The sequence below is a fragment of the Sesamum indicum genome, linkage group LG1 (genome assembly GCF_026168435.1).
Source record: "Sesamum indicum cultivar Baizhima isolate 11 linkage group LG1, ASM2616843v1, whole genome shotgun sequence".
Lineage (NCBI taxonomy): Eukaryota > Viridiplantae > Streptophyta > Magnoliopsida > Lamiales > Pedaliaceae > Sesamum > Sesamum indicum.
In genome coordinates, this window is record NC_142657.1 from 13483702 (window position 1) to 13555790 (window position 72089).

The 72089-nt window shown below is 36.5% G+C and overlaps 5 protein-coding genes across 6 annotated transcripts; all 5 read left to right on the top strand.

Moving 5' to 3' along the window:
• Positions 1-214: 214 nt before the first annotated feature.
• LOC105160061 (homeobox-leucine zipper protein HOX3) lies at positions 215-2910 on the top strand. The gene is made up of 4 exons (XM_011077329.3): positions 215-467; positions 999-1216; positions 1286-1365; positions 2364-2910. Exons 1-4 carry the CDS (start codon positions 383-385, stop codon positions 2644-2646), a joined length of 666 nt encoding a protein of 221 aa, XP_011075631.1. The 5' UTR covers positions 215-382; the 3' UTR covers positions 2647-2910.
• A 5549-nt stretch (positions 2911-8459) lies between these two features.
• Positions 8460-12101, top strand: LOC105160071 (auxin efflux carrier component 7). Its single transcript, XM_011077353.3, has 6 exons — positions 8460-9965; positions 10068-10350; positions 10428-10513; positions 10938-11095; positions 11381-11457; positions 11545-12101. The coding sequence occupies exons 1-6, from the start codon at positions 8702-8704 to the stop codon at positions 11609-11611; spliced, it is 1935 nt and encodes a 644-aa protein (XP_011075655.1). The 5' UTR covers positions 8460-8701; the 3' UTR covers positions 11612-12101.
• Positions 12102-22985: 10884 nt separating this feature from the next.
• On the top strand, positions 22986-27354 carry LOC148789475 (auxin efflux carrier component 7-like). Of its 2 annotated transcripts, none has more exons than XM_011077345.3 (7): positions 22986-23482; positions 23946-25220; positions 25324-25624; positions 25702-25787; positions 26217-26374; positions 26647-26723; positions 26811-27354. In XM_011077345.3, exons 2-7 carry the CDS (start codon positions 23957-23959, stop codon positions 26875-26877), a joined length of 1953 nt encoding a protein of 650 aa, XP_011075647.1. In that variant the 5' UTR covers positions 22986-23482; positions 23946-23956; the 3' UTR covers positions 26878-27354. The 2 variants fall into 2 exon arrangements, with proteins under 2 accessions (XP_011075647.1, XP_011075639.1); XM_011077337.3 differs by having other exon boundaries at positions 22988-23482; positions 23949-25220.
• A 15748-nt stretch (positions 27355-43102) lies between these two features.
• Positions 43103-44560, top strand: LOC105161948 (uncharacterized). Its single transcript, XM_011079830.1, has one exon. The coding sequence runs from the start codon at positions 43103-43105 to the stop codon at positions 44558-44560; it is 1458 nt and encodes a 485-aa protein (XP_011078132.1).
• Positions 44561-44766: 206 nt separating this feature from the next.
• On the top strand, positions 44767-46872 carry LOC105161956 (uncharacterized). Its single transcript, XM_088883178.1, has 2 exons — positions 44767-45965; positions 46197-46872. The coding sequence occupies exons 1-2, from the start codon at positions 44767-44769 to the stop codon at positions 46870-46872; spliced, it is 1875 nt and encodes a 624-aa protein (XP_088739304.1).
• The last annotated feature ends 25217 nt before the right edge of the window (positions 46873-72089 follow it).

The window sequence follows — 72089 nt, forward strand, 5'->3', positions numbered from 1 at the left end:
TCCAGTAAGACCATTTTTCCAAGTCTGGCTAGATCAATGATCTCAACGTGTATGATTATACTGTATGTATGTTTAATTAGTTAAGTTGTGTACTAATTAATTAATATTTCAACAACCCTCCAATCCCTTAATTATTTAATATTGACCTTTTGGCACTCTTCACCTTTATACTTTTCCGTCTCGTTTCTCCTTTTACTTTTAATATCTTGTCTGAATATGTGTATCAGATCCCACAAATTCTTCTTGTCTGGTTAATATATATACATATACATATACATATATTGAAGTAATTAATTAGGTTATGTAATTATCCAATAAGTCCTGTTTTTCTCTCTTGTTAATTGCTGTCATATATATATATACATATTGGCAGCTGGGTTTCATGGAGATTTTTCATCACAATTATTCTACAGCTAGTTTGGAGTTGAGCATAGCCGTGCCGGGCTTTTCTTCTTCTCCATCTTCTGGTAAGGAACAAATAATATAATATAATAAAACTATATCTTAATTTTTTATATGCTTCAATTATATTTTCATTTTTGGAGTTCGAGTTTTGAGCAACTTCCATTAATATTCACTTCAACTACATGTGATTTTGTGTTCGATCTTCTTCGTCTGTTAAAGAAATTTGATTTTTATTCTCATGATCTGGATCGAAATTAATATATATTTCCTTTTGTTTTTACTTTTTCTTGTGATTAAAAAGGTGATGTAATTAATTTGTAGGGTTTCTTGCATGATAGTCGATCGATCACGGGTGAAACTTTTTTCTTCTATCTATTAATTTAATTTTTTGATAAAAGAAATTGTGCATGGTTATATGGATTATTGGGTAGATGAGAATCTACGTACTGTTCTTGCCTTTTCTGAAACAAGGTATTAATGATGTAATAATTCTAATTTCTTTATGTGCATAAAATGGAAAATTCATTGATGATGAATTAGATGCTTAATTAATTATACCAAGAAATAATGAATAATATAAATTATATATTAAGGGGAAAGCTGTGGTGGTGCAATGAAAGAGCTGGACATAAATCAAGTACCTTCACCGATAGAAGAAGAAGAATGCATGGAAGAAGAAGAAGAAGATAATGACAGTCCGAACAATAATGGCATCGGGGCGGCCTCGGCCCCTAGGAAGAAACTCCGTCTTACCAAAGAGCAGTCTCGTCTTCTTGAACAAACCTTCTTACAGAATCATACTTTAAACCCTGTACGTACACTTCTCTCTAACCCCAAATCCCATAAAATTAAATTATTTATACGAATTGTATTAATGCAGAAAGAGAAGGATGCTTTGGCAGCGGAACTGAAATTGAAGGCAAGGCAAGTGGAGGTGTGGTTTCAAAATCGTCGAGCCAGGTACTTTTTCTAATTAATTAACTACTCTTCACATCCATGGATTATTAAGTTAATTCTGTAAATAAATTAAATTGTCTCCTAATTAATTTAGACTAGCTATACATATATATATAGTTTGTATTAATTAAAAATATTAGAAATTACTGATCAGAATATCGACAGTTAGCATCGTAACCTGAATCAGATTCTACCATGATAATGAAAAAGATGAAAGCGACATATACATGAATAAATAGTACGAGATTGATGGAGATTAAATATCATCATTATCATATAAAAGCAAGCAAGAAATCTCTTGGGCTGATAGAGTTCTAATTAATAGAATCAATGTTGTTAGGGAAACTGAAACAAGTTTAGCTAGCTTCAACTCCCCAATTAAGTTATAATTAACCTAGTCGTGATTTTTCAATTTCATTTTTGGTGGGGGGTTTGAGCTAGGTAAAGAATCTTCTATCACACTTTGATATTATAAACCAATCATCCCGCATCTATACATGTATATACTTTCTATTTTTTAAATTATAATAGAATTTAATTATATTTTTTAATTTAAAAATAAATACGCATCAATTATGCATCGATATAATAAAAAAATATGATAGAAGATTCATATTGACAATGGTGGTGGGTGGGGGTGAGAGTATGTCAGGGGTAAAAAGTCAAAACGTAATGCAAAAGTAAATAATCACTTTAATGTTACATAAGCATTTCTCACCATATGTAATTCAAAATTAGAATGATCCTTAATTCGACCTAAAATAACCCGAAATAAATACATGCATGTATAATAACATGACATGCGTTGCATTCTTATATAAATTAATTAATATTTAGGCGGGGACTTGCAATAATTACATAAAAATAATTAGATATGCATGATACATTAATTAATTAATGTTATATATTATTCAGCCCGTGAATGTTCAGCCCTAGGCCGGCTATATAGGGTAGCAACTCATGCATTGGTTGTCTCCTATCCTTCAATTTATAACCAACAGGAGCAAGATGAAGCAAACAGAAATGGAGTGTGAGTACCTGAAGAGATGGTTTGCAACACTCATAGAACAAAACAGGAGGCTGCAAAAGGAAGTGGAGGAGCTGAGGGCCATGAAGGTGGCGCCTCCACACTGCCGCCAGCCACTGCCACACACTATGTGTCCGTGCTGTGACCGTGTCATCACGACTACTACTACTCTCCTGGAAAAGGGCCCTGCCAGCGGCGCCTCCGCAGCCACTACCACCTCCACCATTTCTTCAGCCCCCATAACCCGCCCCTATTAATTTCTAATGGTGCAGTAAATTAACTAATGATAGAAGACAGGCAGGCATACCGCATACATATGTTGTTTAAAGTAGTGTTGTTCATCATGTATATTGTATAGGCCTCCCCCTCCTAATTGATCATGTCAATAACTGTATTAACAGGGTAATTAAGTAAATGAACACAAATTAAGGTAGAGTAATGTCCTAGTCTAATCAAACTGAAATATACAAGTTGTATTTACTATTTCCTGCAGTATAGTTCTATTAATCGTCATTAATCCATTGTTGTGCATGTTTTCCTGCAGTAATTAATCGAATTCACCAGATGCAACTAATTGTATGTCTAATCTAGGAGTAGTTAAGCAAATTAATATTAGGTCTAATTCCTTAAAAATATGACCACTTTAACCGAAAACTCCACTTAATTTTTTATATATAATAATAATTCAGATATATAAATATCATCAATACTATTATAAAAGAAATTTTTTGTCGTACCAATTTTTTAATACCTAAATTTGCCCTTTAATTCATTTCGTACCTTAAAAAAAATTGGTCATAATTGTAATTTTAATATTTTATAATATTTTTTCTCTCGACCACTAATTCATATTTTCCTCTCACCTTCTCCTTTTTTTCCCCTTACAGACTTTCACATTTTAATAAACCCACAATTACAATTTATTTTTCTTTCCCACATTCTTCATATTTTTTTCCTCATAAACTTTCATATTAATTTTCAATAAATTCATGATTACAAGTCATTTTTTATTTCTCACTTTATCCATATTTCTTTCTCCTCGCCTCACACAACGTTGGTGTCTTTTCACAATTTTTTTCTCTTCTCATCTCACATTATAATTTAATTATATGCGACAACAAGTAGTTATAATGAAAAGGATGACAGTTATTTGGTGAGGCTGTATGCATACAGGGTGGGTTTAGTTGAAAGTTGCATATGTTGCTTGGGCCTAAATATGGACAAGTATGAGCAAAAGCAAAGTGGTTAAATCGGCCCAAGTGAATCACACAACACGAAATGCAGCAAAGTAATTTGATTTCTAATTAATGCTCTAATTGTGGCAACACACGACATGAGTTGATTAATTACTTAAATTGCACGAATAAGCATCATTCAATTATTACAAGTTTTGGGAACGAATTATTCGGGTACGTAGCCTAGCCAACTGGTCCTGCTTTCTGATTTGACACGTCGTCTCCTGCCTGCGTTCTCGACCGTATTAGACGCTTAACAAATTGACAAGAGGCATAGCAATTAATTGTTTGGGAGAAAGTGGGGTTTATTATGACCAATTTCGTCTCCTAATTATCAAGGATTTTGTATATGATTTTGTTGAAGAAAAATATCATGGAAAAAGAGCAGGCATATGGGGCCTGTATGGGTATGGGTATGGGTATGGGTATGGATTGCGGAGTGGGCCGACAGTGCAACATATCTACCCAATTACCAAATTTTGATGCAATGGAGCTACTCATGTTGGATTATTGCTTTTTATCTTTTTCCTATTGTAATTCGAATCTCCATCTATTAATAATTAATCTCATTAAACTTTTCCATAATCAAAACCAACTGCTTCTCTCCAATAATTATATATGTTTTTGCAACTTGTTACATCTACTACTCATCCATTGAAATTTGTTATGACAAGCAAAATTAAATTCAACCTACGTATATTATATATATTAATTTATAAAAATTACAATCATCCACATATATATACTTACATTAAAACATAAAACGGCAAATGAAAAGAACGAATGAATTCTACGGTGTACGTGCGTCGGATAATGAGTGCATCGCGCTCAAATCTTAAATATTACTTTATACTTACAATTATAATTTACAAGTTTTAGTTATGAAATCATTATACATTATGATTGATCAATTATAATGGTGATGAGGATCTGAGTTGCGGTAGGCAGTCCAAACAGAAGATTGAATTAGCCAGGGATAGTGGGGTACGAAAACCATAAGGAAAGAAAAAGATCAGAAAAAGTTGTCGTCAATAGTGTGGGATTTGTGTTTATAATCATATCTCAAAATAATTTTATATATAATAAGAAAATGAATGAAATAAATTTAAAAATTAAAAAAGCTATACCGATAGAGAGTCACGACACTTGTCGCTGACCTAAAGCATGATTGCCTCCCTACGTGCAAGTTTTAATGATTGACCATGACTCCAGCATGAAAACCCCTTTAACTCTCAACAGTGTCTTATCCTATATGCACAACCACGAGGAAACTGGAACCAGTTCACAATCATGTCGCCAAAACTCTAAAAATACTTGTGGGAGTATAAAATATTTCTCGACTCATAAGCTATGTAAAATTTATTTCTCTCTCAATGTGCCAAGTGAAAAAAGCTAATGCTCTCTAAGTAATTGTAAGAATTTGGCCATTATAAAATATTAAATGGCCTAATTAAAACTCATAATAATATAATAAATCCAATTATAAATAGGCCACATAAATATAAAAAATATAACGGTTAAATACTTATTAAACCTCATAAAATCATAATTAAATTATTATAATAATAGAACCATAAACCTCAAATAAATATCAAATTAAATTGACACATTGAGATCAAATAAAGTATTAAAAATAATTTGACAAAGCGAAAAAAATTTAAGACTTATTTCCAACAAAAGTATCAACTTTTTCCCAATGGCATGATCAATCATGCATATGGTATGGATTGATATTTTTGGGTGCGTGCATGAATATAATAAGATTTACTAATTAGTCCCTTAAATCCTATGTAATTATTAACGTGGAATCTTGGAAAAAGAAGAAAATTACAAGGCTCCATTTTGTAGGCACTTAAATGGTAAGATTTCTTGTTTTTGGAGACAGAAAAGGTTTGATGTGAAACAAAATTTATAGTACTCCCATCTTTAAAACAACCCACACGTCTTGATTTGCTTAAACTCATGTAAGAAGACACTACACAACCCAATTTCAATTCATACATGTCAACTCTCTAATCATCCTCTCAACTATCAAACAAAAACAGTGTTAATATGCGTGGGTGTGCCCAAACCCTACCAACCTATTTATCTAATTTGGACCTATGCTTTTGTTAAATTCTTGGGAAAAAAAAAATAATTACTTATATTATAGTTTATAGCAAATTAAGTTTGAGTTTTTTAATGAAAGTGGAAAAAGGGTTGCTCATGAGTTTATTAATAAAGATATATATCTATATGCATAATAAATATTTTAATTAAAAAATATTTTATTTACAGTAAATTGCGCCTTGAAAGTATAAAATCGATTTAATTTTGATCCAAAATTAAAAATCTGATTGATTAATTCGTGCATTTAGATGGAAATGAGCAACTAATTATAATGGATGAGGGAAATTGAGTGGGGAGAGGAGCGCATGTGAAGTGTTATGGAGTAATCTATCACAGTAATCTAATATAGTAATTATATATATATATATATATAGACTCTCTTAAATATATATTCCCTTTCTCTATTAATATTCTTCTTCTCTGGGACCAAATATCTTGGGGAAAAATCCAGAGACCCCCTGTAATAATAGGAATGTTCAAAAACCCCCCTATGAAAATTAAAATATCAAATACCCCCCTATGATATAAAATAAAGTTCAAAAAATCCCCCTCCGTACAAAAATTGGGCCACACGCGCTTTGACTACGATTTTTCTATAAAAATACCTTTTTTTTTTGACATTTTTGCCCTTCTCTCACATTTAACATATAATATTATATATATGTATTTAAGAATTAAATATTATTTTATAATAATTATTTAATTAAAATATGATATATTTTTATTAATAATAAAATATTCTTTTATATAATAATTACTTAATTATTTATATAATAAAATATTATTTTAATTAAATTAAAATTAATTTTATATATAATTTAAAAAAAAAGCAGCGGTGGCGTCGTCGCCGCCGCTACTGAAGAGGAGGGCCGGCGCCCTCCTCACCATGGGCGACGGCGGTCGCCCATCCAGCGAGGGCGACTGCGTCGCCCAAATGGGCGCCGGGGGAGGGAAGGGGAGGGGGTGGTGTGCCGGGAGGATAGGGGAGGGGGGAGGGAAGGGGGGGTTTGGAGGTGGAAGGGGTGGGGGAGAGGGGAAGAAGATGGAGGTAGGGGTGGGCCCGGTGGGGGTTGGGGGGTGGGGGTGGGGGGGAATGGGGTATAATTGTTATTTTTTAATTTTTTTTATAAATTATAATTATATGTATTATAAATATATGTTAAAAATTATAAATTAAAATAATTATATATTAATAAGCCTAGTTGACCGGTTTGACTAGAAGGGTATTTTAGTCATTGTTTTTAAAAAAATAGATTCAAATTGATCAGGGGGCTGTGTGATTATTTATTGGTAATTTAGGGGTGATTTTTGATATTAAAAATTTTATAAGGGGATTTTTGATATTTTGTTATATCAAAATGGATTTAACCCAAATATCTTGGCATATCATTTTCTCGTGGAACTGTTGTTACGCCTCATTTATTCAAAATAATGTTTGACACTCAACTCAATCACTCATGGACTTGGATTATCACTATTTATATATAGTTAATCACCCCCATTTCCATATACATTGCCGTCGTTTGTAAGAGAAAATAATTAACAAAGATAATTATAATGCGCTCCTCTCATGTTTGATATAATTATATCTAGATTTTATATAATTTCAAAAATTACATCTAATACCTCTAATATTTGTTTCCCTCCAAAAATTAGATTTATTTATGAGTCAAAATTCACGAGCTTTACCTATATTTGCGAAAAAAAAAAGAATGAAAATTCATATTACCCGCAATTGATTTATTACTAATTTATTAAAGGTTAAACAAGTTTTTGCTAACCAAACTACTCTTAAATATTTTAACACGCCAATATATGTGATGAGGTACATCTTAACTTTTATAAAGAAAGTTTGGTTAAAAAAGATTCGTTTGACATACAACAAGTTTGTAAGTCAATTAAGGGTGTAACATCGATTTTCACTCAATTTATTTGCTAATGTCAGCTAATTCTATGAACTTTACTTACATATGGACCTATTTGTTGGATGGAGACAAAGGTTAGGGATACTAGGTGCAATTTTTTAAACTATAATAAGTTTATATGTAATTATATCAAATTTTAGGTAAGAATGATGTTAATTAATATCCCTAATCAATATGGTTTTGTTATCTATTTTAATATTATTACATATTAATAAAAACATAATTATATGCAAATCACTTGAAATTTTCATTATATTAGAATCATACAAAATAGTAAAATTAGATTGAGTTATTTAATTATATGTGTGTAATTATGTGGTGAAGTGGGCTCCGCATTGAATCCTTTAAAGTTGGAGGTACAATCACGCAATTAAAACATTGATGAGCAATGATGATGTTGTCTGAGGGCTTAGGAGAGCGTATATGATTAGACGATTATGAAAATTTCAGATGATAAACACAATTAGGAAAGTTGATAAAGATTGATTTTGTACCAAAAAAAACATTAGTAAACGTACGGAGGAGGGAAATCCTCCTTTAACATTAAATCCTTATTCTAGACTTGAGAAGAAATAGAACATAGTCAATTTTTGCCCCAAATTATTAATAAAGAGATATTTATAATTATATGGAAAGTAGCTGTAATTGAAAGAAAGAAAGAAAGAACGAAAGGTTTGGAGGACAGCAGCTCATCACTTGTCCAACTGGTCCCATCATCCTAAATCCTGCCCAGTTCGATCAGTCACTCAAACGAAACCAATCTCACTTCCCCCTATATATAGACACACACATACACACATTATCTTCTGTAATTCCACTCTCTCACTCTCTCTCTCTCTGTGTGTGTGTGTGTGTGTGTGTCCACAAGCTATCGTCTTTTCTCTTTGATTTGGCAGTGCAGCAGAAGAAGCATATATCCCTTTAGACAGTAACAGTTATATAACGGCTGTTTCCTTCACTTTCAGCCCCTCTACTCCCTCCCCATTCCATAGAAAATAACTTGATTATTTTACTTTTTCTTGGATAATTAAGCAGAGAAAATCATGATAAGCTGGCACGATCTTTACGTCGTTCTAACAGCAGTGATTCCGCTGTATGTGGCCATGATCCTGGCTTATGGGTCTGTCCGCTGGTGGAAAATATTCACCCCAGATCAGTGCTCCGGCATCAACCGCTTCGTCGCCATATTCGCTGTTCCACTTCTTTCCTTTCATTTCATTTCCAAGAACGATATTTATGCTATGAACTTCCGCTTCATCGCTGCCGACTCATTGCAAAAGGTTATCATGCTTGTAGTTCTTGGATTGTGGGCAAATTTAACCAAAAATGGCAGCCTTGAATGGTCTATAACCATTTTCTCGCTTTCCACTCTGCCAAATACTCTGGTGATGGGCATTCCTTTGCTGATTGCCATGTACGGTGAATACTCCGGCAGCCTCATGGTCCAAGTTGTGGTGCTCCAATGTATCATTTGGTACACACTTCTGCTCTTTCTGTTCGAGTATCGTGGTGCAAAAATGCTGATAATGGAGCAGTTTCCCGAGACAGCAGCCTCAATTGTGTCCTTTAAAGTTGAATCCGACGTCGTCTCCTTAGACGGCCAAGATTTTCTTGAAACTGATGCTGAAATTGGCAATGATGGCAAGCTTCATGTTACTGTGAGGAAATCCAACGCCTCCAGGCGCTCCTTTGGTCACGGATCCTTCTCCGGGATAACTCCTCGACCCTCAAATTTAACAGGAGCCGAAATTTACAGCCTGAGTTCTTCAAGAAACCCAACTCCTCGAGGGTCTAATTTCAACCACTCAGATTTCTACTCAATGATGGGGATGGGGAGATTGTCCAACTTTGGGAATTCTGACACGGGTAGATTGTCCAATTTCAATATAGCTGATATGTATTCAGTTCAATCATCAAGAGGCCCAACTCCGAGGCCATCAAATTTCGAAGAGAACTCTGCTCCAGGAGCCCTGAACAGTTCTCCAAAGTTTGGTTACTTTCCACCACAGCCTGGGCCAACTTCTTATCCTGCTCCAAATCCTGAAATTGCTTCGGCAATGCCGAAAACCTCGAAAACCGTTCAGTCGCAGCACCAGCCTCAGGGAGGTAAGACTAACCATGACGCGAAAGAGCTTCACATGTTTGTATGGAGCTCGAGTGCGTCCCCGGTGTCTGAAGGAGGTGGCGGTCTACAGGTGTTTAGCGGCCCTGATTTTGGTGCTCCCGAGCAATCAGGGCGCTCCGATCCAGGTGCAAAGGAAATCAGGTTGTTGGTTAGTGATCATCCTCAAAATGGGGAGGCTAAAGGTGAATATTTCGTGTTCCATTCTTGACTAATTAATGTAATTGAATGACTTTTAATGCTGTGTCAGCAAATTGTCTTATTACTCTGCTATTTTTACAATGAAGCTGTTCAGCAAAGTGGGGACCTTGGTGGAGAAGACTTCAGCTTCGCCGGTGCAGGGAGAGATCATGGGGAGGAGGATAAAGAAAAGGAGGATGCAACTGGGCTGTCCAAACTGGGGCTTGACCCCAAGGTGGCTGGAGTTGATGATGCCGGAGCCAGGAAGCATATGCCACCAGCAAGCGTCATGACACGCCTAATCTTGATCATGGTCTGGCGTAAACTTATCCGAAACCCCAACACCTACTCTAGCCTCATCGGCCTAATCTGGTCTTTGGTCTCATATCGGTAAGCTACTCAAGAATTTTGATCATTAATTGAACAGTAGAGGAATTGTGATTGATCAAGGAACAATGTGATTTCAGGTGGAATGTACATATGCCCAAAATTCTTGAAGAGTCAATCAAAATACTCTCTGATGCTGGTCTTGGAATGGCTATGTTTAGTTTAGGTGAGTGCTCAAATTCCAGGCCTGGTTTCTATTTCCGAATGTGAATGTTAATCATTCTAGGTATAATTTCTTTCCTCAAAGCATAGATTTCTTATCGTTAGAGATTTTTGGCATATTTGGTTGGTAAGGTGATATAACGTTCCAGTAAAGAGCTCAAATATTTTTTGACCATCCATTCTTGGTGACAAGATACAATGTTATCAACAAGTATTTAAAAAAAAAATAAAATTGGATGATGCAATTGAGAGGGGCATGGAACGATTGGGGCTGACCAGCAGTTCTGCATGCGGTCCTGAATTGTGGGGGGGGGGGGGGGGGATAATAGATGCCCTTAACCAGTGGTGCAGTAGTGCCAAAGGTGGTTGACATTTAATTGACTAATTTTCTTAGGAATTTGATTGATTGGATTGGTTTGTGTCGACAGGTCTGTTTATGGCCCTCCAACCGAAGATAATCGCATGTGGGAACACGGTGGCTTCCTTCGCCATGGCCGTCAGGTTTCTGACCGGCCCAGCAGTAATGGCTGCAGCTTCTATTGCTGTTGGCCTCCGCGGCACCCTTCTACATGTCGCAATCGTCCAGGTTGCTATTCCTTTTTCCCCATAAATTAACTCTACTGTCCGCCGTGAAACTTTTGTATGTTTTCTACACCTCACATAAACTAAATTATCTAAACTAAATAATATGGTGATTCACAATCCATTTAACACCAAAACCATGAAATGCTTATCTGCAATACAATCTTACATCATCTAGTGCTGTTGATTCATCATAACTCAGCATTAATTAAAAGTTCTGACATATTATTTATATGAATTGTTCTCTAACATACATATATATATATATATATATATTCTTATCAATCAGGCTGCACTTCCGCAAGGGATCGTCCCATTTGTTTTTGCTAAAGAGTACAACGTTCATCCAGCAATTCTTAGCACTGCGTAAGCAAACTCCATCGCCGATGGCCTAAATTAAACTCAATCTCAAATTTTAATAAGAATTGATCCATTCTCTTTGACAAATTTCAGGGTCATATTCGGAATGCTGATAGCGTTACCCATCACGCTGGTCTATTATATCCTTCTTGGTCTATAAGAATTTCGGACAAGGAGTTGAAGAAAATTTATGAATGAATGTGTCTAAAAAGCTTGATGGGTTGAGTGGCTGTACCAACAACACAAACACTAGTGCACCAATAGTGGATTTTGAAAGTGAAGAAGCCTTGCCCGTATATAGAATATTAGTGCTTCTTCCCTGGAATTTGGAGCCCTGGATAGCTGTTTAGATGATTCCCTGATGTGAGGATATGATGCCCCCAATTGCAGACAACATAAAATCATAGAGGAAAATAATATATATACATGTGGAGGGGAACAGCACAAAAGAAATCAGGGAAGCAGAACTAATTATCATAGGAATTTTTCTCCGTAATCATTGCGCATCTTATTCATTGATTAGGCTTAATCTTGTCATTATTACATATCTAGTGCGTACTATCCATCTATTAGTGTCTTAAAGAGGCTGAGAACACGATTTATTTCCGATTGGTTGATTATTAGTGTATTAATTTATTTTGTTTGCTTTCTACTTGACCACGATATATGTAAATTACTTTAGGATCGTTGCCTATTAATTATATTAACCCATTTTCAAATAAAAGTAGTGTTATCTACTGATATTTTTTGGTTTGCTTAACGCGGATAGCATAATGTACTGAATTTGTGTACAGGCTACGGCTGAAATTCTATTTCATATTAGCTTTGATCTAATTTAAATTAATTATATGATAAATGTAACACATTTATTGTATGATTGATATTTAATTTAAGAAAAGTGATCAATTATATAATAAACATATATATCATATTTATTTTATATTTAATTTGATTCGATCGAATTTAATTAGGTAAAAACTTTTCCAAACTGTAGTTGCGTAGAGAATTCGATCTAATATCGCCAAACTTTTGAAAAACGATTGGAAGGTAGTAGCAAAGGGATATATTTTTTAAAAGCATGCATTATCTACTTTTTGGCACAAAAGCACTTTGGGATTCTTCTTAGATGGGATATGGGATTTTAGTGTGGATTGGCTTCGACAAAATCCCATTAAATTATAATTATTTTAATAAATAATTTAACAAATTATTTTTAAAATAAAATTTAACAGGTCCAATAAATTCAAAAAATACCTTATAAAGATATATATTTAATGAGAGATCTTCTATTTACATTACAAAAAAGGCGGATTTAGCACAAATTAGCTGACCATTTTAAAGCCCGTTTCATATTGGAACGGGTATTTAAATACAATAGAAATGGAATTTTGGTAGATGACGTCATGATCCCCATTTTTTATAAGCTTTTTATAACAGTCAAACCGTGCCAACATGTGTTTCAAAATTACAGTTATAATGTCAGCTCCCACTACCATTCCAACATAATAACAATAAATGCTTGGACTCTGTCTGAAACACATTATCAGAATTAGGAATGATCTTGCGTTGACTGTTCCTATATGTGAGATAATTGATGTCTAAAAGATAACAGTTAGTACATGTATTCCAAAATAAGATACAATTTGGAACGATTTTTTAGTACACATCTAAGCAATTATGCAAAAAATGAGATCCTAAATATAAGTTTTACTTAAGACGAAATGTGTTACAATGACCATCTCGAAAACCGGTACAAGTTGGAACGATTTTATTATTTTATTAATATTGTATTACTAAAACTTTACAAATAAAGTACGACAGCTATAATTCAACAGACAAAAAGCCGTTCCTAAGTCCGGTCCAATGTCGCAAATTGTAAAATAACAGCTACTTTTTAACTGCTAAATATATCTTCCAGTACCCATTCCAAAGCATGTTCCAATTTTTCCTATATATATATATGTGTGTGTGTGTGTGTGTGTGTGTGTGTGTGTGTTCCTCTCTTTCTATTTAATCTCACTATCTTCATTCATTCTCTTTGTTTCCTCTCTATTTTCTCAATCTCTCTCGAATTTTTTTGATCTCTCACTATCTCACTAATATTTTTATACTCTTATTCGTCAATCTCTCTCAAATTCTCGTTGATACTTGAAGTTATTTTGATCAGATAACAACTTTAAACCTTTATTTGTCAATTAATTATATTTGTTGAAATTTTGTCAATTAAATTTAATATTATAATATACATGTGTGTGTATGTAGAACTTATCATATTAAGAAAATTGAGGAGATGGATGTATGAAAAGAACCTGATGAGTAGGACGGGTTTTACTCCAAAATTTGAGGATGGTGTTGATATATTTATAAAATGGGTCAAGTCTCAATATTTATATATGGATGGTCAAAAAATTAAGTATCCTTATCGAAAATGCAAAAATGAAGTTTTCAAAATCTCGAACGAGGTAAATTTTTACTTATATACAAAAAATTTTATGCCGGAGTATTATAATTGGACTTCTCATGGCGAGGAGAGGGTGCAGGAGTATTTTGGGGTTGTCACCGCTGCCCTTTTACAAGAGAAGCAAACTCCCATTTCTCATGAGGAGGTGGGTACCAGTACGTAATGGGGTAATGCAACACAGATGGATTGCACGCAGCGGATGGTTTCGATGCCACCAGACCGGATTTCTAGTCTTCTAGTTATAACAAGGATAATGTGTCTGATGATGGTACGAGGTCGTATCCTAATGATACCGAGCCTAGTTCATATTATAGTTGAGGCACCTATGAAAATATGTCTGAATTGGTAGATCGATTTTCACGATGTAGTACATGCTGCCGAGCATCCGTTGGGAAACGATTGCACTCAATCTCAAATAGCATCTGTTGCTGAGTTGGTGAATAACCGAGGGCCATATTTCTCAACATATATATGATCGAATATCCTAGTGGGCTGATCTTATAGTGCCCTAATGGGCTGATCACACCCTCCACATGGTTTATTATAGTATGAAGAAGTTGATAAGAGACTTGAATTTACTTGTTGAGAAAATTGATACGTGTAAGAATGGTTGCATGTTGTACTGAAACGACGACATTGATCTGGACTACTACCATAATGTTTGAATTCGTTTTCTGAGTATTTTGTTGTATTTTGTGGAGATAGAGAGAGAAAAACAAAGATAAATAAGTGTGTGTTAGAGATAGTATGTATGTTTGGATTTATTTTTGGAGATAATTTAAAATAAGTATTATATGTTTAATGTTGTATTTTGGGAGACAAAAATTACTATTCATTGTCAAATCATGTGTTTTTTATATATATTTATGTATATGTGTGTGTATATATATATGTATGCATTTATACTAAAACAGTTAAAAACACCTAAATAAGGTATTTTTGAATGATGGCAGACATTAGGTATGTTTTGACTTGTCTCGAAAATAAATTGAAAATGAAAACAAACATAGTGACAAGTTTTGTGGAGAAGTTAGATACAAGCCAACCAAGGAGCGAAATTCTAACCTTAAGAAGACTTCATATGTCATTCTTAAGTATCTATTGATTACCCCTTGCCTACAATGGTTGTATGCTTCAGAAGTTACTACTGGATAAATAACGTGATATGCCAACCATCAGACAGAGGAGGGATTTATGTGCCATTCCTCAACTTGCCCGAAATCCCATTTTTTTTTTTTTTTTTAGTGTTAGTTGAATTTGAGTAATTAGAAGTTTATAGGGAGAAGAGATATATATTTGTTAAAAATAAGAGAGTGAAAAGGAGGTTTGCTTTTGGTTTAGGATGGTGTGTGATTGATCATTGATGCGCCCATAATCCTACCTTATGTGAGGAGTCACTATTGGTAGGGTGGTTGTGGTCCAACCATTCAAATCGTTATTTTTTTATATATTAGTCGTCGTAACACGTGTATTATGAATAAGTAAAAACTAATGCATGATATTTTTTTTTTTAAAAAAAGAAAACAACAAAGAAAAAAAATTAACTTAGGGGTATAATTGATATAATGATAAAATTGGTGTTGTTATGTAATAACTGCCGTTTGGAGAGAAAACGGTCTTTTTCTTTTTATATAATATAAATGTATGATGCATGATATATGATGATGATGATGATGATGAAAAGAAAAATACTTTGCATGTGATTCCACACATGAATGCTTCAATTCATTCAACATCTCACTACCATTCCTCTCCACAATTATTTTGTAGGGTTAACATCTCCATTTTCTTTCTTTTCTTCTCCCCGTCAGAATTAATTACATCAATTTATGTTTCTAAATCTTAATTAAAATCATAATACTTTCTAAATTATGTAATATAAAAGAGATAAATTTTAAATATATTGCATAAAATTATATATATTGTACGTACTCAAAATTGGACCAGCAGAGAGCAGAGAGCAGAGCATCGAAAAAGAATTTGAGACCATACATTGGAAAGACATAATATGGTTGCTTCATTTTCCTAATTATTGAGCAGTGTGAAAAATTGACAAGCATTAAATGGGTACTTAAAAGATTAGAATAATTGCCAAGAAAAGGAATATTAGAGTGTTTGTATTGTTATGCGCCCCTCAACTCTTGCTTTATTACTGCCAAGCCAAAAATAGCATGCACAAATTAGTGGGCTAATGTCAATCTAATTTCAACCCCCCCCCCCCTCCCCCCTTTCTTTTTACTATAAAGACCCTATTTCAATTACCATTTACCTGAACCACGCTTTTGATATTTATGCTAGTTAATTGCGTTTTATGTAAACTTTGTGTTCACCTAATTCTTAGGTTTGCAATATCAAGAGCTCATATATTACCCTACTAGGGTGTGCCCCGTGCTATGCACGGAGATTATTTATAAAAGGATATAAATATTTTCATGCATACCACAGGCAAGCTATATTTTTTTAAAATCAAGATTTATATGTAATTAATTTTTTGAGACAAACCAATAAAAAATACATATAACTTAAAAATTAATTTTATAAGTAAAAAATGGCTTGATTAGGTGAAATAAGTGAAAAATACTGATGATGTTCAAAAGAAATTATATAAATCTAATTTAAGAATTCATTATAAAAATAAAGAATATTAAGGAAGGTCATTTATCAATAAAAGCACACAAATCATATGTATATTGGATATGAATTATTGGGTAACATTTGTTGTTAAATAGTATTTGTTGAGTAATCTTTTGTTAACAAATTATTATAATTTTCCAAGCAATTTATAATATACTTTACATTCACCATTAATTTCATAAATTGTATGTAATTTTAATTTTGTTAATTTTTGTACATTTTGCTGTAATTTCAGAATGTTTTATGTAATTTTTAGAAATATATATTTATGTAACTTTTGAAAATAACAATTTCTGAAAATTTTGTTTATTTTCTGTAATTTTTTTTGTTAATTTTCGTGCATTTTCTATAATTTTTTATTTTAAATCATATGTATGTTGGATACGAATTATTGGGTAACATTTGTTGTTAAATATTACTTTTTGGGTAATTTTCTGTTAATAAATTATTATAATTTTTCAAGGAATTTATAATATACTTTTAATTGAGATGTAAGGTAAATCAAAACTTCCATACATTTTGGTACTTGTAATCTGCTTTTAATTTTTAAAATGTATAATTAACTTATAGAAAATCACATAATATGAATTATAAAACAAAAAAAAGTTAACAAAAAAAATATTAAAAATTAAGTGAAAAAAATATTTCATACCTGCTTGAGCACTTTCGTTTTTCTTTTTTTCATTTTTTGTGGACTTAAAGATCGTATTAATACCAAAAATCACATAATATGAACCATAAAACAAAATAAGATAATAAAAGAACATTAAAAATAAAAGCGAAAAAATATTTCATACCTGGTCGAGTTCTTCTTTTCTTTTCCTTTCTTTGTTTTTTGTGGACTTGAAGATACACACAAAAAATAATATATATATATATATATATATATATGAACTATGAAGAAAAATAAGATAATAAAAAAATATTACAAATCAAGCAAAAAGAAAAAACTTCATACCGTGAATACTCTTGATTTTAAAGCTATTGTTCATATAAAAAAAAGATATACATGAATTTTTAGCCAAATATTGCATGTGATGATCAATTCATTTATAATAAGAAAATATCACATCAGCTCCAATTACTCAAATCAAATATTTTATTATAAATTGATATCATATGTTATGATATAATTCACTTTATACATATTTTATATATAATTTTTTTCTTTAAATATAAGATGAGCCCAAATAATAATAATAATAATAATAATAATAATGATAATGAAGGAATTTGTTGGCAGCAACCAACCGGAAACATTACGATTACCGTATTAACATTGATTGATTGATTGATCCGAAGAAAGAGAAAGAAAATGTAAAGCGTTGATGAGGAGATTAAGCGACAATCGCACCAATGAAAAGACATGGAATATAGTGAGTGATTTGGCAAATCCAAAGCCCCTAATTCCATAGACTACGATGATGCGGTGCCGTATTGGAGGGGGACACAAGCACCTCATCCTCATCCTCATATTATCATCATGAGTATTTGAGTGTATGACTCACTCTCTACACATCTCTAAGCCTTTGGATTTCACGCGATCCGCCAATATTTGGGCAAACGCGCCATCTGCTGCAGAAGCCGATGAGGTTTCGGGAAACCAAATTGTCTGTTTTGACCACTAAGAAATTGCATACATCTTTCGCGGAGGGGTATTTCAGGAATATCAATCGCGGGAAAACCAACATACCGCGAAAACGATTGGTCGTTCAGAATTACGAAGAGCGAGGGTCACGTGGGGTGTTCAGGAAATTCGCATAGTCACGCCCTACGACGCACTTGTTGTGCACGACTTCCCACGAACCGCACCTTCATGTAGATGTAGTTGACCTGACCATCCCCTCCCCTCTCAATTAATTAATTCCCGTCCTGCCCTGTTTTTCTAGGTTTAATTTAGATTTCTCATTTCTTTTTTTAATTTTTTATTTCATATTTATATCGATCAGACAACAACATACACGTTTAGTTTACCCTACATTGTTTTTTTCGTTTTTTTAAAAAAAAAAAACATTTGGTTTCATGCATGTATTAATGAAGTATAAAATAAATTTTGGATTTTATTTTATTAACTAAAAAAATGATTATTAATACAAGGATAAAACATTTTTTAATGTGTAAATAATTTGTTGAAAGGAAAATCTATATTTCTATAATCCTGAAGCAAACGAAACCCTTGGAATTTTTTATTTCTTAATTGATTCTTGAAATGTAGATAAATTTTAACGGGTTTAATACAATTTACTTCTATGTGATATTGTAATAAATAAATTACTTCTCTATAAAAAAAATAGCAATTTACCCATTTTATATTTTTTAAAATAAAATAATTTAGCCATTGTCTATGAAAGTAAATTCCTTTATTTTAAAAAATATAGAGGTAAATTGCTACATTCCAAAATATATTAAGGGTGGAATAATATATTATTTCATAAGATGATAATTTACTTATTTATAATATCACATGAAATTGCTTGCATTTTTTTCCAAATTTAAACACATGCAATTGGAGGAGATATATGGTAATAGATGTGATGAGAGCTCTCCACTCCATCCCTAGCTAGCTAGTTTACATATATCCTTTTCCTTGTCTTTCGTCTCCATCTCCTTGAAGTTATATGAGTTTTGTTTGAGCTTATTGAATCCATCACATACAAGTTTGCAATGAACTTGCTCTTGTTCTTTTGCCTTAAAGACACATCGGTCCCTCTCCATGTCTCACCATTATATATATTCATGCTTTTGTTTTGTACCCACCCTCCGATTAATATTCTTAAATTCCTCTATCTATAAAAATAACATCATCATCTTCATCTTCATACTCTTGTTGCCTACATTATGGATATTTTGTTTTTAAATCTTGTAAGAATTTACCATGATGTTACAAGTATTTGAAAAGTCATGGAACCTCAATATTAATAAGTAAACCGAGGACATCATTACTAAGTCGCGATCATGCTCTTAATCATGAATGTAGATACATATATGTCATGGTGTTTGGCCATAAAATGCCTCAAGTATGACCAATCCTATATATATATTTGCCCTAAATTTTAATTAGACAGCCTACATTGTCATTTTCTTTCAAATTCATGTAATAAATTACTCATAAGTCTAGCCCGACATAAATAATGATTAATTATAGTGTCGAACCATGTTTACTAGATTGATTGGTTTGTACGTACGTACAGTAAGACAAGTTAATTATCAATATTGAGCAGTAAAAAATAATAATTTTAGTGTGTGGATCCGACTGTTTGGGCATCGAGATAAAAGCTGTGAAACGGGCATCCACCCAGTTCATTTATTCAATCATCTGCAGAGAGAGAGAGAGAGGGAGGGAGAGAGAGAACTAAGTCGATCAATCTATTCAAACTGATTAGTCGACATATAGATTCTAATTGACGACAGGGAGCCAAGGAGAAGGGACGATGACCTTACATACGTGCATAGATATCCATGATATATGGGAAAGACATCAATAATGCAACATATGTATTACATGCATGTAATTGCTTGAATCAATGAATACATGGGGAGAAGTACTAGTGTTATAAGCAAGCGCATGGACGCATGCATATATGGCTTCCGATGTAGACGTCCATTAATTAATTGTCCCCATCCACCTCTATAATATGATGATCGTATGGCTAGGAAATGGCGGTCGCACGCCTCACATCATATGCACATTTATACACCATGCTTAATTATGTGAAAATTTTAGAGTTATTTTTTTCCTTTTAATTTCTATAAAGGGAGAGGAAAATTAATAATTAAGTAAAAGAAATTATTAATTGGCAGATTAGAAGTAGATTAATGAATTATTAAGTAAGATGTAAGTAGATTAATTGGCAGATTAGAAGTAATTAATGAATTGGTTTTAATAATTGTATTGATGTAGGTCGCTCAAAATTAGGACTTCCGGATCGGGGTCGCTAGGTCGAATAGCTGGGTCGTGATCGCTGACTCCCTCTTTTAAGCTAGCTGAAGTGGATCCTGAGAACACAGCAAACGTCAGACTAGCCGAGAAGCCCTCGGCGATGGCCCTCCGATGGTTAAGTTAGAAAAGGTGGGGTCGAAAATAAGGTAAAGGGATCGAATTAGAGCATAAATTGGTGGTAAAAGTAGGTGATCAAGGCGTATTTGAAATGCCATAAATGAAGGTATTTATACCGGTACGATACCCTCTGTATTTGGTACACGTGGCTCCAGTGGAGGCGCGCCACGTCATCATCTGCCAGACCTGCAGCCGCCGCTGTTGCAACTGTACAGTGGGTCCCATCATGCGCAGTCATAGGGGCAGTCATAGGATACAGTAATTATGCTGAAAATAGGGGAGTATTTCAGTAATTGTGTAATTCTCCTCATCATGTATATATGGAGCGGATCAGGTAAGACATTAATTCTTGGGTGAAATATGTATATAGGTAGTGATTGATTCCTAAACATTTTTGGGCTGCATTATTGAAAGGATAGAATTCCAAGTTGGTGTAGGGTCGACGATCCACGACTGAGTTTGGCACAAAAGATTTGTGCATTTTCTTTTTTCTTTCTGCACCCGAAAAAGAAATATGGACCCGGCCCCGCCCCACAACCACAAACTACCTAGGCTTTGAAAATTTACATGTATGTATATATTTTCTACTGCTTTCTATCTCAGCAACAAATGTGATCAGCGGCTAGCTGAAAAATCCCATTTTTTTCAACCCAATTGTACTATGTATGCCTTTTCGTCCAGCTCCCATATATATTCTCAGTTAGACATGTGAAGTACATTGTGTCGTCGCCATCTAAATGTAGATTCAACTAATTAGAAGTGTGTAGATATATGTAGGTAGGCACTTTCTTCATCAGTCTATAACATGCAACATGCATATGATCCAGTCACTTGACACCCAACCATTGACGAGTTTGTTAGTTAAAAAAGAAAGAGCATATCCATAAATATTAAACATGAGATTAATGACAAATTTCATTCACCCCGAGCACAGTACATACGTAACATGGTCTTGTGATTTTTCCCATATATATAAATTAAAATGGTAAGTGTCAAGTATTAAATTTGATGCAAGTGGTACTGGACCACGAAAATTCAATCCGTGGCCTGGATGAGAATAAATACATGCAAACAAGAAGAAATAAAAGCTCCACACACACACACACATCTATAGCTACATCTCTCTCTATATATAGAGAGAGAGAGAGAAGAGAAAAATTAGAGAGGTGATGGTGAGTGTAGGGTGAACAACGGACATGGTCTGGGGTTGAGGGGGCCAGCGAAAATGGTTGGGACCATAAAAGTTGGGTGTGAGAGAGAGAGAAAGGGGACGAAAAAGAGTTGCTTTTACGAACCCAACTTATGACAATACACCTTTCATTCACATTTTGGTATATGCATCTTTCACTGTTTATGGGTCCTATTGCACTTTATTCCTTTCTCTCTGTCTTTTCTTTTCCCTATTTTTTTTAATATATTTTTTTCTTCTAGAATGGAAATAATTAATAATTAATTATGAAAAAAATAATAACTAGTTTCATGCATCGATTATGGGGAACTCATTATGTTATTATAATGGGCATCAATTATATATATAAATATGATGTTAGATATAATCAACGCAGTAAGTCAACATGCATACTATCATGTATATATAATTGATGACAAGAATGATGGATGAGATTTATAATCATGATTTCTCTTAGTTTTCATGTATAGTGGAGTCAATGATATAAGAAAATAGTGTGTAGCTACATAAATACATATATATACTTAATTATTACATTTGGAGGATTGAAATATATATATATATATGTGATTAGTAACATGAATGTTATTGCAGTTATATATGGAATAGGAGTAGATTATATAGGTAGGGTGGGGACTTGGGAGTATGGGTTTGAGGTTGACAAGGCTGGCAGATGGTCCAGCACCAGCAGCACAGTCACAGACCCAAGAAGGAAGAAGTTGTGGTCAGAAACACTTGACCCATTTGAACACGCACAAAACTGACTCACTGCCCCAATTCAATTCAAATGCTTGCTTCACGTCTAGCTACCTCCATAAACTAAATAATTTAATAATATTATATATATATACACAAACACACACATATACAGTAATTTCACTTCTCTCTCTGCACTTCTTATCCACATATTAATTCTGACAGATTTCCTTTTATGTTTTCCTTTTTGGGTTGGGGATGGAAGTGGGGTTTGTAATAGAATTACCTGCTCATGTGTTTTTGCTTCTTACACTTCATCAGTGCATGATAAAACAAAGTAACTCAACTCAGAACTGGTCCTGCATTTTCTCTTTATCATTTTCTGCTCCAATTCAAATATTAGTAACACTGACAGCAATCCTCCAAGACCTGCCCAGCGCAACTCCCCCATATTATTTTTTTTACGGAAAACCACACACATATATATATGCTTAAATATATTTTTGGAGGGCAGCAGCTCATCACTTGTTCAACTGGTCCCATAATCCTAAATCCTGCCCAGTTCGATCAGTCACTCAAACGAAACCAATTTCACTTCCCCCTATATATACACACACACATATACACATTATCTTCTGTAATTCCACTCTCTCTCTCTCTGTGTGTGTCCACAAGCTATCGCCTTTCATCTTTGATTTGGCAGTGCAGCAGAAGAAGCACACATCCCTTTAGTCAGTAAAGTTAGAAATCAGCTTTTAAAGATAAAACCCGAATAAACTCTGGCACAGTGAAGGAGCAGTAAGAAATATTTTCTTTGGAATAGGCATTGTTGTGTTATCTCGCACAACGACGTCGCATTCTTCTACTTTACAGTTCTCATTCAATTGAAATTTCCATGTTTTCCCTCCTCTTTTTTTCTCTGGCTTTGTCGTCCGTCCGTCGTTCAGCTTCGATTTCTCTTCCTTTGAGGTGCCTGATTCAGTAGCTCCTTCAGGTAAGTTTCCTTTCTCCGATTTCCACTAATTTTTCATGAAATTGAATGGTTACTTTCACATCTCTTTGCATCCGTTCGTCAAATTTTATTCCAATTCTGGGTCCTTTTTTTTTACTATTGTGTTCCTTGAGTAAATTGCCAAAATGATACACTTGAAAGCCGAATTTCGTGTCCTGAACTTTCTCAAATATATGTTCTTTATCGATTCATTGATTTAACACATCCATTTTTTAATTCACAAGTTTTGTTCATAAAATTTAAGACATTCTGTTTCTATTCCTGCGAAAAAAAGTTGTGCAAGATGGATGTATTTCATAATTTCCAAGTTGATTGACGTGATTCAAATAGTTAATAGACAGGAACTTTTGTCCTGTTTCTAATTTGCTTCACTTTCAGCCCCTCTACTCCCTCCCCATTCCATAGAAAATAACTTGATTATTTTACTTTTTCTTGGATAATTAAGCAGAGAAAATCATGATAAGCTGGCACGATCTTTACGTCGTTCTAACAGCAGTGATTCCGCTGTATGTGGCCATGATCCTGGCTTATGGGTCTGTCCGCTGGTGGAAAATATTCACCCCAGATCAGTGCTCCGGCATCAACCGCTTCGTCGCCATATTCGCTGTTCCACTTCTTTCCTTTCATTTCATTTCCAAGAACGATATTTATGCTATGAACTTCCGCTTCATCGCTGCCGACTCATTGCAAAAGGTTATCATGCTTGTAGTTCTTGGATTGTGGGCAAATTTAACCAAAAATGGCAGCCTTGAATGGTCTATAACCATTTTCTCGCTTTCCACTCTGCCAAATACTCTGGTGATGGGCATTCCTTTGCTGATTGCCATGTACGGTGAATACTCCGGCAGCCTCATGGTCCAAGTTGTGGTGCTCCAATGTATCATTTGGTACACACTTCTGCTCTTTCTGTTCGAGTATCGTGGCGCAAAAATGCTGATAATGGAGCAGTTTCCCGAGACAGCAGCCTCAATTGTGTCCTTTAAAGTTGAATCCGACGTCGTCTCCTTAGACGGCCAAGATTTTCTTGAAACTGATGCTGAAATTGGCAATGATGGCAAGCTTCATGTCACTGTGAGGAAATCCAACGCATCCAGGCGCTCCTTTGGTCACGGATCCTTCTCCGGGATAACTCCTCGACCCTCAAATTTAACAGGGGCCGAAATTTACAGCCTGAGTTCTTCAAGAAACCCAACTCCCCGAGGGTCTAATTTCAACCACCAAGATTTTTACTCAATGATGGGGATGGGGAGATTGTCCAACTTTGGGAATTCTGACACGGGTAGATTGTCCAATTTCAATATAGCTGATATGTATTCAGTTCAATCATCAAGAGGCCCAACTCCGCGGCCATCAAATTTCGAAGAGAACTCTGCTCCAGGAGCCCTGAACAGTTCTCCAAAGTTCGGTTACTTTCCGCCACAGCCTGGGCCAACTTCTTATCCTGCTCCAAATCCAGAAATTGCTTCGGCAATGCCGAAAACCTCGAAAACCGTTCAGTCGCAGCACCAGCCTCAGGGAGGTAAGACTAACCATGATGCGAAAGAGCTTCACATGTTTGTATGGAGCTCGAGTGCGTCCCCGGTGTCTGAAGGAGGTGGCGGTCTACAGGTGTTTAGCGGCCCTGATTTTGGTGCTCCCGAGCAATCAGGGCGCTCCGATCCAGGTGCAAAGGAAATCAGGTTGTTGGTTAGTGATCATCCTCAAAATGGGGAGGCTAAAGGTGAATATTTCGTGTTCCATTCTTGACTCATTAATGTATATTGAATGACTTTTAATGCTGTGTCAGCAAATTGTCTGATTACTCTGCTATTTTTACAATGAAGCTGTTCAGCAAAGTGGGGACCTTGGTGGAGAAGACTTCAGCTTCGCCGGTGCAGGGAGAGATCATGGGGAGGAGGATAAAGAAAAGGAGGGTGCAACTGGGCTGTCCAAACTAGGGCCTGGCTCAACAGCCGAGCTTGACCCAAAGGTGGCTGGAGTTGATGATGCCGGAGCCAGGAAGCATATGCCACCAGCAAGCGTCATGACACGCCTAATCTTGATCATGGTCTGGCGTAAACTTATCCGAAACCCCAACACCTACTCCAGCCTCATTGGCCTAATCTGGTCTTTGGTCTCATATCGGTAAGCTACTCAAGAATTTTGATCATTAATTGAACAGTAGAGGAATTGTGATTGATCAAGGAACAATTTAATTTCAGGTGGAATGTGCATATGCCCAAAATTCTTGAAGAGTCAATCAAAATACTCTCTGATGCTGGTCTTGGAATGGCTATGTTTAGTTTAGGTGAGTGCTCAAATTCCAGGCCTGGTTTCTATTTCTGAATGTGAATGTTAATCGTTCTGGGTATAATTTCTTTCCTCAAAGCTTAGATTTCTTATCGTTAGGGATTTTTGGCATATTTGGTTGGTACGGTGATATGACGTTCCAGTAAAGAGCTCCAATGTTTTTTGACCATCCATTCTTGGTGACAAGATACAATGTTATCAACAAGTATTTAAAAAAAAAAAAAAATTGGATGATGCAATTGAGAGGGGCATGGAACGAATGGGGCCCACCAGCAATTCTGTATGCGGTCCTGAATTTGGCGGGGGGGGGGGGGGGGGGCTATAACGGATGCCTTTAACCAGTGGTGTAGTAGTACCAAAGATGGTTGACATTTAATTGACTAATTTTCTTAGGAATTTGATTGATTGGATTGGTTTGTGTCGACAGGTCTGTTTATGGCCCTCCAACCGAAGATAATCGCATGTGGGAACACGGTGGCTTCCTTCGCCATGGCCGTCAGGTTTCTCACCGGCCCAGCAGTAATGGCTGCAGCTTCTATTGCTGTTGGCCTCCGCGGCACCCTTCTACATGTCGCAATTGTCCAGGTTACTATTCTTTGTCCATTAATTAACTCTACTGTCCGCTGTGAAACTTTTGTACGTTTTCTACACCTCACATAAACTAAATTATCTAAACTAAATAATATGGTGATTCACAATCCATTTAACACCAAAGCCATGAAATGCTTATCTGCAATACAATCCTACATCATCTAGTGCTGTTGATTCATCATAACTGAGCATTAATTAAAAGTTCTGACATGTTATTTGTATGAATTGTTCTCTAACATACATATACATATATTCTTATCCAACAGGCTGCACTTCCGCAAGGGATCGTCCCATTTGTTTTTGCTAAAGAGTACAACGTTCATCCAGCAATTCTTAGCACTGCGTAAGCAAATTCCACCGCCGATGGCCTAAATTAAACTCAATCTCTAATTTTAATAAAAATTGATCCATTCTCTTTGACAAATTTCAGGGTCATATTCGGAATGCTGATAGCGTTACCCATCACGCTGGTCTATTATATCCTTCTTGGTCTGTAAGAATTTCGGACAAGGAGTTGAAGAAAATTTATGAATGAATGTGTCTAAAAAGCTTGATGGGTTGAGTGGCTGTACCAACAACACAAACACTAGTGACCAACAGTGGATTTTGAAAGTGAAGAAGGCATGCCCGTATATAGAATATTAATGCTTCTTCCCTGGAATTTGGAGCGCTGGATAGATGTTTAGATGATTCCTTGATGTGAGGATATGATGCCCCCAATTGCAGACAACATAAAATCGTAGAGAAAAATAATATATATACATGTGGAGGGGAACATCGCAGAAGAAATCAGGGAAGCAGAAATTATTATCATAGGAATTTTTCTCCTTAATCATTGCGCATGTTACTCATTGATTAGGATTAATCTTGTCATTATTATATCTAGTGCGTACTATCCATCTATTAGTGTCTTAAAGAGGCCGAGAACACGATTTATTTCCGGTTTGTTGATTATTAGTGTATTAATTTATTTATTTCGCTTGCTTTCTACTTGACCACGTTATATGTAAATTACTTTAGGATCGTTCCCTATTAATTATATTAACCCATTTTCAAATAAAAGTAGTGTTATCTACTGATATTTTTTGGTTTGCTTAACGCGCATAGCATAATGTACTGAATTTGTGTGCACATAATAAGTCACAGGCTGTGGCTGAAATTCTATTTCATATAAGCTTTGGTCTAATTTGAATGTAATACACTTATTGTATGATTGATATTTAATTTAAGAAAAGTGATCAATTATATGATTGATATTTAATTTAAGAAAAGTGATCAATTATATATTAAATGTATGTATATCATACTTATTTTATAATTAATTTGATTTTATGGAACTTAATTGAGGTAAAAACTTTCCCTAACTATAGTTGCGTAGACAATTCGATCTAATAACGCCAAACTTTTGAAAAACGATTGGTAGATTACGTCATGACAGTTAATATAATTATTCCAAAATGAGGTACAATTTGGAACGTTTTTTAGTACGCACCTAAGCAATTATGCGAAAAATCGATCCTAAGTATAAGTTTTATTTAAGACGAAATATGTTACAATGACCATCTCAAAAACCAGTACAAGTTGGAAAGATTTTATTGTTTTATTAATATTGTATTACTAAGACATTTACAAATAAAGTACAACAACTGTAATTCAACGGACAAAAAATCGTCCCTAAGTCCGGTACAATGATTGTTGCAAATTATAAAATAACAGCTACTGTTTAACTGCTAAATATGTGTTCTAGTACCTGTTCTAAAGCCTGTTCCAATTTTTCCTATATATATATATGTTCATCTCTTTCTATTTAATATCATTACCTTCTTCCATTCTTCTTATTTTCTCTCTATTTCCTCAATATCTCTTGAATTTTTTTGATCTCTCACTATCCCACTAATATTTTTATACTCTTATTCGCGAATCTGCCTCAAATTCTTGTTCATACTTGAAGTTATTTTGATCAGATAATAACTTTAAACCTTTATTTGCCAAATGATTATATTTGTTGTAATTTTGTCAATTAAATTTAATATTATAATATATATATATGTGTGTGTGTGTGTAGGACTTATCATGTTAAGACAATAGAGGATATGGATGTATGAAAAAAACTTACTGAGTAGGAACATATATACAATAGACAAATCAGACAAACGTAGGAAGAACAGAAATCAAGAAAAGAGATGGAGTGCTAATTTTCTAGACAGAAACACATATCCATCGATCCTTCTGATCAAATGAGTTGATCAATCCCAAGGCAACTAGTATACCTAGGTCTAGCATGAAATAATCCATGTAGCAAGCAAGTTGAGGACCGCGAAAATGATAAGCAGAATCATGGACAACAACATCGCTAGCTTTCTCCATTCTTTGCTCTTTAAGTGCTTTTTGTACATCTGCTCGAATGTGTTTGGATACCTTAGTTGATAGTAATTCATAAAGCGAAATCCGTCCTGATTGTCCAGTGATTCCTTGTACTTGTTTGCTATTACGAATAACGTGCTTAAATTGAAAATAGCTCCGACAAAAGATATAGAAAACGACAGCTAGAAATGGTTGCAGTTAAAGGTGGATTTGGCATGGGTTAGCTGACCATTTCAAAGCACGTTCCTTATTAGAACGGGTATTGAAACACAAAAAAAACGAAAGTTTGTTAGATTACGTCATGGTCCTTTTTTTTATGGGTTATTTTTTTTAACAGTCAAACCGTGCCAATATGTATTTTAAAATAACAGTTGTCAGCTCCCACTACCATTCCAACACAGTAACAGTAAATGGTTGAAACTCTATTAGGAACACATTATTAGAAATTGATGTCTAAAAAATGACAGTTAATATAATTATTCCAAAATGAGGTACAATTTGGAACGCTTTTGATTACGCACCTAAGCAATTATGCGAAAAATCGATCCTAAGTATGAGTTTTATTTAAGACGGAATATATTACAATGACCATCCCAAAACCAGTACAAGTTGGAACGATTTTATTGTTTTATTAATATTGTATTACTAAGACCTTTACAAATAAAGTACGACAACTATAATTCAACGGACAAAAAATCGTTCCTAAGTCCGGTCTAATTACTGTGGCAAATTATAAAATAACAGCTACTTTTTAACTGCTAAATATGTCTTCTAGTACCTGTTCTAAAGCCTGTTCCAATTTTTTCTATATATATATGTTCGTCTTTTTCTATTTAATCTCACTACCTTCTTCAATTCTTCTTATTTTTTCTCTATTTTCTCAATATCTCTTGAATTTTTTTGATCTCTCACTATTCCACTAATATTTTCATACTCTTATTCGCCAATCTCCCTTAAATTCTTGTTCATACTTGAAGTTATTTTTATCAGATAATAACTTTAAGCATTTATTTGTCAATTGATTATATTTGTTATAATTTTGTCAATTAAATTTATAATTATAATATATATGTGTGTGTGTAGGACTTATCATGTTAAGACAATTGAGGAAATGGATGTATGAAAAAACCTACTGAGTAGGAACATATATACAATAGACAAATCAGACAAACGTAGGAAGAACAGAAATCAAGAAAAAAGATGGAGTGCTAATTTTCCAGGCAGAAACACATATCCATCGATCATTCTGATCAAATGAGTTAATCAATTCCAAGGCAACTAGTATACCTAGGTCTAGCATGGAATAATCCATGTAGCAAGCAAGTTGAGGACCGCGAAAATGATAAGCAGAATCATGGACAACAGCATTGCTAGCTTTCTCCATTCTTTGCTCTTTAAGTGCTTTTTGTACATCTGCTCGAATGTGTTTGGATACCTTAGTTGATAGTAATTCATAAAGCGAAATCCGTCCTGATTGTCCAGTGATTCCTTGTACTTGTTTGCTATTACGAATAACGTGCTTAAATTGAAAATAGCTCCGACAAAAGATATAGAGAACGACAGCTAGAAATGGTTGCAGTTAAAGGTGGATTTGGCATGGGTTAGCTGACCATTTCAAAGCACGTTCTTTATTAGAGCGGGTATTGAAACACAAAAGAAACGGAAGTTTGTTAGATTACGTCATGATCCTTTTTTTTATGGGATATTTTTTTAAACAGTCAAACCGTGCCAATATGTATTTTAAAATAACAGTTGTCAGCTCCCACTACCATTCGAACACAGTAACAGTAAATGGTTGAAACTCTATTTGGAACACATTATAGAAATTGATGTCTAAAAGATGACAGTTAATATAATTATTCCAAAATGAGGTACAATTTGGAACGCTTTTGAGTACGCACCTAAGCAATTATGCGAAAAATCGATCCTAAGTATGAGTTTTATTTAAGACGGAATATGTTACAATGACCATCCCCAAACCTGTACAAGTTGGAACGATTTTATTGTTTTATTAATATTGTATTACTAAGACCTTTACAAATAAAGTACAACAACTGTAATTCAACGAACAAAAAATCGTCCCTAAGTCTGGTCCAATGATTGTTGCAAATTATAAAATAACAGCTACTTTTTAACTGCTAAATATGTCTTCTAGTACCTGCTCTAAAGTCTGTTCCAATTTTTTCTATATATATGTTCATCTCTTTCTATTTAATCTCACTACCTTCTTCCATTCTACTTATTTTCTCTCTATTTCCTTAATATCTCTTGAAGTTTTTTGATCTCTCACTATCCCACTAATATTTTCATACTCTTATTCGCGAATCTGCCTCAAATTCTTGTTCATACTTGAAGTTATTTTGATCAGATAATAACTTTAAACCTTTATTTGCCAAATGATTATATTTGTTGTAATTTTGTCAATTAAATTTAATATTATAATATATATAAGTGTGTGTGTAGGACTTATCATGTTAAGACAATTGAGAATATGGATGTATGAAAAAAACTTACTGAGTAGGAACATATATACAATAGACAAATCAGACAAACGTAGGAAGAACAGAAATCAAGAAAAGAGATGGAGTGCTAATTTTCTAGACAGAAACACATATCCATCGATCCTTCTGATCAAATGAGTTGATCAATCCCAAGGCAACTAGTACCCTAGGTCTTGTATTGAATAATCCATGTAGCAAGCAAGTTGAGGACCGCGAAAACGATAAGCAGAATCATGGACAACAGCATCGCTAGCTTTCTCCATTCTTTGCTCTTTAAGTGCTTTTTGTACATCTGCTCGAATGTGTTTGGATACCATAGTTGATAGTAATTCATAAAGCGAAATCCGTCCTGATTGTCCAGTGATTCCTTGTACTTGTTTGCTATTACGAATAACGTGCTTAAATTGAGAATAGCTCCGACAAAAGATATAGAGAACGACAGCTAGAAATGGTTGCAGTTAAAGGTGGATTTAGCATGGGTTAGCTGACCATTTCAAAGCACGTTCTTTATTAGAACGGGTATTGAAACACAAAAGAAACGGAAGTTTGTTAGATTACGTCATGATCCTTTTTTTTATGGGATATTTTTTTAAACAGTCAAACCGTGCCAATATGTATTTTAAAATAACAGTTGTCAGCTCCCACTACCATTCCAACACAGTAACAGTAAATGGTTGAAACTCTATTTGGAACACATTATTAGAAATTGATGTCTAAAAGATGACAGTTAATATAATTATTCCAAAATGAGGTACAATTTGGAACGCTTTTGAGGACGCACCTAAGCAATTATGCGAAAAATCGATCCTAAGTTTGAGTTTTATTTAAGACGGAATATGTTACAATGACCATCCTCAAACCAGTACAAGTTGGAACAATTTTATTGTTTTATTAATATCGTATTACTAAGACCTTTACAAATAAAGTACAACAACTATAATTCAACGGACAAAAAATCGTTCCTAAGTCCGGTCCAATGACTGTTGCAAATTATAAAATAACAGCTACTTTTTAACTGCTAAATATGTCTTCTAGTACCTGTTCTAAAGCCTGTTCCAATTTTTCCTATATATATATATGTTCGTCTCTTTCTATTTAATCTCACCACCTTCTTCCATTCTTATTATTTTCTCTCTATTTCCTCAATATCTCTTGAATTTTTTTGATCTCTCACTATCCCACTAATATTTTCATACTCTTATTCGCCAATCTCCCTTAAATTCTTGTTCATACTTGAAGTTATTTTGATCAGATAATAACTTTAAACCTTTATTTGTCAATTGATTATATTTGTTGTAATTTTTCAATTAAATTTAATATTATAATATATATATATATATACATATGTGTGTATATATATATATGTGTGTGTGTAGGACTTATCATGTTAAGACAATTGAGAGAATGTATGTATGAAAAAAACCTACTGAGTAGGAACATATATACAATAGACAAATCAGACAAACCTAGGAAGAGCAGAAATCAAGAAAAGAGATGGGGTGCTAATTTTCTAGATAGAAACACATATCCATCGATCCTTCTGATCAAATGAGTTGATCAATCCCAAGGCAACTAGTACACTTAGGTCTTGCATGGAATAATCCATGTAGCAAGCAAGTTGAGGACCGCGAAAACGATAAGCAGAATCATGGACAACAATATAGCTAGCTTTCTCCATTCTTTGCTCTTTAAGTGCTTTTTGTGCATCTGTTCGAATGTGTTTGGATACCTTAGTTGATAGTAATTCATAAAGCGAAATTCATCCTGATTGTCCAGTGACTCCTTGTACTTGTTTGCTATTACGAATAACGTGCTTAAATTGAGAATGGCTCCGACAAGAGATATAGAAAACGGTAGCTAGTAATGGTTGCAGTTAAAGGTGGATTTGGCATGGGTTAGCTGACCATTTCAAAGCCCGTTCCTTATGAAAACGGGTATTGAAACACAAAAGAAACGGAAGTTTGGTAGATTATGTTATGATTTTTTTTATGGGTTATTTTTTTTTAACAGTCAAACCGTGCCAATATGTATTTTTAAATAACAGTTGTCAGCTCCCACTACCATTCCAACACAGTAACAGTAAGTGGTTGAAACTCTATTTGGAACACATTATTAGAAATTGATGTCTAAAAGATAACAGTTAATATAATTATTCCAAAATGATGTACAATTTGGAACGCTTTGGAGTACGCACCTAAGCAATTATGCGAAAAATCGATCCTAAGTATAAGTTTTATTTAAGACGGAATATGTTACAATGACCATCCCAAAAACCAGTACAAGTTGGAACGATTTTATTGTTTTATTAATATTGTATTACTAAGACCTTTACAAATAAAGTACAATAACTACAATTCAATGGACAAAAAATCGTTCCTATGTCCGGTCTAATGACTGTTGCAAATTATAAAATAACAGCTACTTTTTCACTGCTAAATATGTCTTCTAATACCTGTTCTAAAGCATGTTCCAATTTTTTCTATATATTTATGTTCGTCTCTTTCTATTTAATCTCACTATCTTCTTCCATTCTTCTTTTTTTTCTCTCTATTTCCTCAATATCTCTTGAATTTTTTTGATCTCTCATTATCCCACTAATATTTTCATACTCTTATTCGTCAATCTCCCTCAAATTCTTGTTCATACTTGAAGTTATTTTGATCAGATAATAACTTTAAACCTTTATTTGTCAATTGATTATATTTATTGTAATTTTGTCAATTAAATTTAATATTATAATATATATGTATGTGTGTGTGTAGGACTTATCATGTAAGACAATTGAGGAAATGGATGTATGAAAAAACCTACTGAGTCGGACGGGTCTTACTCCGAAGTTTGAGGATGGTGTTGTTATATTTATAGAGTGAGCCAAGTCTCAACATTCATATATGGATGGTGAGAAAATTAAGTGTCCTTATTGGAAGTGCAAAAATGAAATTTCAAAACTCCAAACGAGGAAAATTTTTATTTATATACGAAAACTTTTATGCCGGAGTATTATAATTGCGCTTCTCATAGCGAGAAGAGGGTGCAATAGTATTTTGAGGCCGTCACCACTGCCCTTTTACAGGAGGAGCAAACTCCCATTTCTCATGAGGAGGTGGGTACCAGTACGCACTAGGGTAATGCAACACATATGAATTGCGCGCAGAGGATGATTTTAGATGCCATCAAACTAGCTTTCTAGTCTTCTAATTATAACTAGGATGGAGTGTCTGATGATGGTACGAGGTTGTGTCCTAATGATGACGAGCCTAGTTCATATTACAGTGGGGGAACCTATGATAATGTGTCTGAATTGGCAGATCGATTTCACAATGTAGTGCATGCTGCCGAGCAGCCGTTGGGAACGGTTGCACTCAATCTCAAATGGCATCTGTTACTAAGTTGGTGAATAACTAAGGGCCATAGGCATATGTTGCTAAGTTGGTGAATAATCGAGGGCCACATTACTCAACATATATATGATCGAATATCCCAGTAGGTTATCATATATTGGCCCAATGGGCTGATCACACCCTCCCCATGGTTTATTATAGTACGAAAAAGTTGATAAGAGACTTGGGTTTACCTATTGAGAATATTAATGCGTGTAAGAATGGTTGCATATAGTACTGAAATGCCGACATTGATTTGGACTACTGCAAGTTTTATGGAGAAGCTAGATACAAGCTAAGCAGGGAGCGAAATTCTAACCATAAGAAAACCTCGTATGTCATTTAGGTACTTGCTGATTACCCCTCGCCTGCAGAGGTTGCATGTTTTAGAAGCGAATGCTGGACAAATGACATGGCATACCAACCATCAGCTGGAGGAGGGATCCATGTACCATTCGTCTGATGGAGAGGTATAAAGGCATTTTAACAGGACATATCCTGATTTTGTATCAGAGCTTCATAATGTTAGACTGAGTTTGTGCACGGATAGGTTCGCACTGCACGGGCAATACGATCGTTCGTACTCATGTTAGCCCGTTATACTTGCACTGTACAATCTTCCATCGAGAATGTGCGTGAGTTTTGAGTATATGTTCCTGACAATGGTAATCCTCGGTCACCAACAATGTGTTACAGTGATCATACCAAATTGGAACAATCCTTCGTTAATCGTTTCAAAATCGTTCTAATATTCGGTTCAAATTAATTTCATTAAGTCCAAGTCGTTCCAAAGAAAAGAAAAAAACATTCCTAAGCTTGCCAAAATCCCCTTTTTTTTTTTTTTGTAGTGTTAGTTGAATTTGAGTAATTAGAAGTTTTTAGGGAGAAGAGATATATATTTGTGAAAAATAAGAGAGTGAAAAGGGGGTTTGCTTTTGGTTAGGATGGTGTGTGATTGATCATTGATGCGCCCATAATCCTACCCAACGAGAAGAGTCACTATTGGTAGGATGGTTGTGGTCCAACCGTTCAAACTATTCTTTTTTTATATACTAGTTGTCGTGATATATCAGTTTTATGCGACATAATAAATAATATTTTATATTTTAAATTATATTATGAATAAAATATATATATGTATATAAAACAATGCATTATATTTCTTAAAAAAAAGAGAAAACAACAAAGAAAAAAAGAAAATTAACTTAGGGATATAATGGATATAACGATAAAATTGGTGTTGTTGTGTAATAATTACCGTTTGTGAGAGAAAACGACATTTTTTTTTTATATAGTATAGATGTATGATTGATATATGATGTCTGATGATGATGATGATGATGAAAGAAAAATACTTTGCATGTGATTCCACACATGAATGCTTCAATTCATTCAACATCTCACTACCATTCCTCTCCACAATTATTTTGTAGGGTTAACATCTCCATTTTCTTTCTTTTCTTCTCCCCGTCAGAATTAATTACATCAATTTGTGTTTCTAAATCTTAATTAAAATCATAATACTTTCTAAATTATGTAATATAAAAGAGATAAATTTTAAATATATTGCATAAAATTATACCTATATAGTACGTACTCAGAATTGGACCAGCAGAGAGCAGAGCATCGAAAAAGAACTTGAGACCATACATTGGAAAGACATAATATGGTTGCTTCATTTTCCTATTTATTGAGCAGTGTGAAAAATTGACAAGCATTAAATGGGTACTTAAAAGATTAGAATAATTGCCAAGAAAAGGAATATTAGAGTGTTTGTATTGTTATGCGCCCCTCAACTCTTGCTTTATTACTGCCAAGCCAAAAATAGCATGCACAAATTAGTGGGCTAATGTCAATCTAATTTCAACCCCCCCCCCCCCCCCCCCTTTCTTTTTACTATAAAGACCCTATTTCAATTACCATTTACCTGAACCACGCTTTTGATATTTATGCTAGTTAATTGCGTTTTATGTAAACTTTGTGTTCACCTAATTCTTAGGTTATGCAATATCAAGAGCTCATATATTACCCTACTAGTGTGTGCCTCATACTGCTTTACATAATTGATTAATTCACCAAAAGCAAAATCAAAATAGTTGGAGAGAAAACTGTTGACCAATTAAAGAATTTAATAGCTGTCATTATTATTATTAATATAATTATTAGCCAAATTTTAGAAATACAATCACCGTAGATTAATCATCTAAAATTAAGAAAAAAGTTGTGTATCATGCATTAAATTAATATTTATTTAAATTCAAACACAATATATTCATAGAAATTCAAAATATGATTAATTAAGAGAAAATAGATTATTTGACCTAATTAATGTTTGTTATGTATGTACGTACATTCACCATTAATTTTATAAATTGTAGTACTACCAATTAGATTTTGAAGCAAAATTTTATGGATTTAGTTTCGTTCGTTAACTGTTATTTTTTAAACAAATTAATTCTTGTTAAAATTATATCAATCAATTAGACATTTTAGTAGGTAATTAAATAATTTTAGAATTTTGGTCAGAATTGATCAGTTGAGGTCCAATATAAATAATAACAAAAATAGATAATAGATATGTTTAATTAAAAATTATTCCACTTTTAAAAATATGTGTTTAGTTAGAATTAAGATGATCCTACTGAAAATTATGAACATCGAAAAAGATAAAATTGACATGTATATAAAGTCAATTAGTATACTTTTTTAAAAAAATATTATAGTTTTGGAAATACGCGTTGAGCTAGAATAAAGATGTTGATACTAAAAATTAGAAATTTGAAGAAGATGTTCATACTAAGAAGATACTAAAATCAATTATTATATTTTTTCAAATCAAATATCGAAGCTACATGAATTATATAAGGAAGCTATATATATATATAATATAATACCATTAATGCCTACTTACCAAACAGGAATTTTTTATAAATAAAAAAAATTAAAATTCTAAAAACTTAGAATTGAGTCAAAATTGCTCAATTTGGTCAAAACAGTTCCTTCAAATATATATATGAATAGATATTATTATCTACCATGCATCATTTTTAGCTTTCTATAATATCTTGTCTAAATATTGCATGTGCTGATAATTCATTTATAATAAGAAAATATCACATCAGCTCCAATTACACAAATCAATACTTTATTATAAATTGATATCATATGTTATGATATAATTCACTTTATACATATTTCATATATAATTTTTTTTCTTTAAATATAAGATGAGCCCAAATAATAATAATAATAATAATAATAATAATAATAATAATAATAATAATAATGAAAATGAAGGAATTTGTTGGTAGCAACCAACCGGAACCATTACGATTACCGTATTAACATTGATTGATTGATTCATCCGAAGAAAAAGAAAAAGGAAATGTAAAGCGTTGATGAGGAGATTAAGCGACAATCGCACCAATGAAAAGACATGGAATATAGTGAGTGATTTGGCAAATCCAAAGCCCCTAATTCCATAGACTACGATGATGCGGTGCCGTATTGGAGGGGGACACAAGCACCTCATCCTCATCCTCATATTATCATCATGAGTATTTGAGTGTATGACTCACTCTCTACACATCTCTAAGCCTTTGGATTTCACGCGATCCGCCAATATTTGGGCAAACGCGCCATCTGCTGCAGAAGCCGATGAGGTTTCGGGAAACCAAATTGTCTGTTTTGACCACTAAGAAATTGCATACATCTTTCGGGGAGGGGTATTTCAGGAATATCCCTTGTTAATCAATCGCGGGAAAACCAACATACCCCGAAAACGATTGGTCGTTCAGAATTACGAAGAGCGAGGGTCACGTGGGGTGTTTAGGAACTTCGCATAGTCACGCCCTACGGCGCACTTGTTGTGCACGACTTCCTATGAACCGCACCTTCATGTAGATGTAGTTGACCTGACCTGACCATCCCCTCCCCCTCCCCCTCCCCCTCCCCTTTCAATTAATTAATTCCCATCCTGCCCTGTTTTTATAGGTTTAATTTGGATTTCTCATTTCTTTTTTAATTTTTTATTTCATATTTATATCGATCAGACAACAACATACTACGTTTAATTTACCCTACACTGTTTTTTTCTTTTTTTAAAAAAAAAACATTTGGTTTCATGCATGTATTAATGGAGTATAAAATAAAATTTGGATTTTATTTTATTAACTAAAAAAATGATTATTAATACAAGGGTAAAGCATCATTTAATATGTAAATAATTTGCTGAAATGAAAATCTATATTTATATAATCCTGAACCAAACGAAACCCTTTGAATTTTTGATTTCTTAATTGATTCTTGAAATATTGATAAATTTTAACGGGTTTAATATAATTTACCTCTATGTGATATTGTAATAAATAAATTATTCATTTATCAAAAAAATAGCAATTTATCTTTTTTATATTTTTTAAAATAAAGTAATTTACCCATTATCTATGAAAATAAATTCACTTATTTTAAAAATTGCTATATTTCAAAAAATATTGAGGATGAATTGCTATTTTTTTTTTTTCAAAAGATAATAATTTATTTATTTATAATGTCACATGAAAACAGATGCAATTGGGAGAAGATACATGGTAATAGATGTGATGAGACCTCTTCACTCCATCCCTAGCTTGCTAGTTTATATATATCCTTTTGGTTGTTCTTTCGTCTCCATCTCCTTGAAGTTATATGAGTTTTGTTGGAGCTTATTGAATCCATCACATAAAAGTTTGCAATGAACTTGCTCTTGTTCTTTTGCCTTAAAGACACATCGGTCCCTCTCCATGTCTCACCATTATATATATTCATGCTTTTGTTTTGTACCCACCCTCCGATTAATATTCTTAAATTCCTCTATCTATAAAAGTAACATCATCATCTTCATCTTCATACTCTTGTTGCCTACATTATGGATATTTTGTTTTTAAATCTTGTAAGAATTTACCATGATGTTACAAGTATTTGAAAAGTCGTGGAACCTCAATATTAACAAGTAAACCAAGGACATCATTACTAAGTCACGATCATGCTCTTAATCATGAATGTTGATACATATATGTTATGGTGTTTGGCCATAAAATGCCTCAAGTATAACCAATCCTATATATATATTTGCCCTAAATTTTAATTAGACAGCCTACATTGAGCTCATTTTCTTTTAAATTGATGTAATAAATTAATTACTCCTAAGTCTAGCCCGACATAAATAATGATTAATTATAGTGTGGAACCATGTTTACTAGATTGATTGGTTTGTACGTACGTACATTAATATAATTAATTATCAATATTCAGCAGTAAAAAATAATAATTTGGTGTGTGGATCCAATTATTTGGGCATCGAGATAAAAGCTGTGAATCGGGCCGTCCACCCAGTTCATTTATTCAATCATCTGCATCGATCATATATAGAGTAGAGAGAGAGAGAGGGAGGGAGGGAGAGAGAGAACTAAGTCGATCAATCTATTCAAACTGATTAGTCGACATATAGATTCTAATTGACGACAGGGAGCCAAGGAGAAGGGACGATGACCTTACATACGTGCATAGATATCCATGATATATGGGAAAGACATCAATAATGCAACATATGTATTACATGCATGTAATTGCTTGAATCAATGAATACATGGGGAGAAGTACTAGTGTTATAAGCAAGCGCATGGACGCATGCATATATGGCTTCCGATGTAGACGTCCATTAGTTGATTGCCCCCATCCATCTCTATAATATGATGATCGTATGGCTAGGAAACGCCGGTCGCACGCCTCACATCATATGCGCATTTATACACCATGCATGTTTAATTATGTGAAAATTTTAGAGTTACTTTTTCCTTTTAATTTCAATAAAGGGAGGGGAAAATTAATAATTAATTACCAAATAGAAATAAATAATATAAGAGAAACTAATTCTATTTCTTTTTAAAAAAAATAACAAATTATAGAAAATGTATTCCGTCAAGGATATGATGGATATTCAGTATATATAATTAACTAGCTATATGTATATATATATCGTAAAGGATGTATATGGATGATGAAAATCCTAATAAAAGAAATTATTAGTAAGATGTAAGTAGATTAATTGGAAGATTAGAAGTACTTAATGAATTAGTTTTAATAATTGTATATATGGAGCGGATCAGGTAAGACATTAATTCTTGGGTGAAATATGTATATATGTAGTGATTGATTCCTAAACATTTTTGGGCTGCATTATTGAAAGGATAGAATTCCAAATTGGTGTAGGGTCGACGATCCACGACTGAGTTTGGCACAAAAGATTTGTGCATTTTCTTTTTTCTTTCTGCACCCGAAAAAGAAATTTGGACCCGGGCCCGCCCCACAATCACAAACTACCTAGGCTTTGAAAATTTACTTGTATGTATATATTTTTTGCTGCTTTCTATCTCAGCAACAAATGTGATCAGTGGTGATGAGGGAGTTTGCATAATTACCGAAATACCCTCCTGCTTTGGCACAAGCTCTATCGGCTGAGACTGTCATCATGCCTGCACCTAGGACTGAACCTATGACTGCGCATGGTGGGGCCCACTGTGCAGTTGCAGCAGCGGCGGCTGTAGGTCCGACAGAGGGTGACGTGGCGCGCCCTCACTGGAGCCACGTGTGACGCGTACTGAGGGTACCGTACCAGTATAAATACCCTCATTTATGGTATTTCAAATACGTTTTGACTATCTACTTTTACCGCCAATTTGTGCTCTAGCTCGATCCCATTACCTTATTTTCGATCCCATCCTTTCTGACTTAAGCATCGGAGGGCCATCGCCGAGGGCCTCTCGGCTAGTCTGACGTTTGCTGTGTTCTCAGGATCCGCTCCAGGTAGCTTGAAAGAGGGAGGTAGCGATCACGACCCGGTTGCTCGACCTAGCGACCCCGATCCGGAAATCCTAATTTTGAGCGACCTACATCATTTGGCGCCGTCTGTGGGAATTTGAGGACAAGTCAAAATGGAAGGGACATCAAGACGGGATCAACCAGCAGAAGAGACTCCAAGGAAAGGAGATGAGAGGATGATACAAATGACGAGAGAAGAATTGCAGCACATGATCGATGAAGCGAGCAGGAAGGCCATTGTTGAGTATGAACGCAGAACGGTGACCCCGGCCAGGGAAGGGGTTAAGCGGCAGCTGTTCCAGGAGATGGAGACGGAACAGAGAAGAGAGACCTTGAGGGCACCAGAGAGAGGTCCGGAGAGAACCTTATCCAATGAGGTGACTAGTAAGCGAACAGTGGCAAGCAGAAAAACTGCTGCGAGACAGCCAGCTATTTCGCGTGAAGAGGTGGACAGTGTTGGTAAGTAGATTGAGCAGTTAGGGAAACAAATTGAGGAATTGAAGAAGAGGGGAGAGTTAGTGTCGCAGAATCGGAGCTCGCCCTTCACTAATCGGATATTGCTGGAAGTGGTGGATAACAATTTCCGATTCCCCGACCTGCCCAAGTATGATGGAAGCAAGGACCCAAGGGAGCATGTCGCTGCCTTTGACCTGGTGATGAATCTTTACGGTCAGACCGATCCGATCAAGGCAAAACTGTTCGTCACTACGCTGAAGGGTAAAGCTCAGGAGTGGTTCACAAGCTTAGGTAGTGGAACTATTGATTCATATGAGCAGTTAATTCATAAGTTTTCTTTTCATTTTGCCAGTAAGAGAAAAGCAAAGAGATCGGCGACCCACCTGTTTACGATCCGACAGCGGGAGGACGAGACGCTGAAAACTTTCATGGAGAGGTTCAACAACGAAGTGCTGGAGGTGCAGGATCTACGGATCGACATGATGGTTAGTATTTTGATCCATGGTTTGCAGAAAGGTCCTTTTGCATCAGCGCTCGCCCGCGACACGCCTACGGGCACAGAGCAATTAATGGAGATGGCCCAAAAATATATCGATGAAGAAGAAATGAACGCCATGAAGGATAATTATTGGTCTAGAGATCCGACCAGGATGAGGGGAGAAAGGTCGCGGGAAGGAAAACAACGAGCGGAAGGAGATCGCGAGCGGAAAGGACCTTATGTGCCCCGTTACCATAGGTACACCCCGCTGATGACTACTAGAGAAAAGGTGATGATGATGGTGGAAAACGAGGGCCTCTTGTAGCAACCAGAGAAGATGCGGGATACCCATACAAAAAAGAACTCAAATAAGTACTGCAGGTTCCACAAGGATAGATGGCATAACACGGAGGATTGCTACCAACTAAAGGATGAGATTGAGCGGTTGATAAGACAAGGGTATTTCAAACATTTGATTGACAGGAGGGCAGAACAGCGAGATCGCAGTAGGTCGCGGAGCCGGGAAAGGCTCTAGAGGGATGAAGCGGGGGCGAGCGGAGCTCGAGACAACGCTCCTAACAAGGGTGTCATCCACACTATCTCGGGGAGACCCACAAGTGGAGACTCAAGTAGAGTAAGGAAAAGGTACGCTCGAGAAAGCAGGTGGAAACATGATGGGCTAATGATGCATGTGGAAAAGCAGGAGAGCATCGTCTTCGGGGACGAGGACTTGAGTGCTGACATGGTGGAACAAAACGACCCTATGGTCATAAAGATGGACATTGCGAACTACCAGGTACATAAGGTATTAATTGATAATGGCAGTTCTGTTGACATTATTTTTAGTGATATCCTCAGGAAAATGGATTTGGGGGATGTGAAACTAAAGGCCGTACGAACACCCCTAGTTGGGTTCGGAGGGAACGAGGTCATCCCAGAAGGTGTAATCGAGCTGCCAGTGTCGCTAGGTGAGGAGCCCAAGAGGAAGACGTGCATGATCTCGTTCCTGGTCGTTGATAGCCCATTCGCGTATAATGTTGTATTGGGACGACCAGGATTGAACAAGTTTCGAGCAGTGGTATCTACCTTCCATCTGAAGATGAAGTTCCCGACGCCACAGGGAATCGGAGAAGTTAAATGCGACCAACGGACAGCAAGGCAGTGCTATAATCTTGCTGTGAAGCAGGGAGAATCAAAGAAAGAAAAAAGGAAGGAGGAGACAAACCGAGAGGCGGCAAAGAGAGGAAAGATGGAAAGGATTGAACCATCGGGCGAGTATAAGGAGGTGGAGTTGATCTCTGGGAACTTTCAGAAAACGACCAGGATTGGATCGCAGATGACTACAGAAATGGAGACGATGATGATCGACTTCTTACGGAGTAATCATGACCTATTCGCGTGGAGCCCATCAGATTTTCAAGGTATCAATCCCGAGATTATTGTTCATAGACTAAATATTGATCCACAGGTCAAACCAGTGAAGCAGAAGAAGAGGGTTTTCGGGGTCGAGAGGAATAAGATAATCGAAGAAGAGGTCGCCAAGTTGTTGCGTGCTGGCTTTGTTCGAGAAATCCAGTACACGACCTGGCTATCAAATGTTGTGGTGGTCCCTAAAGCAGCAGGAAAATGGAGGATGTGCACGGACTACACGGACCTTAATAAGGCATGCCCTAAAGACCCATACCCGCTGCCAAGGATTGACCTGCTGGTGGATTCAACGGCAGGATGCGCACTCTTTAGTATGATGGACGCATACCAAGGCTACCATCAAATTTTCATGGCAAAGGAAGATGCTGAAAAGACTGCGTTCGTAACCGAAAAGGGAGTATACTGTTATGATGTAATGCCATTCGGGTTAAAGAACGCAGGAGCAACTTACCAAAGACTGGTAAATCGCATGTTCAAGGACCATATTGGGAACACGATGGAAGTATACGTGGATGACATGCTGGTCAAGAGTAAGAAGGAGGACGATCACTTGACAAACTTGCGAACAGCTTTCGATATCATGCGATCATATGGAATGAAGCTGAACCCGTCCAAGTGCACCTTCGGGGTGCGGGGTGGCAAGTTTCTGGGTTACATGGTCAGCGAACGAGGCATTGAAGCGAACCAGAAAAAATCAAGGCAATTATGCAGCTAGAATCACCAAAATCTATAAAAGAAGTGCAACAGCTGACAGGAAGGATCGCCTCGCTGAACCGTTTCATCGCCAGGTTTGCAGATCGCAACTTACCCTTCTTTAAAATTTTGAGAAAGGTTAACAACTTCGAATGGAACGAAGAGTGTGAACGAGCTCTCCAAGAGCTTAAAATATATTTAACCACCCCACCCTTGCTCTCTAATCCTATGGTGGGGGAAACGCTGTACGTGTATTTGGCTGTTTCTGATTATGCAGTGAGCTCAGTGTTAGTTCGCGAGGAAGGCGGCAGGCAGAGCCCGGTCTACTATGTAAGCAAGATGCTGCAGGGGGCAGAGAAGAAGTACATCCAGATAGAAAAGCTAGCGCTAGCTTTGGTGATTACGGCGAGAAACCTGCGACCTTACTTCCAATCCCACCCCATTGTTGTGCTGACAAATCATCCTCTGAAGCAGGTTATGGCGAAGCCGGATACATCGGGCAGGATGGTCAAATGGGCCGTGGAGTTAGGGGAGTTTGACATTGAGTTCCAGACGAGGAACGCGATAAAGGCGCAGGTATTCGCCGATTTTCTGGTCGAGTTCGCGGGCGATCAACCACAAAAGGAGGAGAGGTGGCTTTTACATGTAGACGGGTCCTCGACCTCAAAAAACGGAGGAGCGGGCATTTATCTGCAAGGACCAGCCGAAGTTGAAATCGAAATCGCGGTCCGATTAGATTTCCCAGCCACTAACAATGAAGCCGAATACGAGGCTCTGATTCAAGGGTTGCAGACGGCAATCGATGGGGGCATAAGGCAAATAGATGTGTACACGGACTCACAACTCGTTGCAATGCAGGTACAAGGTACGTATGAAACACGAGAGCGGTCCATGACACAATACCAAGCGAAGGTAAAGGAGATGATGAAGAGATTTGAGCGGTGCACGATCAGTCAGATACCGAGAGACGAAAATATGCGTGCAGATGCATTGTCGCGGTTCGGGTCGCTGATCGAGGGAGTTAAAGAAAGAAAGATCACGGTGATGGTGAAAACTCGACCGGCGATTGAAGAGGCAGAGGTCCACCTGGTCGAGGCGGAAGAGTCTTGGAAAACACCATTTATCAGGTACTTGAAGAATGGAGAACTGCCGAAGGACTCGATTGCGGCAAAGAGATTACAGTTCAAAGCTAATCGTTTTACCATGATCGGGGACGACCTATACAAAAGAACCCCGGAAGGCGTTCTACTGAAATGCCTGGATGCAGAAAGAGCGCAGTACGTTTTAAGAGAAATACATGAAGGCAGCTGCGGAAATCATTCAGGAGGGAGATCGCTGGCGCAGAAGATTTTGAGGCAGGGTTATTTCTGGCCTACGGTCGTGGAGGATGCGAAGGATTTTGCCAAGAAATGCGAAAGTTGCCAGAGGTATGCTGGACTGCTGCACTCACCAGCGACCCCTCTTGAACCTCTGAAGGTCGCGTGTCCATTCGATAAATGGGGGATAGATATCGTGGGCCCTTTCCCCCAAGCGGTGGCACAGAAGAAGTTCCTGATCGTAGCGGTCGAATATTTTTCCAAATGGGTCGAGGCTGAGGCTCTCGCCAGGATCTCTGAGAAAGAGGTAATTAATTTTATTTGAAAAAATATCATTTGCAGGTTCGGAGTCCCCCGCATTCTTGTATCAGACAATGGAACCCAGTTCCAAGGAAAGAAGATCATGGCGTGGTGCAAGGAGTTGAAAATTCAGCAGAATTTCACAGCGGTCGGGAACCCTCAAGCGAACGGTCAGGCAGAGGTCACCAACCGAACCCTGTTGCAACACTTAAAGACCAGGTTGGAAGGAGCGAAGGGGGGATGGGTCGAAGAATTGCCTGGGGTTCTCTGGGCATATCGAACGACCCCGCGAACGGCAACCGGAGAGACCCCGTTTTGTTTAGTGTATGGGAGTGAAGCAATCATTCCTGCTGAAATTGGAGAAGAAACTGCTCGGGTCACTCAGTACACGGAAGAAGAGAACTCCCAAGAACGGGCCTTTGATCTGACTGTGATTGAAGAAGGAAGGGATCGCGCTTACGCGAAAATATTGCGCTACAAAAGCATGATGACCCGGAGTTATAATCGTCGAGTGCGACCACGGCATTTCCAGGTCGGAGACCTGGTGCTAAAGAAAGTGGAAGTATCTAAGCATGTGGGAAAACTCGATCCGACTTGGGATGGCCTATATAAAGTTGTGGAGATCCGGAAGAAAGGGACGTACATACTCCAAGATTTAGAAGGAAGGAACTTGCCGCGACCATGGAATATTCATAACTTAAAAAAGTTTTATGCTTGAAACGCTTGTAAGCTTAGTCGTGAGAATTTTGCTGTGAGAAGGGTCTGTACTCGTCTAAAAAAGACGATTAGAAGAGAGTTGTGTACTTGTCTATGAAAGACATTCCCGCCTCAAAAAGGCGACCTATAAAAGGTCATTATCTAAGTTACATGCGTACATAATCAGGAGAGTCTCGTGCTAACCTAACAAGGTTCATAAGCGATCTGAAAAGAACGCAGGATTTCTTAACCTAACAAGGTTCATAAGCGATCTGAAAAGAACGCAGGATTTCTTAACCTAACAAGGTTCATAAGCGATCTCAAAAGAACGCAGGATTTCTTAACCTAACAAGGTTCATAAGCGATCTGAAAAGAACGCAGGATTTCTTAACCTAACAAGGTTCATAAGCGATCTCAAAAGATTGCAGGATCTCCTAACCTAACAAGTTTCATAAGCGATCTGAAAAGAACGCAGGATTTCTTAAACTTAAACAAGGTTCATAAGCGACCTCAAATGATCGCAGGATTTGCTACCTTTAAGGATTCACAAGAAGTGCAGTGGGATGTAAATGCAGGATTCCTAATCATGGAAAACGATCAGCAAAAAAAGGCAATAAAAATGGGTAACTCAAAATTTTATATATTCCCGGGGCGACAAAAACGACCTCGGTCGTGAAATTACAAAAATAACGGGGGATACCCGCTGTAATCGTTCAAATGCACCAAAAATTACAAAAAGGGTGTTTGTCCGACAAGCATCATGAAATAGGAAATGGAGGGGGAAGATCATCCATCAAGGGTAGGAATTTCGGGAAGGCATCAGTTGGTTCAGGGCCGGAAGGGTAAGGCTCGAGGTTTCTGTCCAAGGAGACATCCAACTGATCGAGATCGAAACCTTCGGCCAGTCCGTTGAGCTTCTGGATTTGTCCTTGGCATTTTTCAAATCCCTCAATCATCAGTTCCGTGGCTTGGTTTTCCACGGCCGCTCGGAAGGTTTGGGATCTCAGAAAGTCTCGAGCACCGTTCAGCCGAGCCTCTTTCATCATGCCTTGGAAGTCTTGGCTCTGCAGAAATGAAGCTTTGCCCTCGGCCATGCCCCGATCTCGACCCTCGGCTAATCCTTCTTCCCTGCCGGACTCGAAAGCAGCCACTCGATCGGTGTGGGCTGTTCGCTTAGTCTCTTCCAATTCCCTTTCGGAAATCCCCAGCTTAGAGACAAGCTCCCCCTTCTCTGCACTCAGGGATTCGACCACCGTCTGCAGCTCGAGTATCTTCCGTTCCATCTCCACGGCCTTCCCCTCTATCTGGATCTTGTCATGCCTCCACATGGAGCCTTGCAGGGAAATATGATGCGCGAAGGCCATGGCCTACATGGGATCAAAAAATGAGTTCATGCTGATTAAGCGGTTAACAAAGTAATAAAGTACCTGGGCGATGTTGTGCGCAAAATGCTCCTCAAGAGAAGTCAAGGAGGTCTGCGCAAGGATGACCTGATCGCGTTCCAGGCAAGCAGCTTTCTAGACCTCCCAGGAATCTTGCCCTGCAAAGGTACGCAGAACGCTGCTGTTCTTTGAGATGTTCCAGTCCGGTACCCATTTTTCTCCGGACATCTCAGCACGGCGGGCAGAAGCAGGTCGCTCGTCCCTCATCTTTTGCCAATTTTCTTCCAAGGCGGCGAGCTTCCTTTTATTTTCGGGTTCAGCGACCCGATCTGCAGCAAGTTTAGCCTCGAGTCTGCCCTGCTTCGTCGATCTCGAGGAAGGATCGCTTTGGCTCTCAGTGAGTAGTGTGGGCTCAAGCCTCGGGATGGATTCTTTCCCCCTCTTTCTCTTCAGACTAGGTTCTTCAGAGACTTCTACCACCTCGACTTGCTCGTCTGGGGTGCGATCCCTAGTGGTAGTGGGGGTCAATTGTGGTTCGGAGGCAGTGGCGTGGGGGGAAGGCGTTGGGGTCGCGACCCGGGTCTTAGGCTTTCCCTTTGCAGCCGCTGCGGCTTCTTTCAATTCGCGATCAACGGAAGGAGGAAGAGTCCCCTTCTTAGCTCTCGCCTTGTTTGCAAGTCTGGCTAGCATAACTTCAGTTTCTGCAAAGGCAAATCAGTCATCAGAAATCGTCCAAAAGATGAGGAAAAATAAAATGATGAAGAATATGGAATCACCTAAGGAGCTTTTGACCGGGATAGGAGCAGGGGAGAGGCCCGCGAGCTTCAAAACCTTTTTCTGTAATAGTACTTTCGGAAGGTACCAAAACAGTGTAATATGATTGATGAGGTCGCTCTCGAACCCCTCCCCAAAGGTTTCGGGGTTAGGTTTTGTTTCACGCCAACCCAAGTGAAAATCCCAAGATTGACCGGGTGGAGGTCGAATAAAGAAATACCTATCTCGCCAAGGACCGATGTTAGACCTTAAATCGTCTAGAAAACGGCAGTCCTTGCGTGCTGTCAAATAATATCATCCTGTCTCGCCCGATCTCTTAGAAGAGGTGATATTGTACAAGGACCAAAAATTGTCAAACGAAGAAGGTAAATCGAGGTATTTCATGACGATTATAAACATGAGGATATGGCTGATTGAGTTGGGAGACAATTGCATAGGACAAAGGCCTAGCCGGACTAGAATATCGTTCACTTCTCGGGGCAAGGGAAAGCGAAGTCCGGCATCCAAATGGAGTATAGACAGAGCGCAATAACCCTCAGGGGGTTGATGCATACGATCAAAGGAACGAGGAATTTTAATATCATAATCAGCAGGGATATAATATTTTCTTTTTATAGCAACGGGGGTCCTAACCAAGGCTTCTGTTGCATCATTTCAGAATATTTTTGGAAAATAGGGACATCATCAGAATCACCTACTTCTTCGGGAAGAGCAGAAGATTGAGAGACGGAAGCAGTAGGATCGCGGGAAGTACCCGCTGCCTCTCGTGGGGAGGTCGCGGACGACCCAGACGACGAACTCGTTTCCAAATTCGCCGCAGACTCAAAAACAGACACATGAACAGATACACTCCTAGACTCAGACGACATATCAAAAGCTGGAATGAGAAAGGAGGAAAAAGTACCTGGAATTCGGAGATAGATCGCAGGAAGAGATCGAACGCGACTAAGCACTGCGGTCAAAATGGTTCAAATGCGGGGTTATTTATAGAGGAGTACCAGTGGCGACGCGCCTTTTCACACACCATCAACTGGGGACGCGTGGCATGGAATGAACGGCCATGATGCTTCCCCCAACGGACATGTGACTGTTCATTTCCCTTAGTGTCATTAATGACACTTAGAGAAATGGGGGAGTAATGATGAGGGAGTTTGCATAATTACCGAAATACCCTCCTACTTTGGCACAAGCTCTACCGGCTGAGACTGTCATCATGCCTGCACCTAGGACTGAACCTATGACTGCGCATGGTGGGGCCCACTGTGCAGTTGCAGCAGCGGCGGCTGTAGGTCCGACAGAGGGTGACGTGGCGCGCCCTCACTGGAGCCACGTGTGACGCGTACAGAGGGTACCGTACCAGTATAAATACCCTCATTTATGGTATTTCAAATACGTTTTGACTATCTACTTTTACCGCCAATTTGTGCTCTAGCTCGATCCCATTACCTTATTTTCGATCCCATCCTTTCTGACTTAAGCATCGGAGGGCCATCGCCGAGGGCCTCTCGGCTAGTCTGACGTTTGCTGTGTTCTCAGGATCCGCTCCAGGTAGCTTGAAAGAGGGAGGTAGCGATCACGACCCGGTTGCTCGACCTAGCGACCCCGATCCGGAAATCCTAATTTTGAGCGACCTACATCAAGTGGCTAGCTGAAAAATTGTTGAAATCCAAACTCAAAGCAACAAATCGAAGAGAAAACATTTGGGAAGAAAAATTCTTCATTCTCTGTAAAGTATTTCTGCAAAATCTGTTGTCACAAGGAAGAAGAAGAAGCTGACACAATATATATACATGACACGTCGGATAACTGCTAAATAACTGACTAACAGACTAACAATACGTGTAACCACTTGGCCCAATAGGATCTCGAATAAATGATGCGGCACATTAATCAGCAATACAAGAGAAAAACGCATTCCGGACAAATGCGACTTCAGCCTTTATCTAAAATACCCACGTCTTATTCCTTAACTTCAAGTTGTTATTCTTGCTCTGTTTGCTGCTTCTCTGTTAGCTGCTACTGTTGTAACTTCTCAGATTGAAGATGAACTCCTATAGCCCCCCCACAAGTGGGACTGGGACCGAATGAGACCAAACCCAACTTGGAAGTGATTGACAGGAAAGACTTCAGTGGCACAAGGATTTAGTGAAGACGTCTGCTAGTTGTAGAAAACCAGGACTGAAAGAAGGAGAAATGAATCCATCCTTATAGGCATCTCTAACAATATGACAATCCAATTCAATATGCTTCGTCCGTTCGTGAAACACCGGATTTGCCAAGATATTGTAAAATTACAGCATTCAGTCGCTGTTCAAGTTGTTGTCTTCCTCAGTCCATGTTAGCAGACTTGCAGCTGAGAAGAACATTCTCAGTTCTACAGTAATGAAGATGAAGAAATCGTCTTCCAGAGTTTCAACGCTTTTATTAGTGGAAATACGATTTTCTCTTATTTGTAATTTCATAGAAGTTGTTGTTATCTTCTGTAGTCGCGTTCACGTCTCTATTAGTAGTATTGCGTTTTATAGTTAGTTAGTTAGTTGTATCTACAGCCTATATAAGAAGGCTCTTCGTCTTCGTTGGAATAGACTGAAAACTCTGCATATCTTCTGCAATATATGAATTAATTTCTTTTCTTTACAAAATGTCATACACCATCTATTCTGCTACGAATTTTACATGGTATCAGAGCCATCATTGATGGTCTCTGATTACTTTCTCTTTTCCAACCAAGGAAACCAAGATTGATGGATTCTTGATTATAAGAAACAACAAAACAAGAAATCAGGAATGGCTGAAGAAATGGGAGCCTTCAAACTGCAACCAAGCGATAACCCAGGCTTATGCCTTGTTACCACATTACTTGACGGGACAAATTTCCTGTCATGGAGTAGGTCGATAAAGTTGGGCCTGAGAGCCAAGACGAAACTCAATTTCATCCAAGAAGATAACAGACCAGAAGAAAATTCTAAAGAAATGGAACAGTGGGATAAAGCAAACTCCATGGTTACTTCATGGATACTGAATTCCATTTCACGAGACATTGTAGAAACCTTCATGTATACTAATACTGCAAGGGAGCTTTGGATTGAGTTGGAGAATAGATATGGACAAAGCAATGGTCCGATGGAATACAGATTAAAGAAAGAACTCGGTGGCTTGTCTCAAGGTTCATTGACTGTCTCTGCGTATTTCTCCAAGCAAAAGAAATTACGGAATGAACTAGTATACGTTATATACACACCTAAGTGTACTTGTGGAGCGGCAAAGGAGAAAGCAGACATTAAAAATCATGATCAAACCATTCAATTCCTTATGGGATTGAATGATTTCTATGATCATGTTAGAAATCAGATTCTCATAATGGAGCCAATGCCTGCAGTCAGTAAGGCGTATGCGATGGTGTTAAGAATCGAGAAACAAAAGGAGGAAGCTGTGGAACCATCCCATCCATCTCAGAATATGGCGATGCAGGTATAAAAGAAACCTGATTTTCAGAATAATTTTCAAAAGAAAAGAACCTTTCAAGATAAAAGGCAATTGCTATGTAAAGAATGTGGAAAATCAGGACATCTTAAAAAATCTTGTTTTGAAATTCACGGGTATCCTGAGTGGTACAAACAATCATGGATTAAAGAAAGAAAAACATACCTGTATCCAACAGAGCAGCTGCAGCAATAGATATCAAAAATCATTTACATAACTTGTTTACTATTAAGGATATAGGAGAAGCCAGATTTTTCCTTGGCTTAGAAATCTGCAGGTCTAAAGAAGGGATTTTGGTTTCACAAACCAAATACATACATGATATAATCAGTGATGTGGGGCTAGAGCATGGAAAAGTAATAAATACACCTCTTCCAACAGGAGTTAAACTTGGCAGCACAGACAGTGAACACTTGCAGAATCCAGAACCTTACAGAATGTTGCTAGGGAGGTTGCTATATCTGGGATTTACTAGGCCTGATATATTCTATGGCACTCAACAGTTGAGCCAGCATATGTAGCACCCTAGCAAATCACATTGGAAAGTAGCCCTTCACATGGTAAGGTACTTGAAAGGAACAACAAACAAGGGACTCTTGTTTAACTCTGAAGAAAGTTTTGATCTTCAAGCATACTGTGATGCTGATTGGGCTAGTTGTAAAGATACAAGAAAGTCTCTCATAGGATATTGTGTATTTCTTGGGAATTCCTTGATTTCACGGAAAACAAAGAAGCAGACAACCGTGTCAAGATCATCTGCAGAAGCAGAATACATGAGCATGGCCACTACCACTTGTGAATTGATTTGGATTTTCAACCTATTACAAGAGTTACAAGTGCATTCACCTACACCTATTAAGTTTCATTGTGATAACCAGGCATCCTTATACATAACTGCAAATCCAGTTTTTCACGAAAGGACAAAGCACATAGAAATTGATTGTCACATAGTCAGAGACGAATACAAACAAGGATTCATTTTGCCATTACACATCTCATCCAAATTACAAATTGCAGATATATTTACCAAGGCTCTACCTGGACCAAGATTTGTGTTTCTCAATTCCAAGTTGGGTCTTGTCAACCTTTTGACAAGCTCCACTTGAAGGGGACGTGTAAAATTACAGCATTCAGCTGCTGTTCAAGTTGTTGTCTTCCTTAGCCCATGTTAGCAGACTTGTAGCTGAGAAGAACATTCTCAGTTCTACAGCAATGAAGATGAAGAAATCGTCTTCCAGAGTTTCAACGCTTTTATTAGTGGAAATATGATTTTCTCTTATTTGTAATTTCATAGAAGTTGTTGATATCTTTTGTAGTTGCGTTCATGTCTCTATTAGTAGTATTGCATTTTATAGTTAGTTAGTTAGTTGTATCTACAGCCTATATAAGAAGGCTCTTCCTCTTCGTTGGAACAGATTGAAAACTCTGCATATCTTCTGCAATATATGAATTAATTTCTTTTCTTTACAAAATGGCATACACCATCTATTCCGCTGCGAATTTTACAGATATGCAATGCAGCTTTATTGTCACAAAAGAGATCAATTGGAAGCGAAATTGAAATGTTAAAACCTGACAAAATGTATGAGACCCATCGAAGTTCAAAAACCGTTGAAGCTAAGCTCCTATACTCTGATTCTGCAGTAGACCGAGAAACAGTGGATTGTTTCTTGGTCTTCCAAAACACCAACGCATCACCAAGAAATATGCAATAACTTGTAAGAGACCGTCTTGAATCTAAACAAGATGCCTAGTCTGTATCACAAAATGCACGAAGATTAAGCGAATTTGCAGCTGGAAAATAAAGTCCTTTGGAAGGACATCCCTTCAAATAGCGCACCACATGTAAAGCAGCTTTCCAATGTGAATCATAAGGCTGATTAAGGTACTAGCTTAGTTGTTGCACAGGTTAAGAAATATTCGGTCGAGAAAAACTCAAATAGAGCAATCGCCCAACAAATCTTCTGTAGGAGTCAGGGCGAGAAAAGAGAGAACCAGACCCTGCAGCCAATTTCAAACCAGCAGGAAAAGAACTTGATGCAGCCTTTGCTTGAAGTAGACCAATATCCTTAACTATATCAAGTATATACTTGGTCTAAGCAATGTAAAGACCAAAAGAACTGCGTGCTATCTCCAAGCCAAGGAAGTATCTTGCATCACCCAAGTCTTTGATAGTGAACAGTTGATGAAGATACTGCTTCACATGAACAATGTCGTCAAGAGATGGCCCCGTGATGAGGATATCATCCACGTAAACTAGCAATGCCGTAAGCCCTAAAGAGGAATGTTTCACAAATAAACAGTGGTCGTGGACCGATTGGCTGAACCCATAGGCAGTAAGCTTCAAGGTGAACTCTGTATTCCACTAGCGGGAGGCCTGTTTAAGGCCTTACAACGAACGCTGCAATTTACACACCATATTCGAAGGCACATTGTAGCCTTCAAGGGGCAACATGTATATATCCTCTTCAAGATATCCATGAAGGAACTCGTTATTGATGTCAAACTGTTGAATGGGCCAAGTATAAGCAGCAGCAATGGCAAGAAAAATACGTATTGTCACAGATTTTGCAACATGTGAGAAGCTATTTGTGTAATTGATGCCTTCAATTTGGTTGAACCCCTTGGCCACCAAACGTGCCTTGTATCTGTCCACTATCCCATCTGCCCGAAGCTTAGTTTTGAAGACCCATTTACACCCTATTGCACGTTTACCTAGTGGCAGTGTGGAGAGCTTCCAAGTCTTGTTTGATTCCAACCCCTATAATTCTGTATCCATAGCCTCCCTCCACTCCTTGTAATGCACGGCCTCTGAAAATGAAGTGGGCTCCTGCAACACAGATAATGAAGCTACAAAGGATATATATGTGGGATTATGGCTATGCAAGTGATGAGGGTGCTGAACAGAACAAATAAAATCATTCAACCAGGTAGGAGGGCGAGCAGTCCTAGTTGAACGTCTAAGTGGTGGAGTTGGGGTATGGAGATTTTCTGAGATGGAAAGAATTGACTCAAGGGATGAATCTAGTGTACGTATTTCCTCTTGGACAGGTGCAGAAACATCAATAGAAGGAGTAATGATAGGAAGTGGGCAAGAGATTGACTGCTGCTGCAAAATAAAGGTTGAGTAAGGAAAGATGTGCTCGTAAAAGTGAACATCCCGTGATATAATGATGCGGTTGTTATCTATATCAAACAGTTTATAGCCCTTTTGTGCTGTAGCGAAGCCTCAAAGAACACATTTGCTAGCTCTAGGATGAAATTTAGACTTATGGGAATCAACATTGGCAGCAAAACATAAACTTCCAAAGGTGCGAATGTGAAGATAAATGGGAGGATTTCCAGTTAAATTTTCGAAGGGAGTTTTGCACTGAAGAAGTTTTGAGGGAGTCCTATTGATCAAATATGTAGCCGTAAGTATAGAATCAGCCTAAAACTTGATAGGCATTGAGGTTTGAAAAAGTAAGGCCCTCGTTACAGCTACAAGTTGTCTATGTTTGCACTCAATTCTCCTATTTTGCTGGGGAGTATAGATGCAAGAGGTTTGATGCAAAATCCCCATTTCATTACAAAGGTTTTGACAATCCTTATTCAAGAACTCTGAACCATTATCGGATCTAATCACTTTACCCTCTTTGGAATATTGAGTTTTGATCATGCAGATAAAGGATTTGAGAACTGAAGGCACTTGGGATTTATGTTTCAAAAGATGTCCAGAGAGAACGAGAATGATCATCTAAGATTGTTAATATGTAACTACAATTTAAAATGGTATAAGTGGAGTACGGCCGTCAGACATCCAAATGAATTAGATCAAAAGGAGCCATGGACGAAGATAAACTTGAAGGAAAAGGTACTCTAACTTGCTTAGCTCTATGATAGGTTTCACAAGGCTCGACAGATTTTGCAACAGCAACATCACTAAGAAAAGGAATGTGTTTCATCACATGTAGGGGAATATGGCCCAACCTGTGATGCCAAGTCTGAATATTATAATTTGTATCGGCACTATTACAGAACATAGAAGCAGAAGAAGAACTTTTGTGGGGCATTTGCTTCACTATATAAAGATTTCTACAAACATGTCCATGAATGAGGATGGCTCTATTAGTTTGGTCCTGTAAGAAACAACCTGAGTCAGTAAACTGGACAACAAAGGGAGTTTCATGACAGAGTTGGCTAATGGACAGTAAATTCACAGAAAACGAAGGAAGATACAGAACTTGGGTTAAAGTGATATGCTCGTTTAATTGAACTGTACCAATATGAGTAGCAACTTTATATGTGTCATCAGGTAAATGAATATGCTTAGGTTGTGAAGGGGTTGTGAATGATTGAAACAAACGAAGGTTAGTGCATATATGATTTGCAGCTCCACTACCCATTATCCAACAATCCATATCAATTTTAGAGGGTGCAGAAATATTACCAGCAAATTCAACATCATCACTGCAAACAAAGTTTGAATAGGTGTAAAAATAGGATCATTTTCTGTGCTTTTCTTCTGCATCAATTTAATCAGATATGTCATCAAGTCTGTCATCTGTTTAGTGTCATTGATATCTACAGAACCATGTCTTTGATCTGTTGCAGCAGCTGCAAAACGCTTAATCCCCAAAACCTTTTTCTTTTTGTCATTCAACACCTTGTACCAGTCTAGTACACCATGACCTTGGAAGCAAGTTTCCAGCGTATGTCCTGTTTTATGGTAGTGTGAACAAGTCATGTTCTTCTTGTCTACATAAGTTCTTCCCTTGCTTTAGAATCTATCACCATTGTCTCCCCTACTGTCCTTTGAAGCAAACTGATAAGCTACATGTTGAGGTATTGTAGCCACTTCAGTTTGCACCTGCCTCTGCTTTTCAACTGCAAATAACATAGAAAAGGCTCGTTCCAAATCAAGTAAAGGCTCTTGCATCAATACTTGGCTTCTTTCATGATCAAAGGTTTCGTGCAAACTCATAAGGAACTGCATCAACTGCATATGTTCATTACGTTCCTCGATGGCCCTATTTATCCCACAGGTACACTTTGGATTAGGTGCCAAGGTAGAGATTTCATTCCATAGCTTCTTCAATTTAGTCACATAAGCCGTTAGGGACAAATCATGTTGTGAAATAGACGAAATTTAACGGTGTATCCGATAGATCATCGGACCATTGCTTCTACCATATCTACTTTGTATCTCAAGCCAAAGTTCTCTTTGATGAATTAACATACACAAAAGATTCCACGATCTCTCTAGAAATGGAATTCCATATATCCAGGAAGTGACCATAAGGTCAACGCGACGACACTGCTCAAAGGTTATTGATCCTATTTCCGGTCTTGGAAATGTACCGTCGATGAAGCCGAGCTTCATTTTCGTTCCCAAGGCAACGTAGATAGAGCGACTCCATGGGAGAAAATTCGTACCATCCAGCGGAGATGTAGCCAGTGTCAAGCTGGAATTCTCCGATGGATGAAGGTAAAGAGCTTCGCGTTCCAGCTGCTCAGCCGCAGCTCTGGTTGAGCTCGAATCCGCCATAGTTCTTCAGTGCAACGTATTGTGTGATCAATTAGTATCCCAGAGACCTTCATACAGAAGACTCTGATACCATGTTGAAATCCAAACTCAAAACAACAAATCGAAGAGAAAACATTTGGGAAGAAAAATTCTTCATTCTCTGTAAATTATTTCTGCAAAATCTGATGTTACACAGAAGAAGAAGAAGCTGACACAATATATATACATAACACGTCGGATAACTGCTAAATAACTGACTAACAGACTAACAATACGTGTAACCACTTGGCCCAATAGGATCTCGAATAAATGACGCGGCACATTAGTCAGCAATACAAGAGAAAAACGCATTCCGGGGAAATGCGACTTCAGGCTTTATCTAAAATACCCACGTCTTCTTCCTTAACTTCAAGTTGTTGTTCTTGCTCTGTTTGCTGCTTCTCTGTTAGCTGTTGCTGCTGTAACTTCTCAGATTGAAGATGAACTCCAATAAAAATCCCATTTTTTCCAACCCAATTGTACTATGTATGCCTTTTCGTCCAGTTCCCATATATATTCTCAGTTAGAGATCTGAAGTATATTGTGTCGTCGCAATTTAAATGTAGGTCCAACTAATTAAAAGTGTGTAGATATATGTAGGTAGGCACTTTCTTCATCAGTCTATAACATGCAACATGCATATGATCCAGTCACTTGACACCCAACCATTGACAAGTTTGTTAGTGAAAAAGGAAAAAGCGTATCTATAAATATTGAACATGAGATTAATGACAAATTTTAATTAGTTCATTCACCACCCCGAGCACAGTACGTACGTAACATGGTCTTGTGTTTTTTCCATATATATAAATTGAAATGGTAAGTGTCAAGTATTAAATTTGATGCAAGTGGTAAAGGACCACGAAAATTCAATCCGTGGCCTGGATGAGAATAAATACATGCAAACAAGAAGAAATAAAAGCTCGACACACACACACACATCTATAGCTACATCTCTCTCTATATAGAGAGAGAGAGAAGAGAAAAATTAGAGAGGTGATGGTGAGTGTAGGGTGAACAACGGACATGGTCTGGGGTTGAGGGGTCCAGCGCAAATGGTTGGGACCATAAAAGTTGGGTGAGAGAGAAAGGGGACGAAAAAGAGTTGCTTTTACGAACCCAACTTATGATACACCTTTCATTCACATTTTGGTATATGCATCTTTCACTGTTTATGGGTCCTATTACAATTTATTCCTTTCTCTCTGTCTTTTCTTTTCCCCTTTTTTTTTTAAATATATTTTTTTCTTCTAGAATGGAAATAATTAATAATTAATTATTATGAGAAAATAATAAATAGTTTCATGCATCGATTATGGGGAACTCATTATGTTATTATAATGGGCATCAATTATATATATAAATATGATGTTAGATATAATCAACGCAGTAAGTCAACATGCATACTATCATGTATATATAATTGATGACAAGAATGATGGATGAGATTTATAATCATGATTTCTCTTAGTTTTCATGTATAGTGGAGTCAATGATATAAGAAAATAGTGTGTAGCTACATTAATACATATATATACTTAATTATTACATTTGGAGGATTGAAATATATATATATCTATATATGTGATTCGTAATATGAATGTTATTGCAGTTATATATGGAATAGGAGTGGATTAAATAGGTAGGGTGGGGACTTGGGGAGTATGGGTTTGAGGTTGACAAGGCTGGCAGATGGTCCAGCACCAGCAGCACAGTCACAGACCCAAGAAGGAAGAAGTTGTGGTCAGAAACACTTGACCCATTTGAACACGCACAAAACTGACTCACTGCCCCAATTCAATTCAAATGCTTGCTTCACGTCTAGCTACCTCCATAAACTAAATAATTTAATAATATTATATATATATATACACAAACACACACGTATACAGTAATTTCACTTCTCTCTCTGCACTTCTTATCCACATATTAATTCTGACAGATTTCCTTTTATGTTTTCCTTTTTGGGTTGGGGATGGAAGTGGGGTTTGTAATAGAATTACCTGCTCATGTGTTTTTGCTTCTTACACTTCATCAGTGCATGATAAAACAAAGTAACTCAACTCAGAACTGGTCCTGCATTTTCTCTTTATCATTTTCTGCTCCAATTCAAATATTAATAACACTGACAGCAATCCTCCAAGACCTGCCCACCGCGACTCCCCATATTATGGCTCAATAAACAAATTAACCCATTTTAGTATAGCTGATCATCACCTCATTTATTTCATGAAAACAACACATAGCTAAATGTATATTAATAATGATGACATGACAAACATCTTTAGTTACCTCCTCTGTATATAGATAATAATCATAACATGATGATGAATCAGGTCACTCTATGTAGTTACATTTTGTAGTTCCATTAGCAGAGTGGATATATATAACCAGCAGCTTCGATCTATGTATTTAATTTTGTTCTAGTACTAGGTACGTCCTAATTAATAAATCAATTTTTATATGATATTTTCACAATGATCTAATTAATTCATTATTTTTAAGGAAAACCATATATATATATATATATATATATATTCTTAAATATACTTTTGATCTTGTAATTTTAGCACTTTATATTTTTATCCTCTATCTTTCTAGGAGTTGCAAAAGAGTTTTGTAACTTTTCGAGTTTGTGCAATTTTGGTCCTTTTGGTGCCAGATTTTGTAAAATATGCCAAAATAAATCATGAGCACCTCACATTGTTTATTTAAATTTGGGCTTTCGTTCTGATTGATTTCATTTTAATTGCCAACATGGACAAAAAATTAAAAAAAAAAGTGTGGCAAACTAAAATTGCGAAATATAGAAAAGTTACATAACTCTTTTGCAACTCTTAGAGAGGGGTACATGATTTATTTCGATAATTTTTGTAAATTTTGGCACCGAAGAGACCAAATTTACGAAATGTTAAAAACTTACCAAACTATTTTGCAACTCTGAAAAAATAAAAGATAAAAATTTTTGCAAATTCATTATAAACGATTCAAGCTTAATGTCAAAATGTCATAATTGAGTATTTTTGTAAAATAATTTTATAATGTTAAAATTTAATGCTTGCGAGGATAAAGCATTAGAGTGCAAATTATATATTTTGTAAAATAAATTTATAAAGCATTTACTTAATTATTATCTGTAATATCATTTTAGATCACATAATTAACAAATATATGATTAATGATCTACTAAATTTTAATCTAAATTAAGTCGTATATATATTAATATTGATCAAACTACATAATTTAAATATATTGATTAATGTATATTAATATTAATTTTCATCATAATTTTGTTATCTGTTCACGGATCTGCAAGTATATATATAAAAATATATATATATAATATCAAAATGATGATGAAGCTACATATATATTAATGCAGCTCTTTGAATTGTCAAATGTTGTAGTTGGATGACAATATTAATGTAGTGACAATGAAACTAGACTACTAGTTTTCGACAGGCTTTATATTTGAGGTCTCTTGCCCAGCCCAAATTAACACATATACAGGTGGTCGTTCAAACACAATCTGTTCTAGGGAATATGATGCAAAAGCCCATATTATGCTTGAACAATATTTTATCCCAACAGTCCAGTAATTGATTATAAAGTTGGAAAAGCCAACAAAAAAAGAAAAAATCTGAGGAAGTTGCTAAGAAAAAGAAAAAAAAATGCTGAAAAAATATTTTTAATTGATGGATAATTGCTAAGAAAAATGCAACAAATTATTTAAAATTAGTGAAAAGTTATATAAATAATAATATTAATACTTATTATTTTATTTAGATATTATAATATTGTATCCATTCAAATATAATCATTAATTTAAAAGGAGGAGGAGTGAAGAAATTTGAAGTCATATTTCGCATAATACTTTTGTCTTATCTTTGGGTACAAATGTAATTTCCCATTTTAGTCCTATTTCTATATTATGATAATAAAGATAATCAAACTATTTGTCATGGATTAGTAAATATGCTACTAATCAATCATATCCTAATTAGTCACAACCATAATCCCAATTTAATTGAAAGGGCCATTATCCAATACCACCTAATAAATATGGCCTGTATGTATAAGTGCATATGGGTGCAAGTTGAGCCTAGCCGGTTTGAGTCTGAGCCAAGCCTGCTCGAACTCGAGTTTTTGCTCTTGAGTTCGCAAGTTGGTGCACCTCTTTTTTTAAATTTTTTTTTATGGATATTATTTAAGTGTATATTCAATATTATATCAAGTTTATATTCAAAATTTATTATATATTAGAATTATTAATCAATATATCTCTTATTAATTTTATATACTAATAAAATACGATACTTTTATTAATATTATTTAAAAATAAGCTTAAGCAATAATTTTATAAGTTTTGATACTTTCTTTGTAAATAAATATTAAAAATTCACCATCAGTTAGAGTTATTAGTTAATATCTCATATTTTAGTTTTAAATGATATTAAAATATGGTATTTTGGTTTATATTAAAAACAAGCTTAATCAACAATTTAGTACATTTTGATAATTTTTTAAATAAATATTTAATATAATGCATATGAATTCTATCGTATAATTTCAATATCCACTACAACAAGATGCATTGATTTTAAAAAATTACCATGTATAAGAATTGTTAGTCAATATTCATATTTTAATTTTAGATGATATTAGAAAAGAGTAAATTACAACAACCTCCCTTCAGGTTTGGCATAATAACAAATACCCTCTTATTATTTGAAAAATTATCAATACCCCTCAATTTTAGAAAAATATTATTTTTTATGGACTAAGTAGATAATTTTTTCATAATTTTTAAAGTTTTTTCATCCATCCCGTTCTATTTTTTTTAAGTTTTAATTTTTAAAAATAAAAAAAATACAGTAAGTGTAAAGTTGACAATTTTATAGCCCGATCCAAGGATTACATAATTTCATCAAACATAAGGGGGTATTTGTAATTTTTCAAACAATGAGGGAGTATTCGTAATTATACCAAACCTTAGGGAAGGTCATTGTAATTTACCCTTAAAAAATGGTATTTTTGTTTATATTATCTATATTCAAGCTTAATAAAAAATTTATAATATTTTGATAATTATTTTTTATAAATAAGTATTTTATATAATGCATATGAATTTTATCGTTCCAAGTACAATCCATTGTAATAAAATATATTTATTCACTATATATTAGAATTATTTAGTCCACATCTCATATTTTAGTTGTAGATGATAATAAAATATGATACTTTGGTTTATATTATCTAAAAGCAAGCTTAATTAATAATTTAATAAGTTGTGATTTTTTTTGTAAATAAATATTTTATATAGTGCTTATGAATTTTATCGTTTTATATAATTTCAGTATTCACTACAACAAAATGCATGTATTTGAAAATTCCTTATGAATTAGAATTGTTCGTCAATATATCATATTTTAGTTTTAGATAATACAATGCAGTATTTTGTTTATATTATCTAAAAATAAGTTTAATCAATAATTTAGTACGTTCTGATATCTAGTATAACAAAATACATTTATTTTCTAATTATCTTAACTCTATTTTTATTTAATATATATAAATATATATTAATTATCTCCATATTTATTAAATAATAAATCAATCTAGTAATGTATTATAATTAAACTTTAAAATAGTAAAAAAAAGGTATAATGAGTCTGGAGATGTAAATAGGTAATGTGAGAACTGAGTCAATTGACTTTGAGAACTCTTTAGTCTCTCTAACTCTCTCTCGCGCGCGACCGGAAAGAAAAATTGCAGAACTCCATATTCCAGTTTCACGTCCACGAATCCATCTGCACACCGCACACCTTCGCTCCGACTTTACCATTAATACGTGATTTTTTTTTTGTCAATTCTTTTGAAATTTTGTAGAAGAAATTTTCTCAGCAAGTTTGCTTTCAAGGTGTTTGATGAAATGCGTGATTGAAGTTTTGTTGCCAGGATGGATTTTTGTATCCCAGGAAGTTGTGTATAGTTGGGGAATGACAAATGATGTATTGCTGAAATTGAATGATGTTTGTTTCTCGAGACGGTGAGAGTAGATGTGGATTATCATAGTTGGTTAAGTTACAGCTCACAGAGTGCGATATTGGAGAATTGAGATTAAACGGAGCAAATGCATTTGCGAGCTAGTTCGTGACTCAAGCTCGACTTGTGTCAATCAAACTCGAGCTCGCGACTCGTTTGCACCCTATGCTGCGTATGCGTATAATTATTGTTAAGCTGAATATGGAAATGGAAGCTTGGCCAACTGTTGAGAATTCGATCCCCCAATCCTGTGATCTTGAAGTTGAACATCAAGTTGCGTACATTGAGGTCGTGGTCCACACTAGTCATCGCGAGATCGCTCACGATCTCGCATATCTTCATAATGTTGTTCCAATATACTTCATGAGGTCGCTACTACTGAGATCACATGTGAGGTCACATATGCCACTTCTGCGGATTCTCCGGATACTGGATAAATTTTCTGTAACTATTTTTTTTTGTTCTTTTCTGTAACCAACTTTGTTAGTTAGTTGGGGCGGTTACGTCCATTGTATATTTATGCCTTGTATATCTTCGTTATTGGATGATGAAAATTGTTACAGAAAATTAGAGAGGATTTCTCTACAATGGCTTGTTCTTGTGTTTCTTCTTGTATTGAGTGCATGAAAATCAACATGGTATCAGAGCCTTCTTCGTGAAGGACTCTGGATACAACATCGGACCCACCACCTCCAGTGTTGTTTTGCCGCTGATACTTTATTTGCCGGCGGTTTGTGATGACAGATATAAATCAGGGATCTCTTGCCGAACAACTTTAGAGGGATGCTCTATATCTACATCCCTCATAACACTCCAGTATGGCTCTATCCACGTCACCTTTGGATAGAATTAATTTCTTACCGTGGAGTCGGGCCGTGTATGTCGCGCTCGGAACGAAGATGAAACTTGGTTTCATTGATGGGACCTTTCCCAAGCCAGTGATGGGCTCAGTTAATTTTGAGCAGTGGAGACGTGTGAACCTCATTGTGACCTCATGGATATGGAACTCGATATCCAAAGAAATAGTGGAGAGTTTTATGTATGTCTCTTTTTCGCGGGGACTATGGCTTGAAATCCAAGGAAGATATGGGCGCAACAATGGCCCAATGGTTTACTAAATTCAACGGGATATAGCCTCCATTGCCCAACGGGATATGTCGCTGACGGCATATATGACCAAGATTAAGAAGCTCTAGAATGAGCTCCAGTGTTTGTCCCCTGCTCTGAGCTGCACCTGCGGGGGCTGTACCTGTGGCATTAACAAGGCAATTGCAGCGAGGGATGAAGCTACACAATTGTTGCAGTTCCTCACGGGAGTACATGAGGGTTATGATGGCGAAAGGAGTTGCTGATGCAGGATCCCTTACCCAATATTGGACGTGCTTTCTCGATGCTGTTCACAGTGGAAAATCAGTGGAACATTCACAGCAACATAGGGAGTTCGCTGAACCACACGGCATATCAGGTCGTATCTAAGGATGGGAGATGGGACGGTGCGACCAGATTCCAGACTCGCAGGGGATCTCCACAGGACAAGCAAGCCGCGTCCTGCTCGCATTGCTATAAGTCTGGACATACTCGAGAGACCTACTTCTAGCTTCATGGGACTCCAGATTGGTACAAGGCACTTAGTGACAACAAAAGAGGCAAGGGGTCCACAACAATCAAAGGTTTTGCTGCCACAACCACTGATGTGAAGGTCGCTGAGAGCTCTACCTCAACAAAGTAGATCGCTGAACTCATGAGCGATCTCATCAAACTCATGCAGAAAAGGGGCATGCCATTAGGTCCACTCACAACAGGCTGTGCCAACTTTGTCTGCGACCCTAATGAAGACTTTGCTGGTAATGTGTTTGAAACTTTTATTGACTTGGGTTCTTGGATTATAGACACAGGGGCCACTAATCACATATGTGCTAATTTTCCCTTTTCCACTCCTACTCTAAATCTCTACACATGCACTCAATAATCCTACCCGATGGGACTAAGAAGGTCGCACCTTATATTGGTGAGGTTTGTTTGAACAATGAAGTTACACTCACCAACATCCTCTACATCCCTTCCTTTTTGGTTAATTTGCTCTCGGTCGCTCAACTGTGTCGCAATGTGTCATATTTTTTTCAGTTCGCTAAATTCAATTGTGTCTTGCAGGACCGAGTAACTAAGAGAAACCTGGTTGTGGGAACCCTACTCAAGAATCTTTATGTCATCAGACAATATGGTGCCGACCTACTCTTACAACCTGTGACCTCCTTCCATGCCACTTTCTCTTCTTCTTTTAGCACTTGTAATGCTTCCTCTTGGCACCATAGATTAGGGCATGCAACTTTACATGTGCTGAAACAAATTTCTGTATTGTGCCTTGACAATGAATCAATAAATCTGCATTGTGATACTTGCCACAAGGCTAAACAAACACGTGACCCATTTCCATGCAATGACAAACGATCTAATGCTCCTTTCGATCTTGTCCATGTTGACCTTTGGGGACCATACAAAACTCCCACTCTCACTAACTGCAACTATGTCTTAACCATTTTAGATGATCATAGTCGTAGTCTATGACCTATCTTCTCCATTAAAAATCCCAGGTCGCAGCCACTCTCAAAACTTTCCTAATCCTTGTCCTTAACCAATTCAATAAAACTGTCAAAGTTTTGGATTCTAAAAATGGATCAGAATTCATCAATAACAACTGTCTTGCCCTTTGTAGAGACCTAGGAATCATTCATCAAACTTCTTGTGTTTATACCCCTCAGCAAAATGGGAGAGTAGAGCGCAAACACCGTCATCTGCTCGATGTGGCACGAACTCTTTTATTTCAAGCTTCCTTGCCCATAAAATTCTGGGGGGAATCCATCCTTACAGCGACCTACCTCATAAATCGAACCCCTTCGAAATTACTTCAATGGAAAACTCCTTATGAGCTCTTCTACGATCTCCCCCCTACCTGCACTCATTTTTGCACCTTTGGATGCCTTTGCTATGTGACCAACACTAACCCTCATAAACACAAATTCGAGTCTAGGGCTCTCAAGTGTTTCTTGATATGGTATGCCACGACCTAGAAGGGATATAAATTGTACGACCTTGAAAAAAAGTGCACCTTTATCTCTAGAGATGTACAGTTTTATGAGTATCAATTTCCTTACTCTGCCACCAAACCTGTGACAGCAACCTATCCACATGTGACAGCAACCTGCCGTCATTCCTTCACACACTGATCTCGACATTCACATTCCTCGATCCCTTCCTTCCGCCTCTTCTTCAATAGATACACATTCATCTACTCCTATCGTCTCTACCTCACTCACTGTTTCTAATTCTCCTCCTGGACCTCCTCTTCGTCGATCCACCATGAATATTCAGCGACCCGCCTGGCTTGACAACTTCAAATGTAACAGTAGGTCCACCTCATCCCTTCTTCCCACTAGCCCTGCATATATGTCTTTTATGGCCTCGTTGTCTGTTTTGCAGGAACTCAGGTCGTTCACAGAAGTTGTTCAGCATCAGGAATGGAGAGATGCGATGCGAACAGAGTTGGATGCCTTGGAGAAAAATAATACCTGGTCCTTATCTCCACTACCTGAAGGAAATCGAGCAATTGGATGCAAATGGGTTTACAAAACCAAGCTGCGAGCGAATGGCACATTGGAAAGATACAAAAGCTCGTCTGGTCGCAAAAGGATTCACTCAGGTCGCAGGGGTTGATTACACGAACAGTGTTTCTCCTGTCGCTAATATTGTCACAGTACGGCTGTTTCTTGCTGCGGCCGCAGCTCGCGGATGGCCCTTTCATCAACTCGACATCAATAATGTATTTTTACATGGACATCTGGACGAAGACATTTACATGACTCCACCAAAGGGATACACTGTTGCCCCTCACCTGGTCTGCAAATTGGAGAGATCTTTATACGGCCTGAAACAGGCGTCTCGCCAATGGAACGTGGAATTCACGACTCGCCTGGTCGCTTATGGTTTTCATCAATCAGCTCATGATCATTGCCTCTTCGTCAAGGACACTCCCACTGGCTCGATGACGTTGCTAGTTTATGTGGATGACATATTACTTATTGGGCCCTCCTTATCAGGAATTCAGGAAGTAAAGGATTATCTTCACAATCTTTTTCACTATCAAGGATATTGGTGATGCTTGCTACTTTCTTGGCCTAGAGATTGCTCGGAGTACCGATGGTCTGTATGTTTCACAAACAAAGTATGTTTTGGATATTATTCGTGACACAAGTCTTGATCATGCCAAATCGACCTCCACACCCTTCCCTCAGGGATTGAAGCTGCGATCTGGCACTGATAAACCACTTTCTAACCCTGATTCCTATCGGCGTCTTGTGGGTCGCTTATTATACCTGGGTTTTACTCGTCCAGACATCGCATAATGCGTCCAACAACTCAATCAATTTCTCACAAATCCCTGTGATTCACACTAGCGTGTTGCCCTTCATGTAGTTCGCTACCTAAAGGAGTGTCCATCTAAAGGATTGTTCTTCCCTGCGCATAACTCCTTGATGTTGAAAGCTTATTATGACGCGGATTGGGCATCTTGCCTAGACTTAGGAGGTCGCTCACTGGCTTTTGTGTTTTCCTTGGATCGGCTCTGATATCCTAGAAGACTAAGAAACAGGCCACTGTCTCCAGATCCACTGCTGAGGCAGAGTATCGCAGTGTTGCTGCCACTGTCTGTGAACTACGATGGCCTAGGTACATTCTAGCTGACCTTGGTCTTACCGCTCCCGTGCCCATCGATCTTTTTTGTGATAATAAGGCAGCTCTTCGTATCTTGGCCAACCCTGTGTTCCATGAACGTACTAAGCACATTGAACTGAATTGTCACTTAGTTCACAACGCCTACAAAGAGGGTTTTATTTCACCTTCATTTGTCAGAAGCTCACTACAGCCCGCTGATCTGTTTACTAAGATCTTGCCCGTTTCGACCTTTGCCACCATGATTTCCAAGTTGGGCATGTTCTCGTTCGAGCCACGTCCAACTTGTTGGGGGGCTGTTGAGAATTCGATCCCCAATCCAGTGATCTTGAAGTTGAACATCAGGTCGTGTACGTTGAGGTCGTGGTCCACACTAGTCATTGCGAGATCGTTCACGATCTCGCATATCTTCAGAACGTTATTCCAAGTATACTTCATGAGGTCGCTACTACTTGTGGGGGGCTATTGAGAATTCGATTCTCCAATCCTGTGATCTTGAAGTTGAACATCATGTCGCGTACGTTGAGGTCGTGGTCCACACTAGTCATTGTGAGATCGCTCATGATCCGCACATCTTCAGAACTTTGTTCCTCTTCATGAGGTCGCTACTACTGAGGTCGCATGTGAGGTCACGTATACCACGTCTGTGGATTTTCTGGATACTAGATAAATTTTCTATAACTATATTTTTTGTTCTTTTCTGTATCCAACTTTATTAGTTAGTTGGGACGGTTACGTCCATTGTATATTTATGCCTTGTATACCTTCATTATTGAATGATAAAAATTGTTACAGAAAATTAGAGAGGATTTCTCTACAATGACTTGTTCTTGTGTTTTTTCTTGTACTGAGTGCATGAAAATCAACACCAACCCAAATCAACAAAATAATTGTGTTATGTGGAGAATTTGGAAAGAAGATAAAATTTCATCCAATAGATCAACCACCGCCATATATAAATTAACCCATTCCCGAAGCATGCATTATACTAGTATAGAACTCGTGTTATGCATGATTATATATATATATATATATAAATATCTCGACATTATAAGCAACAGTAATATTGCAATTAAATATATGATAACAAGACGTTTTCGAGGGTCGTCTTCTTTTTGCTTCTTCATATCATGATCTCTCTAATTCTTGTTTTGCTTCTTCATATTCACTGCACACAAGAGAAGAGATCAAACTTTGAATTTATTACGACAATTATTAGCAAATTGCTAAAAAATATGTGCTTTGTTTTTTTACATTTATTTTGAGAAGCACCATGAAAACAATCTTTTTCAAGAAGAATGGACCTCCTAGTGTATAAAATTAAGGGTTAAATGCAATTTATCTTCTATACTATTTGAAATGAGCAAGTACTCTTTGTGAATAAAGAATTAACAAATTATTCCATCTATTTCAAAAAAATAAAGCAAATTATCCCCTATCAATGGTTTAGATAGGGGGGTTAGTTTACTTTATTTTTCAAAACATAAAAGATAATTTACTATTGTATTTTTCAGACAAGTTCTTTTGCTCATTTTCTAGGGGTAAATTGCAATTTTTCCATATAAAATGAAGCTCTAGTAATATAACTAGATAATATGGTATGCATGTTGCAGCAGATCAAAATTAAATTTTATACGCAAAAGTAGTGCCAAAAGAGGACTTTAATTTTTCAAGAAAAAGGAAGAGAAAAGTCATCTAATTAGCGAAAATGTGTTCAAATAATTGCCTTTTTCCAGTGAAAATTTGAAGGATTGTAACTTGACATTCCCTTGTTTTCTTTCCCTGTCGAAACTTAAGATAATTAACTGATCTATTAAGTACATCAAAAGTACTACAAAAATAACACTCAGTTGATTCCTTCTGCTGCAAACTCACATGGATTCTGAATACCCATTTCTAAATTAATGGGTAATGAGAGTTAAGAAAATCCGCACATATGTCTTTTGCCTGCCAACTTATTTCACACCCACCTGAAGCCCACTGCATTTGAATTTGTTCCCTCTGGCTCTTGAGAAATTTGGACTTGAGTTTTATATTAATTAATATTCCACATGGACGCACTCACATCTAATTTGTATTTTAAACGCCAATATTTGAATTTTTATTTTTACCTGATTCATGGAATCACTAGAAAATATATGGGTTTTCGTTATAATTAATTATTTCGATTGAAAATTAAAAATTATAGTAAATATAAATTATCTACAGCAATAAAATGATTATTAATCATTATTTTTACAAATGAGATCAAAATATTAGATACAATTAAAAATATGACAATTTTTTTTTTATCTTAGATAAAATAATGGTGAACATTAATTAACCACGGACAAAATTTATGCCGAAAAAAAAAATAATTTTAAAATTAAAGTGATTTATAATATAGGAAATAATTGATTTTTTTTAACAGTGAATTCATCAAACAAATTAAAAAACCTTACATGTTTATGATGGTTCTTTTAGGTTTAGGACGACTAAAGATAAAATTTTGTATACTAATTATCCCTAGAAAGCGGTAGCTAGTGAATGATAAGACTTACATTGAGTCCAGATCTTACATGAAAATGCAGTAAGGAACTATCCAAAGAATAATTGATGAAAGGGCAAAAGCCAGCAGTATACAGTTAAGGTTTATTGCATCTGCAACAATGGGCAAAGTCCAGAGAATTCGTCCATCCTACACCACTATATGTGCCTCAGGACCTACCTATGTACATAATTGAGGCCTTGGGTTTTATTTTGGGTTGGTGGTGAGTCGATACTATCTGCATAGAGGAAGGTTATTATAATGTTAAAACAGTGTCAAGTGACATGACTTTTACAGGCCATCCATTTTATATTTATTTACATATATTACATCTATTATTTATCTTGATTGGTCAAATTATTTTAATAATAAACTAAAATTTTCACAACACGTACATTGGAGCTTATATACATTCAACTCTCGCCTTGGACCACACTATATCTAGGCCATTCGTAAACGGACAACCACCTTATTGACATCCCAATTGAAATTTTATGGAATGTATTAATTGCAATAATAAGTTAGTGTTATTTCTTTGACTTCAACTTCCATTTTTAAATGAACTCTTTAATTATGTGTACCCAAATAATCTCAAGCGTCAAATTTATGTTGAAATCTTATTGTACATGCATGCATGTTGCTAGCAAATACACAATCAAATTAATTATATATTCATCCCACTTATAGATATACAAAAAATAAAATTAACATTACAACAAATATATATGTATGCTCGATCGAAACCATACTTTTTTTCT

Coding starts and splice junctions, on each gene's coding strand:
- LOC105161948 (XM_011079830.1), top strand. CDS start 43,103: ATGCATGTGGAAAAGCAGGAGAGCATCGTCTTCGGGGACGAGGACTTG.
- LOC105160061 (XM_011077329.3), top strand. CDS start 383: ATGGAGATTTTTCATCACAATTATTCTACAGCTAGTTTGGAGTTGAGC. Junction 1,217..1,285: donor AGAATCATACTTTAAACCCT/GTACGTACACTT, acceptor GTATTAATGCAG/AAAGAGAAGGATGCTTTGGC. Junction 1,366..2,363: donor TTTCAAAATCGTCGAGCCAG/GTACTTTTTCTA, acceptor TATAACCAACAG/GAGCAAGATGAAGCAAACAG.
- LOC105161956 (XM_088883178.1), top strand. CDS start 44,767: ATGGTGGGGGAAACGCTGTACGTGTATTTGGCTGTTTCTGATTATGCA. Junction 45,966..46,196: donor AAATGCGAAAGTTGCCAGAG/GTATGCTGGACT, acceptor TATCATTTGCAG/GTTCGGAGTCCCCCGCATTC.
- LOC148789475 (XM_011077345.3), top strand. CDS start 23,957: ATGATAAGCTGGCACGATCTTTACGTCGTTCTAACAGCAGTGATTCCG. Junction 25,221..25,323: donor TCAAAATGGGGAGGCTAAAG/GTGAATATTTCG, acceptor TTTACAATGAAG/CTGTTCAGCAAAGTGGGGAC. Junction 25,625..25,701: donor TGGTCTTTGGTCTCATATCG/GTAAGCTACTCA, acceptor ATTTAATTTCAG/GTGGAATGTGCATATGCCCA.
- LOC105160071 (XM_011077353.3), top strand. CDS start 8,702: ATGATAAGCTGGCACGATCTTTACGTCGTTCTAACAGCAGTGATTCCG. Junction 9,966..10,067: donor TCAAAATGGGGAGGCTAAAG/GTGAATATTTCG, acceptor TTTACAATGAAG/CTGTTCAGCAAAGTGGGGAC. Junction 11,458..11,544: donor CCAGCAATTCTTAGCACTGC/GTAAGCAAACTC, acceptor GACAAATTTCAG/GGTCATATTCGGAATGCTGA.